Genomic DNA, 72,089 nt, shown 5'->3' with positions numbered 1-72,089 from the left:
CCGCCAGCCACTATGTATTAATATTGTTTCTTCTCTGCTTAAATTCAAACACCTTTATTCCATTCAAGCTTCTTTTATACGCTTCTAACTTTTAAAATATTTACACACTTTATAAATGACAAACATACGTAAAAAAACGGTTTAGGTCAAGCTTACAACTCCAATCCTCCAAGTGCATTGTACTCCATCCTGATTCTCATGTATGCAGTATAATAGAACGGAAAATAGTTCTAGCCACTGTATAAAATTTGAACTTTATTTTAAAAAGCTAAAATAGCTTGGCACTAGGGCTAATACAGATAGACAAAAAGTTGAGAGAAAAAGCAATGTGTTTCAACTGCAACCACAGTCTTTGTTATTTTTCTTTCCATTACACTTTCCAAATGAACCTATTCTTAAGAGTACATCCCTATTAGCGGTGTGGACGAATGCCATCTTCACTAAACCACAAAGTTCAAACACCGTCTGTTCCTTTAGAGGGCACATATGAATTGTTTTTGGTTATATGACACTCAATTAATTATGCCCAATGAACAACAACATTTTAGCTGATTTGTATGGATAAAATACTTTTCATAATGAATTTTTTAAATAAAGTTTTATTTTGTCTGTTTTCAGCATTAAATTATTACATTTTTAATTTGTATGTCTTTTCTACAAATCCCTCTTGTTTTTTTCTTGTTAACATTTTTTTCTTTAAGTTATAGTAAGACAATGATCATTTTACAGTATACTATTTTAAATGACACTTTTTATTCAAATAATTTTGTTTATTAGTCAAATACTAATTCATCTTAGCCTACAAAAAAAATAGGAGGGTAACGCACATTATCGAGATAAAATGAATACATTTTTATAAATGGAAAAAGTAAAGATGTCAAACAGAAAAACTAGTCCACAAAGCAGCATGTCAAATAAACATTAGGCACTGAATAAGAAGTAAGAAGAGACTATGTGGCTCATTATACAAGTGCAGTTCAAGATAGACATCTGACTTAGCAAACTGAAACTGAGGATCTACCCACAAAAGTGAAACATGATGAAATGAAATAAGACCAAGAGGCTAACTGCAGGTAGATATAGAACAAAGCAAACCCACCAAAAGGTTCAGAAAGAGATAAATTCCAAGTGAATTTCTACAAGAACCCAGCATAATCAATTAATAAGAATAGTACTGTATATCAAGTGCAAATAAAAAGATCCTATAGGATAAATAGACCTGGAGTAAGAATATGCTAAAAAGCAACAAGAACCATAATGATGCATAAAGTAGCATGTGGAGCAAGACCTGTGTGGAGACTAGGCAAAGAAAGCACCCCGATGCCCATTAGCTTCTTCCTGGGGGTGATTTTAGGTCAAGAACTCTAGGTATTTATATTGGTACTCACCAATGAGAAAGAGGGGTTTGAAAATTGCACTCCCGTCGGCCGCTCTGGAGCTGGAAGTCCATGGGCAGGCATCTGACGTCACCGCTACCCGTTTACACCAGATGCATCAAGGTGTAGGCAGGGAGGGGGGCGGCTTGTAGATGCGCATGTCCATGGCAACCAGGGGCGGAATGGACAGAATGAGAAGTCTGTGCTTGTTTCTGGATGTTCATTAAAGGAAATTGAATCTACATGTGAGTGCCGGGACTTACCATTAAGACCGGTGCTTAAGACGAGACTGCCACCATTTATACAGACAGCTGCTATGTTTTCACGACTATGGACCTATATGGAGAGCTCGATCTTTCCTCGCAGGGGAAAGCAAGCCTATAAAGAATGATAAATACATCCAACGCCTGATGGAGGCACTATTTTCACACGAGAAAGTTGCCGTAGTGAAAGTCAAAAGCCATGCTAAGGACAACTCAACTACAGCTAAAGGCAATCACCTGGCTGATCAGACTGCAAAATATGCATCTTGCCAAGCAAGAGACAGCCTTGCCGGGGTGGCAGCTGCACAAGTGGCTTCCGCCACAGACCCATCTGTGACCTGAGACCTTCTCCAGAATCTACAACAGGCTGGTGTTGAAGAATTTGCCAGATGGCAAGAGAAGGGAGCAGTGCAGTCACCAGAAGGACAGTGCATATGGGGGACAAAGTTTGCCTTCCCCGAGTTCAGTTTCCCATGAGAACTCAAGTCACCCACAGCAATACCCACCAATCTAAGACTACCATGACAGAACTCGTCCATTGACATTGGTATGCTCCTTGGTTCAGTGTCACCACAGCCAAACACACCACCAAGATGCCTATGAGTCACACACCGATGCCCCTGTACCTGTTCCAGTGTCTTCAGAAGGACTACATTCAATTTCCCAAGATGCAAACCTATGAATATGTACTTGTGTGTGTTGACCTCTTCTCAGGATGTACAAAACCATACCCCGTATGTAAAGCCACCGCTAGGGCTACAGCGAAGAGACTAATCTCAGAAATTAATATTAAAGAAATATAGTCGGAACTCCGTTTTACTGTGGTGGTGAATGTGGAAAAATAGTGTTTGAAAAAAGCTTTGGACAGGCTGAAACATTTTGGATTTGTGGAATAAATGAATTAACTACTAACACGTGAGTGCCGGGACTTGATTTTCTTAATCTCAGAAGTCATCTGCAGATACGGGGTGCCTGAGACCATAAAGAGTGACAGAGGCACCACTTTACCAGAGAAGTAATGCAGGAAATAATGTCCACCCTTGGAGTGGAAAAGGCCTTTCATACTATGTACTATCCACAGAGTAGCGGTAGAGTAGAGAGATTGAATAGCACCCTGAAACTGAAAATCCAGAAAGTCATGGCTGAAACGGGCAGACCATGGACAGAATGCTTGCCCCTTGCACTCTTCTCAATCAGGTATACTCCAAACAAAAAGACAGGCTTCAGACAATATGAGGTATTATTTGTGTCAGCCCCTAGGCTAGGGTTGTAATTTCCACAGCAGCTCTAGATGCAACATGATAGGCTGTTTTCTTATGTTATTGGACTTACTAAACGCTTGTCTAACATATACTCTCGAGTTTACCCTTCTATTTCAGATTCTGTGAAAGGGTGCCACCGCCTGCAGCGAAGAGACTGGGTGGTGGTCAAAAGACACTCAGAAGAGCCTTTGAACCTCGATTTGATGGGCCCTTCCAAGTTCTGCTGACAACTGAGATGGCTGTAAAGTTTGAGAGAAAGCCCAACTGGATCAACACCTCACACTGCAGGAAGACAGCTGAGCCCAAGAAAGCCACCGAGTGATGTGGACGCACACCCTGTGCCTTATCCTTTTACCTTGATAATTGGGGGCTCATTGTGGACTATGTCCCAAGAGAGAAAGAATGGGGAGTATTTACCACTTTCTGGTTTAATACCTCAGACCCTGTAGTCTGTTATAAATTTGACCTGTGTAATATGGTCTCCTGCTCTAGGGTGGAGTGGCAATGTGGGGACATCTATAGACTCACCCAAAAGTATATATATGTCACCACCGTGAATACTGGCTAAGGGTCTGATTGTGAATGCAGGAATATGGTGGGATGGAGTACTGGGAAAGACTGGGTCTACAACCTTTCCGTAGTCCAAGAAAAGACAGACAGCAAGGGTAGAAGACTCCTTAATAGAATGACTCTGCTGCAATGTTTGGAAACATATTCTGAAAAGTAGCAGATTATGACAAAAGGAAAAGGCAAATGGATGGTCCAGACAAATCCAAGGTCGAGCAGCAAAGATTGGAATACAAGACTAGGAGCACAGAGCACACACACACACCTCCTAAGCAAAGCTACAATTGGCAGCAATCCAAGGCAAGGAGCTAGCTAAATACCCAGGTAATTACTTTGAACATTACTTTGAACAGACACATGGATGAAGCCCCTGAACCCTGGCTCTGATTGGATGGCTAAACTGTCACTCAAGATACTGACAGCTCAGTACGCTCCAGCACCTGATTGGATGGCTGAGCTGGCAATCACCAAACTGACAGATCAGCACGCTCTTTTCCTAGAGGGGAAGGAAAAATTGTCATTCACAGCGTCCAGACACACTGATAAGATAAATAATGCCAGCACGGGGGGCCATTGAACCCCCAGGTTTCCATAGAAACCTATTACGGTGGCCCTGATCAGACAATCAACCTTCACAGAACAAGCCGGAACCCAGAATCTCTCCACGGGTCCTCATAGAATCCACGATCCTATGCACCTTCTACTCCAAACCTCCATCAACAGAAACCAGTGGAGACAGAGATGAGGTAGACAACACTGACAGGAAAAACTCCTTTAACAGGGATTTGTGGAAAACATTTGGGATGTGAAGCATTGCAGGAAGTCTTAATCTAAAGGCCACAGAATTAACAACTTCCATAATCTCATACGGGCCAATAAATTTATGACCCAACTTTGCTAATGGTACTTTGTAATGGTACAGCCAGGGCAGGGTGTTAATCAGAGCCGGAGGGAGGTAGCCACTGGGTCCTAAAGTAAGACAGATTTAAGAAGGTAAAAATACAAAATTTGAGCTTGGTTTAAGTTGGTATACATGCAGCACATAAATGCATGTTTCACAATGGCCATGAATCAGAAAAACCTACAAGAAGCAAAATGAACATAAACCCTGCAGTGAATAAATAAAAACCAAGTGCATTTAAATAAAATAGGGTTCTTAATAACACTGTTTTTGATCAAAAATAGTATATAAGCCATCCAACCATCGACAAGGTGAACCTTTTCAGGACGGTCCTACACTGTCTAATATTAAAAACCTTACCATGTGTCAAAGTTGACCGTAATGTGTGAATAAGGGCAGACAAAGGACTGAGTCCCAAACTGTGAACACCAGCCTAGGGAAGCTTTAAATGTATTTTCCAGCTCTAGGAAGGGAGGCCACACCCAGGTTTGCACAGAATGCAAAAAATGCAAAGAAAAAGCACAAAATTTAAGCTTTGTTTAAGTCGGTATATATGAAGCACATAAATGTATGTTTCACAATGGCAATGAATCAGAAAAAACTACAATAAGCAAAATGAGTTAATAAAGAAGAGTTGAATCAATTGGTGTGTTATACCCCTATATGAAATGTGTCAGTGCAGATTATCTGCAACTATCACCGGGTATCCCAAACCACAATGGATAAGGGTTCAGTACCAGAGAAACTCAATTCATACAAAAATAAAGTACTCAAGAACCAAGATATAAAAAGTAGAATATTTTATTAAATACAAAGAATCAACAAACTTAAAGACATAACATGTAAAGTTACAGTGGGAAACCACAAGATGGCAGCACAAGCCCATAATAGTGAAAGCAAGAGAAGGGAAGTAAAAGTTTGTAGTGTAGCATGGAACATAAGTCATGGGAGGAAACCTAGTTTATAATATAGTAAACTGACATACAGGAAAATCTGTTGTGCCTGCATAAAAGTATAAATTAAACAATAAAAAAAGGATCATACATTACCTATTACTGGGCAGTGCTACCAGCCCCTACGCACGTTTCGGCGTAAGCCTTCTTCTGGGGGTGATATCACACCAGTAAGAGCAGGTATTTAAACTCTTAGATGACTAATAATCACAAGGAACACATAGTAAGCATAAAATCAGACCAGTCAAATCGCTCATTGCAATCCACAATGTGTAAACATGGCCGGAACTACATATGTAAATCTTTAAATGGTGACTACATGGTTTGGGGAGGATCTTCAGACAACAGGCTTACCAATGGGAGTATATAAACATCTAGGTGGCCAATCAACAAAGAGAGGGTCGTGTTTCAAAATGAGCACACATTGATGTCATAAAAGAGCCCCTCTCATCATTCCTCCCTATTTGCATATCAAAGAGAAGTTCAGAGGCTTTTAACAGATCACCATCAGGTAAGGAGCATGTCACGCTGTGAAAAGGGGCGCATCCCACACATGCGTCAAGGCCGGCGGCACTACCATGGGACCCAGGCCCCGCCCATGCCAGCACAGGCCCGGTCACGTGATCGGACTGCCGGCACAGCTGATACATCCAGGGATACCTCCATCCCACGACAGCGCGTTCATGCATGATGGACACCGCGGCCTTGGATATATAAATCCATCTGGTAAGTGCTATCACTTTAAGTCAGTATATACGCAGCACATAAATGCATGTTTCACAATTGCCATGAATCAGAAAAAAATACAAGAAGCAAAATGAACATAAGCCCTGCTGTAAATAAATTAAAAAGCAAGTGCATTTAAATAAAATAGGGTTCTTAGTAACACTGTTTTTGATCAAAAATAGTATATAAGCCATCCCACCAGTGACAAGGTGAACCCGTTCAGGACGGTCCTACGCTGTCTAATATTAAAAACCTTACCATGTGTCAAAGTTGACCTCAATGTATGAATAAGGGCAGACAAAGGACTGAGTCCCAAACTGTGAACACCAGCCTAGGAAAGCTTTAAATGTATTATCCAGCTCTAGGAAGGGAGGCCACACCCAGGTTTGCACAGAATGCAAAAATACATTTAAAGCTTCCCTATTCTGGTGTTCACAGTTTGGCAGCAAAGCTGAGCCAAGTTTCCATATGGCGAACTCTACTGCAGGACACACAGAAGTCATCCTAGAAAATTCACCAAACTGGGGATGAAAACCACAATTGCAAAAAAGGGCGAGGTTCCAGTGGACTGATTGACTTGACTGTTAAAGGCAAATTCAGCAAAGGTAAAAATGAGGACCAGTCCTCCTGTGGAGCCGTAACAAAACACCTTAAAATTTGTTTCAACGTTTGATTTGTCCTCTCAGTCTGATCGTTGGTTTCAGGGTAGTAAGCAGATCTAAATGACAAATCAATTCCCAATTTCCTATAAAATGGTCTCCTGAATTTGGACACAAATTGCAACCCCTTATCAGATACAATGTTCAGAGGAATTCCATGCAATCTCACCACATGATTGATAAACAATATGGATGGTGTTTCAGCATTCCGTAACCCAGACAATGGAACAAAGTGAGCCTGTTTACTCAGTTAACTACTAGTGTTGAGCCACCCCCGTAGTGTTCGAGTTCGGTTCGGTTCGTCGAACACCCGTGTGTTCGCCGAACTGTTCGTCGAACACCTTCGAACACCGTTAAAACCAATGGCAGGCAAACAAAAACACATAGAAACACATAGAAAACACCTTCAAAGGTGTCCAAAAGCTGACAAACTGCTCAGAAGACACAACTAACACACGGAAAAGTGACAAGTACATATAGTCATGCGAAAAGAAAAGAGGTGGAGGAGTAAAAGGAGGGGGAGACACAGATATAGGCATGTCATGCCCTTCTAAAATCCAAAAAATGAGAAGCCGACACGTTCAGTCCGCTCCTGCCCGTGCGACCTCCGTGTCGCCGGGTTTGTGCCAGAGCCGCGGTGAACCCTGACGGCCAGCCCCCCTCTCCCAATACTGGTGCCTGTCCGCTGGTGGGTCGAGAGAGCCCCCCTGTGGTGGAGGCAGCTCTAAGCTTTTTAATTTAAATTGTCTCTCTAATTTGAATGAATACACTTTAAATCCATTTACAAGGATCTATTGGAGGGCAAGTCTCATGCCAGCAGCCGCGTAATTCCAGCTCCAGTAGCGTCCACTAAAGCTGCTGCAGTTAAAAAGCTTTTATAAGGATCGAGCTCGGCTGTCCACCGCAAGGCATCCTACTGCCAGTCCCAGCCCCTATGCCTTGGGGTGCCTCCTGATGCTCTTCACTGAGTATCCCGTGGTCCCGAAGCATTTCCTTTGAAAAAATTAAGTGTCCAAACTACAGGTGGTGTAGCTTGCTTAACAGCCGGGATAATCCGCTGACTAGCAGACACTGCTACTAGGCACAAAGTATTTCCTGGGCTAGATGCAGTTAAAAATTTGTAATTAGATAGTCTAGCTGGATGGTGAGAAAGCATTCCATAGAGTCTCCTGGCACGCCATATATGATTCTCTTAAAAAGCTTGGGGTAGGGGTCTAGGGGACCCTTTTATAGCCAAAATCACGGCCCTGTATCACAATACGTCACCTAGGCTGAAGATAAATGGAACTGTAGCACCCTGAGGGCTCGGTTGCTACAGAGGTATTGCACCTCACCCAGAGGTGTGATATCTCACTCTCACGTAAGGATGGAGTGTGGATCAGGACCCGACACCTGCATGCATTACACCACATTGCCGTGGGGCAGGGCGACCAATATGCCCCTGAGATGGGCACGACAGTCCCTGTCCCTGGCTGGAGTGGGGGGAGGGAACACTGAGGAAGGGGAACCCTGTAGTGCAGGAGCAGGGAGGAAGCAGTTCCTGGGTGCATTGAGAAGGGAGTATAAAAGGTGGGCACCATCTTAGTTCAGTGCAGAGAAGTCTGAGCAGAAGTGGCAGGGAGCAGGGGCTCTGCATGAGCTCTGCTCCGGAGGCAGGCCTAGTAACAGAGGCCCAGGTCTGGAAGAGGGAGAAGGAAGGAAGAGGAGCGGAGAAGGCTCCAGGAACGAGGAACGAAGGGATCCCAGGGGTGCGGACGGGCGAGTCGCCACCGCACGCCCGAATCCACCTGCGTGGAGGGGTCAGGCCAAAGGGGGAGACCGGTCCCCGAAACTAGTGGAGGCAGGAAACGACCCTCAGCTAGAAACCGGAGGCTGTGACATTTTATGTGGCGCAGCCCCTCGCTACACCCGCTAGGAGGGCAGCACATAGGGTCAGGGAAACTGGCGCCAAGTTTACCAAGAGGAGGCCCGAGGCAGCCGGACAGAAGGGTTGGTAAGAAAGGCCAGACAAAGGACACACAAAGGGGGTCCTGTGAAGCGCTCCAAAGTTATCTGGGAGTTTTCTGAGCCCCTCACCTGCTGAGCACAGTACGACATGGGCAGCCGTTACCTGCAGACGTGGTCTGGATAATAAGAACTGTGAGTAAAGGCCCTGGACTGCATCACTGACTCCGTGTCGTTACTGCTGCTGCCCTGCACCATCACCCCCATCCTCCGCATACACTGCCCTGAGGCTATACTCCTCCCGTGGGGAGTTATGCTACGCTCTGCTGCACCCACAACACCAGCCTCAGCGGTCTGCCCTGCAGCGGCGGTTCACTCTGACCGCAATCCACGGGTGGCATAGTCGGACATTTAAACATCAAAACCACATAAATAGTTCCGCCACTGGTTTGACCACCCTGAGCCACGGAACCGGGTCGCCGCCACGAAGACTACAACCACCAGCATCCACCAAAAAGGGTCCGGCTCCGGGTGTCCCAAGGCCCAGGGGGTGCGTCAGAACATTTTCATCACCTTTCACAATCACCAATGGGACAAGGCAGGGATGTCCTCTGTCCCCTCTCTTATACATCCTAGTGACGGAGCACCTGCTCTCATCAATTCGCCATAACCCCAATATTAGGTGGATTGAGGTGGGAGGCACCGAGTACAAGTGCTCTCTATTTGCTGATGATGTCCTAGTATATATCACTCAATCACATATATCCATCCCTGCTGTTATGGCTGAAATAGATCACTTTGTTACATGGTAAAATTTTAAAATCAATGCAGCGAAGTCTGAGGCCCTCGATGTCTCCCTCCCTAAATCCATATAGGATTCCATCCAGTCCAACTTTCCCTTTGTCTGGCCCTCACAGGGTATCAAATACTTAGGAATTCCTATTCATAGAGACCTCTCCCATCTATGTTATCTTTATTTTGGGCCCTTTATTGAACAATTCCATACAGACCACGGTTGCCAAGTTAGAACTGTAAGATTCACTACGTGAACCACTGGTGTTTTGTGGAAAAGCACATGTACACCACGTTCCAAATTATTATGCAAAAAGTGTTTAGGAGTGATAAGGGAAGAATTTGTTTGTTTGTCAGTTAAACTCATTGATGGTGATGTGTGTCAGGGCTCTTTATATCACTGTAAGCAATTGCAGACACCTGTGCTAATTAGTTTGGCAGGTGTGTCCAATGAAAGGCAAGACTACTTAAGAAGGCTCTCTCACATTATTAAGCAGCCTACATTTTCTGCCAAAATGGGAAAGAAAAAGGATGTGTCGGCTGCTGAGAAGCAACAAATTGTGGAGTGTTTAGGTCAAGGCATGACTACAATCAACATTGTGCGATGATCAGGATGAAGTGTCTTGGCAATCAAGAAGTATGTAGCTGATTCACAGTACACACGTGTGCGTGCTGATAAGGGCAAATTGAGGACTCTTTCCTACAGGCAATTACGTCAGGTTAAAAGAGCAGCGGCAAAAAAACCTTGTCATAGCAGCAGACAAGTTTTTGAAGCTGCTGGTGCCTCCAACGTCCCCCGAACAACAAGATGCAGGGTCCTTCAGAGGTTTGCAGCTGTGCATATGCCATCCTGTCGACCTCCTCTATCCACTTCACACAAGCAGAAACGGCTCCAGTGGGCCACACTTTACATGAAGACTGATTTCAAAACTGTTTTGTTCACGGATGAGTGCCGTGCAGCGCTCGATGGTCCAGATGAATGGAGTGGAGGATGGCTGGTTGATGGACACCCCACGCAAACACGGCTACAGCGCCAACAAGGAGGAGGTGGAGTAATGTTTTGGGCTGGAATCATGGGGAGAGAGATTGTCGGCCCCTTTAGGATCCCTGAAGGCGCTAAAGATGAACTCCATAATGTATGTGGATTTTCTCAAACAGCACTTCCTGCCATGGTTCAAGAAGAAGAACCGTGTATTTCACAGCAAGATCATTTTTCTGCATGATAATGCACCATCTCATGCTGCACATAAAACATCTGCATCTCTGGCTGATATGGGCATAAAAGGGGACAAACTTATGGTGTGACCCCCATGCTCCCCTGACCTCTACCCCATTCAGAACCTTTGGAGTATCATTAAAAGGAGTGTCTATGATGGCGGGAGGCAGTTCACATCTAAGCAACAGCTCTGGGAGGGTATTCTGTCCTCATGCAAAACAATTGAAGCAGAAACCATCCAAAACCTGACAAATTCAATGGACGAGAGAGTTCAGAAGCTCCTTTCGAACAAGGGGTCCTATGTGAAAATGTAACATCACCTAGAATAAAGTTTTGAGTTGAAAACTGTTTGATTTCAGTTTCTAACAACCTGCTAATGCTTATAATTTCAAAAATGACCAACCCAGTAGTCATGATTACTTCGAATTCTGACAATATGAGGGTCATGCTGCAGGTAGTGCAGCAAGAAGGCACTGATGTGTCTTGCGCATCTCGGAGCCCCAAAATTATTTTCCGGGCTAGATGCAGCTAAAAATTATTTTTAATTTTAAATCTGGTGAAGCTTATTATAGATGGCCTAATAGGATCAGTGCTGCACACTGCTACAAAGCCCAAATTATTTTCCAGTCAAGATAAACATGATTAGTAATTTGAAAGCTTAAAACGGTTGGTAGGGTGATTTTAACCAATCATCAAGCTTTTACTCTCCCCAGGATGACACAGGGGTAGAAAAGTCGTTTCGGATCCATGATTTGTTCATCTTTATGAACGTGAGTCTGTCTACATTATCAGTGGAGAGCCGCGTGCGCTTATCTGTCAGCACACCACCAGCAGCGCTGAACACACGTTCAGACAGAACGCTGGCTGCGGGGCATGACAAGATCTCCAAAGCGTAAGTGGCTAGCTCCGGCCATTTATCCAGATTGGAAGCCCAAAAAGAGCAAGGGTCCAGTGACACAGTCGTGGCTTCAATGTTTACTTGGAGATACTCCTGTACCATCGTCTCTAGGCGTTGACTATGTGTCAGACTTCTTGTCTCCTGTGGCCTTGCAAAGGATGGGCTAAAAAAGTGGTGAAATGATTCCGCAAAATTGATGTTACCAGCAGATACTGTGGTTCTGTTACGGTTTGAGTGCTGAACACTTGACGGTCCCACGGTTGGCAAGTTGGAACTGTGAGATTCACTACGTGCACCACTGGTATTTTGTGGAAAAGCACATGTAAGATTCTGCAACAGTCTCTGCTGATACTCCTGCATGCGTGCATCCCTTTCTATGGCAGGAATAATTTCTGCAAATTTACTTTTGTACCGGGGATCTAACAGTGTGGCAACCCAGTAGTCAGGATTATTTCTAATTCTCACAATTCGAGGGTCATGTTGCAGGTAGTGCAGCAAGAAGGCACTCATGTGTGTTGCGCATCCAGGAGCACCAAGTCCCTGTTGTGTTGGTGGCGAGGTAACAATCATGCTTCCTTCCTCTGTCCTCTCCCCCCAACCTCGCACAACAGAAATGTGATCAAGGTCTCCCTCATCTGATGAGTCTTCCATCAGTTCGTCCTCCACTTCTTCCTGGGCTCCTGCACCTTCCTCACTAGTTTGGCTGCTACCATGCGCCCTGGTAAAATCATCTCCCCCACCCTCACATGCCTGCCGCCCTGGTGCTGCCGACCGTCTGGACCTTGCAGATGTTAGCCCTTCCGCATACAACTCCTCCTCCTCTACTTCCTCCACCTCCTCTTGTGCCACCACCTGACTCCGAATTCTGTTTAACATGTGCTCCAGCATGTAAATCACCGGAATAGTCATGCTGATAATGGCATCGTCAGCACTAAACATCTTCGTCGCCATTTCAAAACTGTGCAGAAGGGTGCATAGGTCCCTGATCTGAGACCACTCCTCCAGCGTGATTTGCCCCACCTCTGAATCTCGTTGGCCCAGGCTATACGTCAGAACGTATTGCACCAGGGCTTGTCGGTGCTGCCACAGTCGCTGCAACATGTGCAGAGTTGAATTCCACCGGGTAGGCACATCGCATTTTAGCCAGTGAAGTGGCAGGCCCAACGACTTCTGTAGAGATGTAAGTCGCTGAGCTGCGGGATGCGAACGGCGGAAGTGAGCACACAGCGACCGTGCCCTCTGCAGAAGGCCATCTAGTCTGGGATAGTGGGCTAAAAATTGCTGGACAACCAGGTTCAACACGTGAGCCATACAAGGCACGTGTGTGACATTGCCCCGGCGAAGGGCCGCACCCAGGTTTGCAGCATTGTCGCACACAGCCTTCCCTGGTTTCAGGTCCAGTGGAGACAACCATTCATGAAATTGGTTCTCCAGAGCTGACCACAACTCCTCAGCTGTGTGACTCACATTTTCCAGACATTTCAATGTAAAAACCGCCTGATGACGTAGAGCCCTACTGCCAGCATAGTAAGGAGGTGTGCAGGATCCCTTCTGCGCAGTTAGAAAGCTTGTGGCATGACCAGACAGGCTTTGGGTGCAGGTGGAAGACCGAGAGGAGGTTGAGGAGGCAGAAGCAGTGGAGGAAAAATGACATAAAGAGGATTGACGCACAACTCGTGGGGACGGCAAGACTTGGACAGCAGCCCCTTGTCCTGCTGTCACCATAGTTACCCAGTGCCCAGACAGCGACATGTAACGCCCCTGTCCATGCCTACTCGTCCAAGTGTCTGTGGTGAAATGCACCCTGTCACACACAGAGTTTCTCAAAGAAGCGGTGATGTTGTGTGCGACATGCTGGTGGAGCGCAGGCACACCTTTCTTTGAGAAGTAGTGCCGACTGGGCATCTGGTACTGGGGCACTGCGACGGACATAAGTTCTCGAAAATCCTCTGTGTCCACCAGGCGGAAAGGCAGCATTTCTGTAGCCAAGAGCTTGCAGATGGTGAAATTCAACCTCTTAGCTTTCTCATGGCTAGGAGGAAATGGTCTTTTACTTGTCCACATCTGAGGGACCGAGGGCTGGCTATTGTGCTTAGACGGGGTTGATAAGGGTGTCCCCGGCAAACTGCCGGTCTGTGAGGAAGATGCAGGCGGACATGTTAGGTTGCCTTGATCCAAAGGTGGTGCTATCGATGTCGGACAGCGCTCAAGACCAGCTGGTGTTCCCACCTCCAAAGAAAATGATGACCTGCCAATCACGCTGGCTGTTGCGGGTAAAGAGGTGGCAGGTCTGCGCCCCAAAACAGGTGTGACTGCTGTCCCCCCAGTCACAGAGGATGAAGAGGCCGCGGATGCACAAGATATGGCAGACGGTGGTTGGCCCGGCCGGCTAGGCCGCATTGTAGCACACTGAGCTTCCCACTGCAACTTATGCTTCATGTCCATGTGCCGGTTCATGCATGAAGTACTCAAACTATGTATTTTTTGGCCTCTACTTAGCTTTTGCTGACAAATGTTACAGATAACACGAGTTGGGTCAACTTTATCGATCTGAAAAAATGCCCAGGCTATGCAAGGCTTAGCACCCATGCGACCTGAAGAGCCACCACGACTTGTGGTGAGAGGCAGAGTTGTGTTTGAGGATGCAGTTGTTGACGTGCTTCCAGTACTACGTCTCTGTCCAGGAAGGCGCAACCTGATCTCGTCGTCACTAGCATCTTCCTCCACCTCCTCTGCTGACCTCATCTCTTGGCTGACTGTGGGTTGACAGTAAGTGGGATCTCCGACCTCATCATCATCACCCTGTGCGTTATCACACCCGTCGTCCTCAGAGCCAACCTGTTCCTGCCCTGACAAAAAACTAAAGTTGTCGCTCCAATCAGGTATTTGAGTCTTATCATCGTCTTCCTCATTGTCTCCACCAACAGGAGTTACAGTTTGGGAATGAGGGTCTACATTATGGTCAGAACCTTCTGCGTCTGGTCCTGGATCCGACTCATAAAGATTCTGGGCATCAGTGCAGATCATTTCCTCGTCTGGATTCACAGAAGCGCTGGAGTCAACCTCTGATTCCCAGGCTATAGTATGAGTAAACAGCTCTGCAGACTCAACCATCTGTTCTACCTCATACTCAGACGGGCAGCTGGAGATTTGGGAGCTGTGAGGAAGCAAGTGCGATTTGGGTGACACCTTTGAGGACTGGAGTATTTGTGATGTTGAAGTTGATGTGGAGGAGAGCCCACTTAAAGGAGCACTTGATATCCGTTGAAGCACCTGCTGTTTTTGTGCCTCATCTGGAATTTGTAGCGATTGGCGTGGCCGTAAGAAAGGGATCTTATCACATTGTCCGCTAAAAGAAGTAGACATTTTAGTTTGGCTGGAAGATGGTCTTTCTTCTGCACCTACCCCACGGACACAACCTTTTTTCCCCTTCCCAACACGCCTATTCCCCTTTCCACCAGCAGCAGGCCTTTTTCCACTCATTTTGGTGGTTAACTAATTCACAACTCTGGAGTTGTTTGCACAAAAAAACAATGGATGGTAACCGAGCAGAGCTGAGTGGCCAAACTGTGGTATTAGGCCAAAACTATTGGCTGGGTTAGATGCAGAAAAAAATTATTTTTAATTTGCAACCTGATGGAGGTCAGTATAGATGGACTAATAGACCAAGTCCCACACACCGCTAGAAGCCCAAATATTTTTTCAGAGCTAGATGCAGAAAATTTTTTTATTCAATTTGCAACCTGATGGAGGTCAGTATAGATGGACTAATAGACCAAGTCCCACACACCGCTAGAAGCCCAAATATTTTTTCAGAGCTAGATGCAGAAATTTTTTTTATTCAATTTGCAACCTGATGGAGGTCAGTATAGATGGACTAATAGACCAAGTCCCACACACCGCTAGAAGCCCAAATATTTTTTCAGAGCTAGATGCAGAAAATTTTTTTATTCAATTTGCAACCTGATGGAGGTCAGTATAGATGGACTAATAGACCAAGTCCCACACACTGCTAGAAGCCCAAATATTTTTTCAGAGCTAGATGCAGAAAAAAATTATTTTTAATTTGCAACCTGATGGAGGTCAGTATAGATGGACTAATAGACCAAGTCCCACACACTGCTAGAAGCCCAAATATTTTTTCAGAGCTAGATGCAGAAAAAAATTATTTTTAATTTGCAACCTGATGGAGGTCAGTATAGATGGACTAATAGAACAAGTCCCACACGCTGCTAGAAGCCCAAATATTTTTTCAGAGATAAATGAAGAAAAAAATTATTTTTAATTTGCAACCTGATGGAGGTCAGTATAGATGGACTAATAGACCTAGTCCCACACACTGCTAGAAGCCCAAATATTTTTTCAGAGCTAGATGCAGAAAAAAATTATTTTTAATTTGCAACCTGATGGAGGTCAGTATAGATGGACTAATAGACCAAGTCCCACACACCGCTAGAAGCCCAAATATTTTTTCAGAGCTAGATGCAGAAATTTTTTTTATTCAATTTGCAACCTGATGGAGGTCAGTATAGATGGACTAATAGACCAAGTCCCACACACCGCTAGAAGCCCAAATATTTTTTCAGAGCTAGATGCAGAAATTTTTTTTATTCAATTTGCAACCTGATGGAGGTCAGTATAGATGGACTAATAGACCAAGTCCCACACACTGCTAGAAGCCCAAATATTTTTTCAGAGCTAGATGCAGAAAAAAATTATTTTTAATTTGCAACCTGATGGAGGTCAGTATAGATGGACTAATAGACCAAGTCCCACACACTGCTAGAAGCCCAAATATTTTTTCAGAGCTAGATGCAGAAAAAAATTATTTTTAATTTGCAACCTGATGGAGGTCAGTATAGATGGACTAATAGAACAAGTCCCACACGCTGCTAGAAGCCCAAATATTTTTTCAGAGATAAATGAAGAAAAAAATTATTTTTAATTTGCAACCTGATGGAGGTCAGTATAGATGGACTAATAGACCAAGTCCCACACACTGCTAGAAGCCCAAATATTTTTTCAGAGCTAGATGCAGAAAAAAATTATTTTTAATTTGCAACCTGATGGAGGTCAGTATAGATGGACTAATAGACCAAGTCCCACACACCGCTAGAAGCCCAAATATTTTTTCAGAGCTAGATGCAGAAAAAAATTATATTCAATTTGCAACCTACTGGAGGTCAGTATAGAAGGACTAATAGAACAAGTCCCACACACTGCTAGAAGCCCAAATATTTTTTCAGAGCTAAATGAAGAAAAAAATTATTTTTAATTTGCAACCTGATGGAGGTCAGTATAGATGGACTAATAGACCAAGTCCCACACAGTAGAAGCCCAAATATTTTTTCAGAGCTAGATGCAGAAAAAAATTATATTCAGTTTGCAACCTGATGGAGGTCAGTATAGATGGACTAATAGAATGATGCTATGCCCAAAAGATTTTACTTCACTAGGTGCAGTAAAAAAATTGGTATTCTATACACAGGTGGTATATCTTGCAACACAGATAGGCTACTCCACTGACTAACACACTCTGCAATAGGCCAAAAAGGATTAGCTTTGCTAGATTCAGCCAAATGCTGTGAAAAAAACTTGCACAGCACTGGCACAGACCTGCCTGGCAAAAACTGATAGGAACTGATGTAACCTAGTCCTGAAAAGGACTCCAATTACAATTAGTCTTTACTCCCACAATCTATCTATTTAAGAGCACAGACCTGCCTGATAAAAGTCGTAGGAAATGCTATAACCTAGTCCTTAAAAGGACTGCAATCACAACTATTCCCTACTCCCAAGCTATCTGTATATTTGTGCGAAAATTGGCTTGAAATTAACAAGGTATAGCGCACACAGCAACAGCGGTGCCGTCTAACACGCAGCTGCAGCAGTGAGAAAATGGTGGCGACGGGGAAAATGGCTTGGTCTTATAGGGCAAGGACATGTGACATACACTGCCAATCACACATGCTCTTGCTTGTGTGAAAAAAAACACTTCGCTCCGTGTGTGCGCTGCTGATAGGCTGACAGATTGCACCTCCCCACTGCAAATGCGGGAAAGAGAAAAAAATATGGAGATCTTCATTGTTCCTGCAGAGATCCATCCCCTGCCCCTCCCCCCGCCCCGCTGTACACTCAAACTGCGTATTAACATTAATTTTCATCATTACTGAGAAAAAATCCAGTTATGATTTTGGTGCACGAACAGTTATCGAACATAACCTCGAACAGCCGAATTTTTCTCAAATTGTTCGTGTTCGCCGACCGGCTCGAACACCGCCCAAAACAGCTCGAATTTGAGATTGGCGAACAGTTCGAGTAGAACAACGCTCATCTCTACTCTTTATATCACTGTAAGCAATTGCAGACACCTGTGCTAATTAGTTTCGCAGGTGTGTCCAATGAAAGGCAAGACTACTTAAGAAGGCTGTCTCACATTATTAAGCAGCCTACATTTTCTGCCAAAATGGGAAAGAAAAAGGATGTGTCGGCTGCTGAGAAGCAACAAATTGTGGAGTGTTTAGGTCAAGGCATGACTACAATCAACATTGTGCGATGATCAGGATGAAGTGTCTTGGCAATCAAGAAGTATGTAGCTGATTCACAGTACACACGTGTGCGTGCTGATAAGGGCAAATTGAGGACTCTTTCCTACAGGCAATTACGTCAGGTTAAAAGAGCAGCGGCAAAAAAACCTTGTCATAGCAGCAGACAAGTTTTTGAAGCTGCTGGTGCCTCCAACGTCCCCCGAACAACAAGATGCAGGGTCCTTCAGAGGTTTGCAGCTGTGCATATGCCATCCTGTCGACCTCCTCTATCCACTTCACACAAGCAGAAACGGCTCCAGTGGGCCACACTTTACATGAAGACTGATTTCAAAACTGTTTTGTTCACGGATGAGTGCCGTGCAGCGCTTGATGGTCCAGATGGATGGAGTGGAGGATGGCTGGTTGATGGACACCCCACGCAAACACGGCTACAGCGCCAACAAGGAGGAGGTGGAGTAATGTTTTGGGCTGGAATCATGGGGAGAGAGATTGTCGGCCCCTTTAGGATCCCTGAAGGCGCTAAAGATGAACTCCATAATGTATGTGGATTTTCTCAAACAGCACTTCCTGCCATGGTTCAAGAAGAAGAACCGTGTATTTCACAGCAAGATCATTTTTTTGCATGATAATGCACCATCTCATGCTGCACATAAAACATCTGCATCTCTGGCTGATATGGGCATAAAAGGGGACAAACTTATGGTGTGATCCCCATGCTCCCCTGACCTCTACCCCATTCAGAACCTCTGGAGCATCATCAAAAGGAGTGTCTATGATGGCGGGAGGCAGTTCACATCTAAGCAACAGCTCTGGGAGGGTATTCTGTCCTCATGCAAAACAATTGAAGCAGAAACCATCCAAAACCTGACAAATTCAATGGACGAGAGAGTTCAGAAGCTCCTTTCGAAAAAGGGGCCCTATGTGAAAATGTAACATCACCTAGAATAAAGTTTTGAGTTGAAAACTGTTTGATTTCAGTTTCTAATAACCTGCTAATGCTTATAATTTCAAAAATGACCATTTTTTTGGTCTTTATTAAAATGAAAAGGTTGATCGAAAAGTTCGGGGGATCTAAGAGTGTGGCAACCCAGTAGTCATGATTACTTCGAATTCTGACAATATGAGGGTCATGTTGCAGGTAGTGCAGCAAGAAGGCACTTATGTGTCTTGCGCATCTCGGAGCCCCAAAATTATTTTCCGGGCTAGATGCAGCTAAAAATTATTATTAATTTTAAATCTGGTGGAGCTTAGTATAGATGGCCTAATAGGATCAGTGCTGCACACTGCTACAAAGCCCAAATTATTTTCCAGCCAAGATACAGATAAACATGATTAGTAATTTGAAAGCTTAAAACGGTTGGTAGGGTGATTTTAACCAATCATCAAGCTTTTACTCTCCCCAGGATGACACAGGGGTAGAAAAGTCGTTTCGGATCCATGATTTGTTCATCTTTATGAACGTGAGTCTGTCTACATTATCAGTGGAGAGCCGCGTGCGCTTATCTGTCAGCACACCACCAGCAGCGCTGAACACACGTTCAGACAGAACGCTGGCTGCGGGGCATGACAAGATCTCCAAGACGTAAGTGGCTAGCTCCGGCCATTATCCAGATTGGAAGCCCAAAAAGAGCAAGGGTCCAGTGACACAGTCATGGCTTCAATGTTTACTTGGAGATAATCCTGTACCATCGTCTCTAGGCATTGACTATGTGTCAGACTTCTTGTCTCCTGCGGCCTTGCAAAGGATGGGCTAAAAAAGTAGTGAAATGATTCCGCAAAATTGATGTTACCAGCAGATACTGTGGTTCTGTTACGGTTTGAGTGCTGAACACTTGACGGTCCCACGGTTGGCAAGTTGGAACTGTGAGATTCATTACGTGCACCACTGGTATTTTGTGGAAAAGCACATGTAAGATTCTGCAACAGTCTCTGCTGATACTCCTGCATGCGTGCATCCCTTTCTATGGCAGGAATAATTTCTGCAAATTTACTTTTGTACCGGGGATCTAACAGTGTGGCAACCCAGTAGTCAGGATTATTTCTAATTCTCACAATTCGAGGGTCATGTTGCAGGTAGTGCAGCAAGAAGACCCTCAGGTGTGTTGCGCATCCAGGAGCACCAAGTCCCTGTTGTGTTGGTGGCGAGGTAACAATCATGCTTCCTTCCTCTGTCCTCTCCCCCCAACCTCGCACAACAGAAATGTGATCAAGGTCTCCCTCATCTGATGAGTCTTCCATCAGTTCGTCCTCCACTTCTTCCTGGGCTCCTGCACCTTCCTCACTAGTTTGGCTGCTACCATGCGCCCTGGTAAAACCATCTCCCCCACCCTCACATGCCTGCCGCCTTGGTGCTGCCGACCGTCTGGACCTTGCAGATGTTAGCCCTTCCGCATACAACTCCTCCTCCTCTACTTCCTCCACCTCCTCTTGTGCCACCACCTGACTCCGAATTCTGTTTAACATGTGCTCCAGCATGTAAATCACCGGAATAGTCATGCTGATAATGGCATCGTCAGCACTAAACATCTTCGTCGCCATTTCAAAACTGTGCAGAAGGGTGCATAGGTCCCTGATCTGAGACCACTCCTCCAGCGTGATTTGCCCCACCTCTGGATCTCGTTGGCCCAGGCTATACATCAGAACGTATTGCACCAGGGCTTGTCGGTGCTGCCACAGTCGCTGCAACATGTGCAGAGTTGAATTCCACCGGGTAGGCACATCGCATTTTAGCCGGTGAAGTGGCAGGCCCAACGACTTCTGTAGAGATGTAAGTCGCTGAGCTGCGGGATGCGAACGGCGGAAGTGAGCACACAGCGACCGTGCCCTCTGCAGAAGGCCATCTAGTCTGGGATAGTGGGCTAAAAATTGCTGGACAACCAGGTTCAACATGTGAGCCATACAAGGCACGTGTGTGACATTGCCCCGGCGAAGGGCCGCACCCAGGTTTGCAGCATTGTCGCACACGGCCTTCCCTGGTTTCAGGTCCAGTGGAGACAACCATTTATGAAACTGGTTCTCCAGAGCTGACCACAACTCCTCAGCTGTGTGACTCACATTTCCCAGACATTTCAAAGTAAAAACCGCCTGATGATGTTGAGCCCTACTGCCAGCATAGTAAGGAGGTGTGCAGGATCCCTTCTGCGCAGTTAGAAAGCTTGTGGCATGACCAGACAGGCTTTGGGTGCTGGTGGAAGACCGAGAGGAGGTTGAGGAGGCAGAAGCAGTGGAGGAACTTTGACATAAAGAGGATTGACGCACAACTTGTGGGGACGGCAAGACTTGGACAGCAGCCCCTTGTCCTGCTGTCACCATAGTTACCCAGTGCCCAGTCAGCGACATGTAACGCCCCTGTCCATGCCTACTCATCCAAGTGTCTGTGGTGAAATGCACCCTGTCACACACAGAGTTTCTCAAAGAAGCGGTGATGTTGTGTGCGACATGCTGGTGGAGCGCAGGCACACCTTTCTTTGAGAAGTAGTGCCGACTGGGCATCTGGTACTGGGGCACTGCGACGGACATAAGGTCTCAAAAATCCTCTGTGTCCACCAGGCGGAAAGGCAGCATTTCTGTAGCCAAGAGCTTGCAGATGGTGAAATTCAACCTCTTAGCTTTCTCATGGCTAGGAGGAAATGGTCTTTTACTTGTCCACATCAGAGGGACCGAGGGCTGGCTATTGTGCTTAGACGGGGTTGATAAGGGTGTCCCCGGCAAACTGCCGGTCTGTGAGGAAGATACAGGCGGACATGTTAGGTTGCCTTGATCCAAAGGTGGTGCTATCGATGTCGGACAGCGCTTAACACCAGCTGGTGTTACCACCTCCAAAGAAAATGATGACCTGCCAATCACGCTGGCTGTTGCGGGTAAAGAGGTGGCAGGTCTGCGCCCCAAAACAGGTGTGACTGCTGTCCCCCCAGTCACAGAGGATGAAGAGGCCGCAGATGCACAAGATATGGCAGACGGTGGTTGGCCCGGCCGGCTAGGCCGCATTGTAGCACACTGAGCTTCCCACTGCAACTTATGCTTCATGTCCATGTGCCGGTTCATGCATGAAGTACTCAAACTATGTATTTTTTGGCCTCTACTTAGCTTTTGCAGACAAATGTTACAGATAACATGAGTTGGGTCATCTTTATCGATCTGAAAAAATGCCCAGGCTATGCAAGGTTTAGCACCCATGCGACCTGAAGAGCCACCACGACTTGTGGTCAGAGGCAGAGTTGTGTTTGAGGATACAGTTGTTGACGTACTTCCAGTACTACGTCACTGTCCAGGAAGGCGCAACCTGACCTCATCGTCACTAGCATCTTCCTCCACCTCCTCTGCTGACCTCATCTCTTGGCTGACTGTGGGTTGACAGTAAGTGGGATCTCCAACCTCATCATCATCACCCTGTGCGTTATCACACCAGTCGTCCTCAGAGCCAACCTGTTCCTGCCCTGACAAAAAACTAAAGTTGTCGCTCCAATCAGGTATTTGAGTCTCATCATCGTCTTCCTCATTGTCTCCACCAACAGGAGTTACAGTTTGGGAATGAGGGTCTACATTATGGTCAGAACCTTCTGCGTCTGGTCCTGGATCCGACTCATAAAGATTCTGGGCATCAGTGCAGATCATTTCCTCGTCTGGATTCACAGAAACGCTGGAGTCGACCTCTGATTCCCAGGCTATAGTATGAGTAAACAGCTCTGCAGACTCAACCATCTGTTCTACCTCATACTCAGACGGGCAGCTGGAGATTTGGGAGCTGTGAGGAAGCAAGTGCGATTGGGGTGACACCTTTGAGGACTGGAGTATTTGTGATGTTGAAGTTGATGTGGAGGAGAGCCCACTTAAAGGAGCACTTGATATCCGTTGAAGCACCTGCTGTTTTTGTGCCTCATCTGGAATTTGTAGCGATTGGCGTGGCCGTAAGAAAGGGATCTTATCACATTGTCCGCTAAAAGAAGTAGACATTTTAGTTTGGCTGGAAGATGGTCTTTCTTCTGCAGATGTTACAGTTGCTTTAACACCTACCCCACGGACACAACCTTTTTTCCCCTTCTCAACACGCCTATTCCCCTTTCCACCAGCAGCAGGCCTTTTTCCACTCATTTTGGTGGTTAACTAATTCACAACTCTGGAGTTGTTTGCACAAAAAAACAATGGATGGGAACCGAGCAGAGCTGAGTGGCCAAATTGTGGTATTAGGCCAAAACTATTGGCTGGGTTAGATGCAGAAATAAATTATATTCAATTTGCAACCTGATGGAGGTCAGTATAGATGGACTAATAGAACAAGTCCCACACACAGCTAGAAGCCCAAATATTTTTTCAGAGGTAGATGCAGAAAAAAAATATATTCAGTTTGCAACCTGATGGAGGTCAGTATAGATGGACTAATAGAGAAAGTCCCACACACTGCTAGAAGGCCAAATATTTTTTCAGAGCTAGATGCAGACAAAAAATTATTTTGAATTTGCAACCTGATATAGGTCAGTATAGGTGGACTAATAGAACAAGTCCCACACACTGCTAGAAGGCCAAATATTTTTTCAGAGCTAGATGCAGAAAAAAATTATATTCAGTTTGCAACCTGATGGAGGTCAGTATAGATGGACTAATAGAACAAGTCCCACACACAGCTAGAAGCCCAAATATTTTTTCAGAGGTAGATGCAGAAAAAAATTATATTCAGTTTGCAACCTGATGGAGGTCAGTATAGATGGACAAATAGAACAAGTCCCACACACAGCTAGAAGCCCAAATATTTTTTCAGAGGTAGATGCAGAAAAAAAATATATTCAGTTTGCAACCTGATGGAGGTCAGTATAGATGGACTAATAGAGAAAGTCCCACACACTGCTAGAAGGCCAAATATTTTTTCAGAGCTAGATGCAGACAAAAAATTATTTTGAATTTGCAACCTGATATAGGTCATTATAGGTGGACTAATAGAACAAGTCCCACACACTGCTAGAAGGCCAAATATTTTTTCAGAGCTAGATGCAGAAAAAAATTATATTCAGTTTGCAACCTGATGGAGGTCAGTATAGATGGACTAATAGAGAAAGTCCCACACACTGCTAGAAGGCCAAATATTTTTTCAGAGCTAGATGCAGACAAAAAATTATTTTTAATTTGCATCCTGATGGAGGTCAGTATAGATGGACTAATAGAGAAAGTCCCACACACTGCTAGAAGGCCAAATATTTTTTCAGAGCTAGATGCAGATAAAAATTATTTTTAATTTGCAACCTGATGGATGTCAGTATAGATGGACTAATAGAGAAAGTCCCACACACTGCTAGAAGGCCAAATATTTTTTCAGAGCTAGATGCAGAAAAAAATTATATTCAGTTTGCAACCTGATGGAGGTCAGTATAGATGGACTAATAAAACAAGTCCTACACACAGCTAGAAGCCCAAATATTTTTTCAGAGGTAGATGCAGAAAAAAATAATATTCAGTTTGCAACCTGATGGAGGTCAGTATAGATGGACTAATAGAACAAGTCCCACACACAGCTAGAAGCCCAAATATATTTTCAGAGGTAGATGCAGAAAAAAAATATATTCAGTTTGCAACCTGATGGAGGTCAGTATAGATGGACTAATAGAGAAAGTCCCACACACTGCTAGAAGGCCAAATATTTTTTCAGAGCTAGATGCAGACAAAAAATTATTTTGAAATTGCAACCTGATGGAGGTCAGTATAGGTGGACTAATAGAACAAGTCCCACACACTGCTAGAAGGCCAAATATTTTTTCAGAGCTAGATGCAGAAAAAAATTATATTCAGTTTGCAACCTGATGGAGGTCAGTATAGATGGACTAATAGAACACGTCCCACACACAGCTAGAAGCCCAAATATTTTTTCAGAGGTAGATGCAGAAAAAAAATATATTCAGTTTGCAACCTGATGGAGGTCAGTATAGATGGACTAATAGAGAAAGTCCCACACACTGCTAGAAAGCCAAATATTTTTTCAGAGCTAGATGCAGACAAAAAATTATTTTTAATTTGCAACCTGATGGAGGTCAGTATAGATGGACTAATAGAGAAAGTCCCACACACTGCTAGAAGGCCAAATATTTTTTCAGAGCTAGATGCAGATAAAAATTATTTTTAATTTGCAACCTGATGGATGTCAGTATAGATGGACTAATAGAGAAAGTCCCACACACTGCTAGAAAGCCAAATATTTTTTCAGAGCTAGATGCAGAAAAAAATTATATTCAGTTTGCAACCTGATGGAGGTCAGTATAGATGGACTAATAGAACAAGTCCTACACACAGCTAGAAGCCCAAATATTTTTTCAGAGGTAGATGCAGAAAAAAATTATATTCAGTTTGCAACCTGATGGAGGTCAGTATAGATGGACTAATAGAACAAGTCCCACACACAGCTAGAAGCCCAAATATTTTTTCAGAGGTAGATGCAGAAAAAAAATATATTCAGTTTGCAACCTGATGGAGGTCAGTATAGATGGACTAATAGAGAAAGTCCCACACACTGCTAGAAGGCCAAATATTTTTTCAGAGCTAGATGCAGACAAAAAATTATTTTTAATTTGCAACCTGATGGAGGTCAGTATAGATGGACTAATAGAGAAAGTCCCACACACTGCTAGAAGGCCAAATATTTTTTCAGAGCTAGATGCAGAAAAAAATTATATTCAATTTTCAACCTGATGGAGGTCAGTATAGATGGACTAATAGAATGATGCTATGCCCAAAAGATTTTACTTCACTAGGTGCAGTAAAAAAATTGGTATTCTATACACAGGTGGTATATCTTGCAACACAGATAGGCTACTCCACTGACTAACACACTCTGCAATAGGCCAAAAAGGATTAGCTTTGCTAGATTCAGCCAAATGCTGTGAAAAAAACTTGCACAGCACTGGCACAGATCTGCCTGGCAAAAACTGATAGGAACTGATGTAACCTAGTCCTGAAAAGGACTGCAATTACAATTAGTCTTTACTCCCACAATCTATCTATTTAAGAGCACAGACCTGCCTGATAAAAGTCGTAGGAAATGCTGTAACCTAGTCCTTAAAAGGACTGCAATCACAACTATTCCCTACTCCCAAGCTATCTGTAGATTTGTGCGAAAATTGGCTTGAAATTAACAAGGTATAGCGCACACAGCAACAGTGGTGCCGTCTAACACGCAGCTACAGCAGTGAGAAAATGGTGGCGACAGGGAAAATGGCTGGGTCTTATAGGGCAAGGACATGTGACATACACTGCCAATGACACATGCCCTTGCTTGTGTGAAAAAAAGCACTTTGCTCCGTGTGTGCGCTGCTGATAGGCTGACAGATTGCACCTCCCCACTGTAAATGGAGTTCTTCATTATTCCTGCAGAGATCCATCCCCTGCCCCTCCCCCCACCCCGCTGTACACTCAAACTGCGTATTAACATTAATTTTCATCATTACTGAGAAAAAATCCAGTTATGATTTTGGTGCACAAACAGTTATCGAACATAACCTCGAACAGCCGAATTTTTCTCAAATTGTTCGTGTTCGCCGAACGGCTCGAACACCGCCCAAAACAGCTCGATTTTGAGATTGGCGAACAGTTCGAGTAGAACAACGCTCATCTCTATTAACTACCACCCAAATAACAGTTTTCCCTCCAGACAAAGGCAAATCCGTAATGATATGTGCAAATGAGTCCACGGTCTTTCTGGAATTGGCAATGGAGTCAATTCCCAGCCGGCCTGTCACAACAGGCACTAGCGCGTGCGCAAACTTCACAAATGAATACAAAATCTTTAATATCATTAATCATAGATGGCCACTAAAATAGTCTAGCAATAGTTTTCTATGTAGCTGTGACCCCAGGATGAACATTCAATACAGAATCCTGAAATGCCTGTGACAGATGTTATCTTAAGTACAAGGGCACAATAATTTTAACCTTGGAGTAGCGGAAGGAGACATCAACTGGACTTTACAGATCTCAGCTTCCAACTCTGAGGATACCATAGAAAGGACAATACCCTAAGGAAGAATGGAGAAAGGAGGTTCTGGAGGAGAAAATGAACCAAGGCTGCGTGACAAGGTGTCAGCTCTCACATTCTTGGACCCGGCCTGAACGTGACAGAAAAATTGAATCTAGAAAAAAAATAAGGACCATCTGGTCTTGGGATTAACCATTTATCTGATTCAATATAAGCTAAATTTTTATGATTCGTCACCATAGTGACCCAATGAATAGCTCCAAAAAATGTCTACATTCTTCAAAGCTAGTTTGACAGTGAGCAGCTCGCAATTCCCAACATCATAATTTCTCTCAGCGGACAAAAATTTCCTAGAGAAAAATGCATGGCCGCAAGTTGGTCAGAGTTTCGAACCTTGAGATAATACAGCACCTACCCTGACCTCTGAAGTATCTACCTCCACCTCTGGTTTCTGGAGATCTAATTGGATTAAAACTGGAGTGGGCATGAAACACCCTTTCAATTTATTAAAGGTCACAATAGCATCATAGACCTAAAGATCCGCCCTTGACGTGTGAGATGTTGCAATGCTTTAAGGTCATGTGGTGGAACTCAATCAATTATGGCCTTTATCTTCCCAGAATCCATCTTAAACCCTTCAGCCGATATAATGAATCCCAGGAATGATATTTCTTGAACAGAAAAGGTACATTTCTCCAATTTACCAAAGAATTCTCTCTAAGCTTTTGTAAAACAAAACTGACATGTTGATACTGTGAATCCCGATCAGGGGAAAAAATTAGAATGTCATCAAGGAATACCACAAAAAACCTTGCAATACAATAAGAAAACTATCAATAAGAAAGTTTTAAAATCTGCTGGTGCATTAGTTAACCCAAAAGGCATAACAAGATTTTCAAATAGACCCTCAGACTTTAAAAACGCCATTTTCCACTAACCACCCTTCTGGATGCATATCAAATTCTAGGCCCCTCTAAAATCAAGTTTAGAAAACCAGTCTGCCCCAGTAAGCAGATTATATAGGTCGGGGATGAGTGGAAGCGTGTAAGTATTCTTAATCATTATTTTGTTTAATTAAAGGAAATTGAGGCAAGTGTGGAGTCACAGCAGCTGCAAGTGAGTAGGAAAGACAGATATGACCCGTTCGTAAACTTTTGTTTACATACTTTTAATGGCGGTACGTTCAGGACCCAATTTATTATACAGTCAAGCTTTTAGTAATTTGCCATTAGGGATAAGATTAATTGCACAATTATAAGGACATTAGGGAGGCAATGTCTCTGCCTCTTTTTACGAGAATACATCTCCAAAGTCTTTCAGGTACCCCATTAGACCCTCCAGACTTGCAGAGCAAATTTGTACAGAACTAAGACATTTCTTATGACAGTTTGGGCTCCACTTAGCAATATCCTTCCAACACCTATCAATAATAGAATTGTGAATACACAGCCATGGAAACCCCAATAATAACTCAGCAGGCAAATTATCCAAAACATATCAGGAGATGGACTCAGAGTGAAGTGTTCCCACTTTAAATGTGAATTCCACCATTACCAGCTGGACATGGTTCTGGAGTAGTGTCCTGTTAATGGCAACAATATGAATAGGTCTTTCCAACCTAACTGTCACTAATCCTAATGTCTGGACCAGTCCTGAATCGATGAAGTTGGAAGCAGACCCACAACGAATGAAAGCTACTGCTGATAATGACTGGTATTGGAAATAAGTTCAATGTTCAGCAGTACTTTATGTGAAGAAGGGACCTCCCCGACAATCACCCAGCCTTAGGCATTTTCCCAATGGCTTGCTTGCTTGAGGTCGTATTGAGCAGTCCTTGAGAAAATGCCCAGTGTGACAACAGTAGAGGCAGAATCCAACTTCCATTGGTTCCACCTCAGGTAGGTGGACAGATTCGGAGAAAATGACCAAAGTCTTCTGTAGCTCATCATGCCTCTCCAGAATCCTTCGATCCAACCGAATGGCCTGAGTCATGGTCTTCCTTAAGGAACAGGGTGGATAATGCAGAGCCAGAGTATATATAAGTGTATCCAAAAGGCCTCTTTGAAACTGACACCTGAGAGCTGCATCATTCCACAGAACTTCAGTGGACCATTGCTGAAACTTTAGTGCTATAGTCCTCAGTGGTGCTGCCCCCCTATGTAGGGGTCTGGATTCAGTCAGGTTCATGATAGATTAACCCTAAGGGTTCAAAAAAGCATCAAAAGATGACTTCTGGTTCTTGGGGGGGCAAAGAAAATTCCCAAGTCTGAGGACTCCCTCAAAGTAAGGACATGACTATTCCCACCAGGGTCGCAGGCAGGGGTGGATTAAGAGTAGCCAGGGCCCCAGGCAGTTTAGAAGCCGGGCACCCCCCCCAGGGTACCTGATGTGTCACGTGACATATCACATGATCCCCTTTGATAAATCATGTGATAGGTCATGTGAGCAACACACAGGTGATTTGGTGCATATCTGTAGATGGAAAAAAAGCAGATAGCACAAATTTTTCCCTTGTGTACAGCATTATACACACCATAGCGTTATACAAAATAGAGCAGGGGTGAGAGATCAATTTTTCCAATGGGCAACATAAGAGACCGTGACTTTTGTGGAGGCCGCACCAATAGGCTGAAATTCATTGTGCTCAATATTAATATTAACATATTAATTATAATTATTTGTTTACATTAATTGTATAACTTAATATTGAGCACTATTAAGTATGCTGACATCCCTCTATATACAGTATGAACCCCCCATAGCTGGTTACATACAGTATGAGACCCCATAGCTGATTATATACAGTATGAGCCCCCCATAGTAGGTTATATTGAGTACTAGATGGTGGCCCGATTCTAACGCATCGGATATTCTAGAATATGTATGCGGCCGACCGGGCGCAATTAGCAGAGTGGTGTTTAACTTTGGCGGCAAAATTGCTGATTGGTCGCGGCCGACAACCGTGACGAATCAGCAAAGCGGTGTTTAAATTTGGCGGCAATATCGGTGATTGGTCATGGGCGGCGGCCGCGACCAATCAGCGTACCGTGTTAGTGAGGACTGGAGAGCGTGTTTAAATTTGGAGCCAAAATCGCTGATTAGTCGTGATTACGACCAATCAGCAAAGCGGTGTTTAAATTTTGCGCCAATAATGCTGATCGGTCACGGCCAGCAAACGCGACCAATCAGCAGAGGGGTGTTTAAATTTGGCGGCAATATCGGTGATTGGTCGCAGCCGCCGCCCGCGACCAATCAGCGTACCGTGTTAGTGAGGACTGGAGAGCGTGTTTAAATTTGGTGCCAAAATCGCTGATTAGTCGTGATTGCGAGCAATCAGCAAAGCGGTGTTTAAATTTTGCACCAATAATGCTGATCGGTCACGGCCAGCAAACGCGACCAATCAGCAGAGGGGTGTTTAAATTTGGCGCCAAAATCGCTGATTGGTCTCGGCCGGCGATCGAGACCAATCAGCAGAGCGGTGTTTAAACTTGGCGCCAAAATCGCTGATTGGTCGCAGCCAGCAAACAGCAGAGTGGTGTTTAATTTTGGCGCCAATCTCGCTGATTGGTTGCGGCCGGCCGGCGGCCGGGACCAATCGGCAGAGCATTGTTTAAATTTGGCGCTAATCTGGCTGATTGGCCGCGGCAGGCCGGCGGCCGCGAACAATCAGCAGAGCGGGGTTAAAATTTGGCGCCAATCTCGCTGATTGGTCATGGTCGGCCGGCGGCCGTGACCAATCAGCAGAGTGTTGTTTAAATTTGGAAACCAAAATCGCTAATTGGCGGCGGCCAGCGGTCGCGACCAATCAGCAGAGCGGGATTCAATTTGGCACCAATCTCGCTGATTGGTCGCGGCCGGCCGGCGGCCATGACCGATCAGCAGAGCGTTGTTTAAATTTCGTGCCAATCTCACAGAGCGTTGTTTAAATCTGGCACCAATCTCGCTGATTGGCCGCGGCAGGCCGGCGGCCGCGACCAATCAGCAGAGTGTTGTTTAAATTTGGCGCCAATCTCGCTGATTGGTGGCGGCCAGCTGTCGCGACCAATAGTGTTGAGCCACCCCCGTAGTGTTCGAGTTCGGTTCGGTTCGTCGAACACCCGTATGTTCGCCAAAATGTTCGTCGAACACCGTCGAACACCGTTAAAACCAATGGCAGGCAAACAAAAACACATAGAAACACATAGAAAACACCTTCAAAGGTGTCCAAAAGCTGACAAACTGCTCAGAAGACACAACTAACACATGGAAAAGTGACAAGTACATATAGTCATGCGAAAAGAAAAGAGGTGGAGGAGTAAAAGGAGGGGGAGACACAGATATAGGCATGTCATGCCCTTCTAAAACCAAAAAAGTGCAAAGCCGACATGGCCAGTCAGTTCCTGCCCGTGCGACCTCCGTGTCGCCGGGTTTGTGCCAGAGCTGTGGTGGACCCTGACGGCCAGCCCCCCTCTCCCAATACTGGTGCCTGTCCGCTGGTGGGTCGAGCGAGCCCCCCTGCAGTGGAGGCAGGTCTAAGCTTTTTAATTTAAATTGTCTCTCTAATTTGCATGAATACACTTTAAATCCTTTTACAAGGATCTATTGGAGGGCAAGTCTCATGCCAGCAGCCGCGTAATTCCAGCTCCAGTAGCGTCCACTAAAGCTGCTGCAGTTAAAAAGCTTTTATAAGGATCGAGCTTGGCGGTCCACCACAATGCGTCCTACTGCCAGTCCCAGCCCCTATGCCTTGGGGTGCCACCCCGATGCTCTTCACTGAGTGACCCCCGGGGGCCCGAACCATTTCCTTTGAAAAAATTAAGTGTCCAAACTACAGGTGGTGTAGCTAGCTTAACAGCTTGGATAATCCACTGACTAGCAGACACTGCTACTAGGCACAAAGTATTTCCTGGGCTAGATGCAGTTAAAAATTTGTAATTAGATACTTTCGTTGGATGCTGAGAACGCACTCCATAGAGTCTCCTGGCACGCCATATATTATTCCCTTAAAAAGCTTGGCGTAGAGGTCTAGGGGACCCTTTTATAGGCAAATTACGGCCCTGTATCGCAATACGTCACCTAGGCTGAAGATAAATGGAACATTTTCATCACCTTTCAAAATCACCAATGGGACAAGGCAGGGATGTCCTCTGTCCCCTCTCTTTTACATCCTAGTGACGGAGAACCTGCTCTCATCAATTCGCCATAACCCCATTATTAGGTGGATTGAGGTGGGAGGCATCAAGTACAAGTGCTCTGCATTTGCTGATGATGTCCTAGTATATATCACTCAATCACATATATCCATCCCTGCTGTTATGCCTGAAATAGATCACTCTGTTACATGGTCAAATTTTAAAATCAATTCAGCGAAGTCTGAGGCCCCCAATGTCTCCCACCCCAAATCCATACAGGATTCCATCCAGTCAAACTTTCCCTTTGCCAGGCCCTCAAAGGGTATCAAATACTTAGGAATTCCTATTCATAGAGACCTCTCCCATCTATGTTATCTCAATTTTGGGCCCTTTATTGAACAACTCCATACAGACCACGGTTGGCAAGTTAGAACTGTAAGATTCACTACGTGAACCACTGGTGTTTTGTGGAAAAGCATATGTACACTGTGTTCCAAATTATTATGCAAAAAGTGTTTAGGAGTGATAAGGGAAGAATTTTTTTGTTTGTCAGTTAAACTCATTGATGGTGATGTGTGTCAGGGCTCTTTATATCACTGTAAGCAATTGCAGACACCTGTGCTAATTAGTTTGGCAGGTGTGTCCAATGAAAGGCAAGACTACTTAAGAAGGCTGTCCCACATTATTAAGCAGCCTACATTTTCTGCCAAAATGGGAAAGAAAAAGGATGTGTCGGCTGCTGAGAAGCAACAAATTGTGGAGTGTTTAGGTCAAGGCATAACTACAATCAACATTGCCAAGACACTTCATCGTGATCATCGCACAATCAAGAAGTATGTAGCTGATTAACAGTACACACGTGTGCATGCTGATAAGGGAAAATTGAGGACTCTTTCCTACAGGCAATTATGTCAGTTTAAAAGAGCAGCGGCAAAAAAGCCTTGTCATAGCAGCAGACAAGATTTTGAAGCTGCTGGTGCCTCCAACGTCCCCCGAACAACAAGATGCAGAGTCCTTCAGAGGTTTGCAGCTGTGGGTAAGCCATCCTGTCGACCTCCTCTATCCACTGCACACAAGCAGAAACAGCTCCAGTGGGCCAAACAATACATGAAGACTGACTTCAAAACTGTTTTGTTCACCGATGAGTGCCGTGCAACGCTCGATGGTCCAGATGGATTGAGTGGAGGATGGCTGGTTGATGGACACACCACGCAAACATGGCCACGGCGCCAACAAGGATGAGGTGGAGTAATGTTTTGAGCTGGAGTCATAGGGAGAGAGATTGTCGGCCCCTTTAGGATCCCTGAAGGGGTAAAGATGAACTCCACAATGTATGTGGAGTTTCTCAAACAGCACTTCCTGCCATGGTTCAAGAAGAAGAACCGTGTATTCCACAGCAAGATCATTTTCATGCATGATAATGGACCGTCTCATGCTGTACATAACACATCTGCATCTCTGGCTGATATGGGCATAAAAGGGGACAAACTTATGGTGTGACCCCCATGCTCCCCTGACCTCTACCCCATTCAGAACCTTTGGAGCATCATTAAAAGGAGTGTCTATGATGGCGGGAGGCAGTTCACATCTAAGCAACAGCTCTGGGAGGGTATTCTGTCCTCATGCAAAACAATTGAAGCAGAAACCATCCAAAACCTGACAAATTCAATGGACGAGACAGTTCAGAAGCTCCTTTCGAACAAGGGGTCCTATGTGCAAATGTAACATCACCTAGAATAAAGTTTTGAGTTGAAAGCCTGCTAATGCTTATAATTTCAAAAATGACCATTTTTTTGTTCTTTATTAAAATGAAAAGGTTGATCGAAGAGTGTGGGGGATCTAAGAGTGTGGCAACCCAGTAGTCAGGATTACTTCGAATTCTGACAATCTGAGGGTCATGTTGCAGGTAGTGCAGCAAGAAGGCACTCATGTGTCTTGCGCATCTAGGAGACCCAAAATTATTTTCCGGGCTAGATGCAGCTAAAAATTATTAGTAATTTTAAATCTGATGGAGTTTAGTATAGATGGCCTAATAGAATCAGCACTGCACACTGCTACAAGGCCAAAATTATTTTCCAGCCAAGATACAGATAAACATGATTAGTAATTTTTAAGCTTAAAATGGTTGGTGAGGTGATTTTAACTAATCATCAAGCTTTTACTCTCCCCAGGATAACACATTGGTAGAAAAGTCATTTCGGATCCATGATTTGTTCATCTTTATGAACGTGAGTCTGTCTACATTATCAGTGGAGAGCCGCGTGTGCTTATCTGTCAGCACACCACCAGCAGCGCTGAACACACGTTCAGACAGAACGCTGGCTGCGGGGCATGACAAGATCTTCAAGGCGTAAGTGGTGAGCTCCGGCCATTTATCCAGATTGGAAGCCCAAAAAGAGCAAGGGTCCAGTGACACAGTCATGGCTTCAATGTTTACTTGGAGATACTCCTGTACCATCATCTCTAGGCGTTGACTATTTGTCAGACTTCTTGTCTCCTGTGGCCTTGCAAAGGATGGGCAAAAAAAGTGGTGAAATGATTCCGCAAAATTGATGTTACCAGCAGATACTGTGTTTCTGTTACGTTTTGAGTGCTGAACACTCGACGGTCCCACGGTTGGCAAGTTGGAGCTGTGAGATTCACTACGTGCACCACTAGTGTTTTGGGGAAAAGCACATGTAAGATTCTGCAACAGTCTCTGCTGATACTCCTGCATGCGTGCATCACTTTCTATGGCAGGAATAATTTCTGCAAATTTACTTTTGTACCGGGGATCTAACAGTGTGGCAACCCAGTAGTCAGGATTATTTCTAATTCTCACAATTCGAGGGTCATGTTGCAGGTAGTGCAGCAAGAAGGCACTCATGTGTCTTGCACATCCAGGAGCACAAAGTCCCTGTTGTGTTGGTGGCGAGGTAACAATCATGCTTCCTTCCTCAGCCCTCTCCCCCCAACCTCGCACAACAGAAATGTGATCAAGGTCTCCCTGTTAGAACCTTGCTCTTAGGTCTTTTTTTTTCCTTTGCTGGTCACATGACCTTGTTGGCCTATTTAATCCTGCTCCGCCCTTCTGGCTTTGCTGGACTTCATTGTATATCTACTTTCTAGCTAGCCTGTGCTCTGTATCTAACTCTGTTAGTTTGCTTGGTCTACGGACCTCTATGTTCTATCTATTTTGTTTGTTCTTCTGTCTGCTACTATTTCTGTTAGGAGGTGTCCCATATTCCTCCCAGTCCTTAGTACTTGTAGGGATTCCCTCCCCACATCTATAGGTCTCCGTACAGACTAGATTAGGACTTTAGCAGGTCTGATCGCAGGATCAGGTTCCCTGTTACATCGTAGGGATTCAGCTGAGTCCTATAGTAGGGACAGATCTCCTCTCTTTCCTTAATTTTGGTAGCAGAACATAACAGTAAGTCCAGCCTGCAAATTCTCTAAGGAAAGATTTTTCTGTTCCATCATGGTGTCGGTTCAGGATTTGGCTAAACACCTGCAGGGACTCTCTCTGGAAGTGGCCGAGCTCCGTCAGCACGTGAGTAACTGTCCTGGAGCATATTTCTTGGAGCCTAAGGTATGTTTGCTGGATTTATTTTTTGGTGAACATCGAGAATTTTTTTCATTTAAAAATGCTTGCTTATTGTATTTTCGTTTGAGACCCAAGTCCTCTGGGGATGAATCCCAGTGCGTAGGGTTCATAATGTCACTTTTGCGCAAAGAGCCTCAGGAGTGGGCCTTTTCTTTGCAACCTAGTGATACATGCTTCAGATCAGTGGATAGTTTTTTTTCTGCTTTAGGACTATTATATGATGATCCTGACCGTGTGGCATCAGCTGAGACTGAGTTGAGACGTTTAAAACAAGGGTCAGGTAATGTGGAAAAATATTGTACTCATTTTCGTCGTTGGTCCACTCAAACAGGGTGGAACGATTCTGCTCTGAAAAGTCTATTTCTTGCTGGGCTCAGTGAAAGGGTTAAAGACCTGCTAATTGCTTATCCTACACCTGAAGATTTGCAACAGGCTATGCAATTAGCTATACGGGTGGATAGAAGACTGCGTGCAAGGGTTAATGAGAGCAAATCCTCTGCTATGTCAGTTTCTGGTTATGATAATGTGTGTACTAACAGTGGTGAACCGATGGAGATTGGATCGGTGGCACCTCGCTCTCAAGAAAAAGACCGTCGTTTTTCGGAAGGCTTGTGTTTCTATTGCGGAAAATCTGGTCATTTGATTAAAGGCTGTGAGCTTCGTATGAAGAAAGAAAAAAAAATGGTCAGTCACGCCCGTATTGCCTGTTTAAATTCCAAGGGTATATTTTTAGCTGCTTCCACGATTGCTCAGGAAAAATTAATGGAATTTCGGGTGTTTGTTGATTGCGGGTCTACACTGAATGTAATTGATGGGGGATTCGTGGAAAAACTCAATTTAAAACCTGAACCTTTATCATCCCCCATTGCTGTGGTTTCTGTGGATGGCTCCCCTTTGAAGAATATTACTCTCAAGGTCAGTGAATTTCCTCTCACTATTAATGGTGTTCACCATGAGAAATTGGATTTGGTAGTGTTGAATAACTTGCCTTCTCCAGTAATATTGGGTTTGCCCTGGTTAAAATTTCACAATCCTGTACTGGATTGGTCTACCAGTGAAATTAAATCCTGGAGCCATAAATGTTATGACAAGTGTTGTAACGGGCGTATTGCAGCTTTGGATAGGGGAGAATTGCCTGTTCCTATTCAGGATTTTTGGAGAGTTTTTTCTGAGAAGGAATCGCAGGTTTTGCCTCCCCATAGAGACTATGATTGTTCTATTGAATTTGTCCCTGGAGCGACTCTTCCTAAAAGTCGTTTATTTAACCTTACTATTCCTGAGAGGAAGGCTTTGGAGGAATACATACAGACAAGTTTGGCCGCCGGTCACATTAGGCCCTCTAAGTCTCCTGTGGCGGTTGGATTTTTTTTTGTAAAAAAAAAGGATGGCGGTTTACGTTCTTGTCTGGATTTTCGTGAGATTAACAAAATTACGGTACGCAATCCTTACCCACTGCCATTGATTCCTGATCTGTTTAACCAGTTATTAATGGACAATTCGCTTTTTGCTAAGCTGGAGAAATGTGAGTTCACTGTACAGAGAATTAGTTTTTTGGGCTACATTATCTCCAGCAAAGGTTTTGAGATGGATCCGGTTAAGGTTCAGGCTGTGCAGGAATGGCCTAGGCCTATTGGTTTGAAATCGATACAGAGGTTTTTGGGTTTCGCCAATTACCATAGAAAATTCATAAAAAATTTTTCTAGTATTGTCAAACCTCTGACTGATCTCACCAGGAAAGGTGCTGATGCGGTTCAGTGGTCTTCTGAGGCCATTGAAGCTTTTGTGTATCTCAAGGAGAGGTTCACCTCTGCTCCCATCCTTATGCAGCCTGATGTTACTAGGCCGTTTTTGGTTGAGGTTGATGCTTCCTCTGTGGGGGTTGGCGCAGTATTGTCTCAGGATAACGGGGATGGATTACATCCCTGTGCCTTTTTTTCAAAAAAATTTTCGGAGACTGAACTGAATTACGATACTGGTAATCGGGAATTATTGGCTATTAAACTCGCATTTGAACACAGGCGCCACTTCTTGGAAGGTGCGGAATTTCCCGTTCAGGTTCTTACGGATCATAAAAATCTGATATATCTTGATGCTGCCAAGCGCCTGAATGCCCGTCAGGCTAGGTGGGCACTGTTTTTCTCGCGGTTTAATTTCTCCGTTACTTACATCCCTGGTACTAAGAATGTTAAGGCGGATGCCTTGTCTCGCAGTTTTTCTCCCATAGTCGGTGCTGAGAAAGAGGAGAACATTTTACAAGAAGGTGTTGTGATAGCTGCTTTGGACTCCGTTTTGGAAAATGAGATTCTTAAAGCACAGGAGAATGCCCCTTCTAACACTCCTCATGGGAGGTTGTTTGTGCCTGGGACCTTTAGGAGAGATTTGTTTGTTGAGTGTCACGAATCTCGGTTGGCAGGTCATCCCGGAATCTCTGAGACCAAGAGACTGGTGGGTCGCAGTTTTTGGTGGCCTGGATGGCAGAAGGAAGTCATTAAGTGGGTGCGTCAATGTACTATATGTGCTAGATCTAAGTCCTCACATACTCCTGCTGCGGGGTTGCTTTGTCCTTTGGAGGTTCCCAGTGCTCCTTGGACACATTTGGCTATGGACTTTATAACTGACCTTCCCCCCTCTGAGGGTTTTACTGTCATCTGGGTGGTCGTGGACCGTTTTAGCAAGATGTGTCACTTGGTTCCTTTCGTCAAACTGCCCTGCGCTAAAACTCTCGCTAAGGCCTTTGTCAAGGAAATTGTCAGACTTCATGGCGTTGCTACTGACATTGTTTCTGATAGGGGTCCTCAGTTCGTGGCTCGTTTTTGGCGTGCCTTTTGTGATAGGTTGGGAATTCATTTGTCGTTCTCGTCCGGATATCATCCTGAATCTAATGGCCAGACAGAAAGGAAAAACCAGGATGTTGAGCAGTTCTTGCGTTGTTTTGTGGCAGACAATCAAGAGGGGTGGTCTGAGTTTCTGCCACTTGCTGAATTTGCTCTGAACAATCATACATCTTCTTCTGCTGGTTGTTCGCCTTTTTTTTGTTGTTCTGGGAGACATCCGTCGTTTGGGTCGTTCTCCAAGTTGGGATCTGCCGTGCCTGAGGAAGAGAATTTTTCCGGTGATTTGGAGAGAGTTTGGACGGATGTGCGTGGTAATCTTCAGGAGGCCAACAGAAAATCTAAAGACTACTTTGATAGGAAACGACAGGAGGTTTTGTTCGCTGTTGGTGACATGGTTTGGTTGTCCTCTAGGAATCTGCGGTTGAGGATTCCTTCAAAGAAATTGGGTCCCAAGTTTGTAGGGCCCTTTAAGGTGCTTCAGGTTGTCAACCAATCTGCTGTTAGGTTGGAGGTTCCTACCTCCTGGAGAATTAATCCGGTATTTCATGTCTCTCTGTTGAAAAAAGCTGTTGTATCGGATTGTGACGCCTCTGCCTCTGTTCCTCTGGTGGTGGAGGACGGGGAATATGAAATTTCTCGCATCCTTAACTCTAGACGGTATAGAGGTAGTTTGCAGTATCTTGTGGCCTGGAAAGGTTTCGGACCCAAGGATAACTCTTGGGTGAGGTCGGATGATGTTTCCGCGTCCAGACTTATCAGAGCGTTTCACAGGAGATTTCCTGATAAGCCTGGTCCTAGGGGATCCGGAGGATCCTCTTAGAAGGGGGGGTACTGTTAGAACCTTGCTCTTAGGTCTTTTTTTTTCCTTTGCTGGTCACATGACCTTGTTGGCCTATTTAATCCTGCTCCGCCCTTCTGGCTTTGCTGGACTTCATTGTATATCTACTTTCTAGCTAGCCTGTGCTCTGTATCTAACTCTGTTAGTTTGCTTGGTCTACGGACCTCTATGTTCTATCTATTTTGTTTGTTCTTCTGTCTGCTACTATTTCTGTTAGGAGGTGTCCCATATTCCTCCCAGTCCTTAGTACTTGTAGGGATTCCCTCCCCACATCTATAGGTCTCCGTACAGACTAGATTAGGACTTTAGCAGGTCTGATCGCAGGATCAGGTTCCCTGTTACATCGTAGGGATTCAGCTGAGTCCTATAGTAGGGACAGATCTCCTCTCTTTCCTTAACTTTGGTAGCAGAACATAACACTCCCTCATCTGATGAGTCTTCCATCAGTTCGTCCTCCACTTCTTCCTGGGCTCCTGCACCTTCCTCACTAGTTTGGCTGCTACCATGCGACCTGGTAAAACCATCTCCCCCACCCTCACATGCCTGCCGCCTTGGTGCTGCCGACCATCTGGACCTTGCAGATGTTAGCCCTTCCGCATACAACTCCTACTCCTCAACCTCCTCTTGTGCCACCACCTGACTCCGAATTCTGTTTAACATGTGCTCCAGCATGTAAATCACCAGAATAGTCATGCTGATAATGACATCGTCAGCACTAAACATCTTCGTCGCCATTTCAAAACTGTGCAGAAGGGTGCATAGGTCCCTGATCTGAGACCACTCCTCCAGCGTGATTTGCCCCACCTCTGGATCTCGTTGGCCCAGGCTATACGTCACAACGTATTGCACCAGGGCTTGTCGGTGCTGCCACAGTCGCTGCAACATGTGCAGAGTTGAATTCCACTGGGTAGGCACATCGCATTTTAGCCGGTGAAGTGGCAGGCCCAACGACTTATGTAGAGATGTAAGTCACTGAGCTGTAGGATGCGAACGGCGGAAGTGAGCACACAGTGACCATGCCCTCTGCAGAAGGCCATCTAGTCCGGGATAGTGGGCTAAAAATTGCTGGACAACCAGGTTCAACACGTGAGCCATACAAGGCACGTGTGTGACATTGACCCGGTGAAGGGCCGCACCCAGGTTTGCAGCATTGTCGCACACGGCCTTCCCTGGTTTCAGGTCCAGTGGAGACAACCATTCATGAAACTGGTTCTCCAGAGCTGACCACAACTCCTCAGCTGTGTGACTCATATTTCCCAGACATTTCAAAGTAAAAACCGAATGATGACGTTGAGCCCTGCTGCCAGCATAGTAAGGAGGTGTGCAGGATCCCTTCTGCGCAGTTAGAAAGCTTGTGGCATGACCAGATAGCCTTTGGGTGCAGGTGGAGGACGGAGAGGAGGTTGAGGAGGCAGAAGCAGTGGAGGAACTTTGAGATAAAGAGGATTGACGCACAACTCGTACGGACGGCAAGACTTGGACAGCAGCCCCTTGTCCTGCTGTCACCATAGTTACCCAGTGCCCAGTCAGCGACATGTAACGCCCCTGTCCATGCCTACTCGTCCAAGTGTCTGTGGTGAAATGCACCCTGTCACACACAGAGTTTCTAAAAGAAGCGGTGATGTTGTGTGTGACATGCTGGTGGAGAGCAGGCTCACCTTTCTTTGAGAAGTAGTGCCGAATGGGCATCTGCTACTGGGGCACTGCGACGGACATAAGGTCTCAAAAATCCTCTGTGTCCACCAGGCGGAATGGAAGCATTTCTGTAGCCAAGAGCTTGCAGATGGTGAAATTCAACCTCTTTGCTTTCTCATGGCTAGGAGGAAATGGTCTTTTACTTGTCCACATCTGAGGGACCGAGGGCTGGCTGTTGTGCTTAGACGGGGTTGAGAAGGGTGTGCCTGGCAAACTGCCGGTCTGTGAGAAAGATGCAGGCGGACATGTAAGGTTGCCTTGATCCAAAGGTGGTGCTATCGATGTCGGACAGCGCTGAAAACCTGCTGGTGCTTCCATCTCCAAAGAAAATGATGACCTGCCAATCACGTTGGCTGTTGCGGGTAAAGAGGTGGCAGGTCTGCGTCCCAAAACAGGTGTGACTGCTATCCCCCAGTCACAGAGGATGAAGAGGTTGCGAATGCACAAGATGTGGCAGACAGTGGCTGGCCCGGCCGGCTAGACCGCATTGTAGCACAGTGAGCTTCCCACTGCAACTTATGCTTCATATCCATGTGCCGGTTCATGCATGAAGTACTCAAACTATGTATTTTTTGGCCTCTACTTAGCTTTTGCTGACAAATGTTACAGATAACACGCGTTGGGTCATCTTTATCGATCTGAAAAAATGCCCAGGCTAAGCAAGGCTTAGCATCCATGCGACCTGAAGAGCCACCACAACTTGTGGTCAGAGGCAGAGTTCTGTTTGAGAATGCAGTTGTTGACGTGCTTCCAGTACTACGTCTCTGTCAAGGAAGGCGCAACCTGACCTCGTCATCAATAGCATCCTCCTACACCTCCTCTGCTGACCTCATCTCTTGGCTGACTGTGGGTTGACAGTAAGTGGAATCTCCAACCTCGTCATCATCACCCTGTGTGTTATCACACCAGACGTCCTCATAGCCAACCTGTTCCTGCCCTGACAAAAAACTAAAGTTGTCGCTCCAATCAGGTATTTGAGTCTCATCATCGTCTTCGTCATTGTCTCCACCAACAGGAGTTACAGTTTGGGAACGAGGGTCTACATTATGGTCAGAACCTTCTGCGTCTGGTCCTGGATCCGACTCATAAAGATTCTGGGCATCAGTGCAGATCATTTCCTCGTCTGTATTCACAGAAGCTCTGGAGCCGACCTCTGATTCCCAGGCTATAGTATGAGTAAACAGCTCTGCAGACTCAACCATCTGTTCTACCCCATACTCAAACAGGCAGCTGGAGACTTGGGAGCTGTGAGGAAGCAAGTGCGATTGGGGTGACACCTCTGAACACTGGAGTATTTGTGATGTTGAAGTTGAGGTGGAGGAGAGCCCACTTAAAGGAGCACTTGATATTCGTTGAAGCACCTGCTGTTTTTGTGCCTCATCTGGAATTTGTAGCGATTGGCGTGGCCATAAGAAAGGGATCTTATAACATTGTCCGCTAAAAGATGTAGACATCTTAGTTTGGGTGGAAGATGGTCTTTATTCTGCAGATGTTACTGTTGATTTAACACCTACCCCATGGATACAACCTTTATTTCCCTTCCCAACACGTCTATTCCCCTTTCCACCAGCAGCAGGCCTTTTTCCACTCATTTTGGTGGTTAACTAATTCACAACTCTGGAGTTGTTTGCACAAAAAACAATGGATGGGAACCGAGCAGAGCTGAGTGGCCAAACTGTGGTATTAGCCCAAAAGTATTGGCTGGCTTGGATGGAGATAAAAATTATTTTGAAATTGCAAACTGCTGGAGGTTAGTATAGATGGACTAATAGAACAAGTCCCACACACTGCTAGAAGTCGAAATAGTTTTTCAGAGCTAGATGCAGAAAAAAATTATATTGAATTTGCAACCTGCTGGAGGTTAGTATAGATGGACTAATAGAACAAGTCCCACACACTGCTACAAGCCGAAATATTTTTTCAGAGCTAGATGCAGAAAAAAATTATATTGAATTTGCAACCTGATGGAGGATAGTATAGATGGACTAATAGAACAAGTCCCACACACTGCTAGAAGCCAAAATAGTTTTTCAGAGCAAGATGCAGAAAAAAATTATATTGAATTTGCAACCTGATGGAGGTTAGTATAGATGGAATAATAGAACAAATCCCACACACTGCAACAAGCCAAAATATTTTTTCAGAGCTAGATGCAGAAAAAAATTAGATTGAATTTGCAACCTGGTGGAGGTTAGTATGGATGGACTAAAAGAACAAGTCCTACAAACTGCTACAAGCAGAAGCCCAAATATTTTTTCAGAGCTAGATGCAGATAAAAATTATTTTGAATTTGCAACCTGCTGGAGGTTAGTATAGATGGACTAATAGAATAAGTCCCACACACTGCTACAAGCCGAAATAGTTTTTCAGAGCTAGATGCAGAAAAAAATTATATTGAATCTGCAACCTGATGGAGGTTAGTATAGATGGACTAATAGAACAAGTCCCACACACTGCTAGAAGCCGAAATAGTTTTTCAGAGCTAGATGCAGAAAAAAATTATATTGAATTTGCAACCTGATGGAGGTTAGAATAGATGGACTAATAAAACAAGTCCAACACACTGCTACAAGCCGAAATATTTTTTCAGAGCTAGATGCAGAAAAAATTTAGATTGAATTTGCAACCTGGAGGAGGTTAGTATAGATGGACTAATAGACCAAGTCCCACACACTACTACAAGCCGAAATATTTTTTCACAGCTAGATGCAGAAAAAAATTTGATTAAATTTGCAACCTGGTGGAGGTTAGTATAGATGGACTAATAGAACAAGTCCCACACACTGCTACAAGCAGAAGCCCAAATATTTTTTCAGAGCTAGATGCAGATAAAAATTATTTTGAATTTGCAACCTGCTGGAGGTTAGTATAGATGGACTAATAGAACAAGTCCCACACACTGCTACAATCCGAAACAGTTTTTCAGAGCTAGATGCAGAAAAAAAATAGATTGAATTTGCAACCTGGTGGAGGTTAGTATAGATGCACTAATAGAACAAGTCCCACACACTGGCTACAAGCAGAAGCCCAAATATTTTTTCAGAGCTAGATGCAGAAAAAAATTATATTGAATTTGCAACCTGATGGAGGTTAGTATAGATGGACTAATAAAACAAGTCCCACACACTGCTAAAAGCCAAAATAGTTTTTCAGAGCTAGATGCAGAAAAAAATTATATTGAATTTGCAACCTGGTGGAGGTTAGTATAGATGGACTAATAGAACAAGTCCCACACACAGCTACAAGCCGAAGCCCAAATATTTTTTCAGAGCTAGATGCAGATAAAAATTATTTTGAATTTGCAACCTGCTGGAGGTTAGTATAGATGGACTAATGGAACAAGTCCCACACACTGCAAGAAGCCAAAATAGTTTTTCAGAGCTAGATGCAGAAAAAAGTTATATTGAATTTGCACCCTGATGGAGATTAGTATAGATGGACTAATAGAACAAGTCCCATACACACTAAGCAGCAGCCGAAATAGTTTTTTAGAGCTAGATGCAGAAAAAAATTATATTGAATTTGCAACCTGATGGAGGTTAGTATAGATGGTCTAATAGAACAAGTCCCACACATTGCTAGAAGCCGAAATAGTTTTTCAGAGCTAGATGCAGAAAAAAATTATATTGATTTTGCAACCTGTTGAAGGTTAGGATAGATGGACTAGTAGAACAAGTCCCACACACTGATAGAAGCCGAAATAGTTTTTCAGAGCTAGATGCAGAAAAAAATTATCTTGAATTTGCAACCTGATGGAGGTAAGTATAGATGGACTAATAGAACAATCCCACACACTGCTAGAAGCTGAAATAGTTTTTCAGAGCTAGATGCAGAAAAAAATATATTTAATTTGCAACCTGATGGAGGTTAGTATAGATGGACTAATAGAACAAGTCCCATACACACTAAGCAGCAGCCGAAATAGTTTTTTAGAGCTAGATGCAGAAAAAAATTATATTGAATTTGCAACCTGCTGGAGGTTAGGATAGATGGACTAATAGAACAAGTCCCACACACTGATAGAAGCCGAAATAGTTTTTCAGAGCTAGATGCAGAAAAAAATTATATTGAATTTGCAACCTGATTGAGGTTAGTATGGATGGACTAATATAACAAGTCCCACACACTGCTACAAGCCAAAATATTTTTTCAGAGCTAGATGGAGAAAAAAATTAGATTGAATTTGCAACCTGGTGGAGGTTAGTATAGATGCACTAATAGAACAAGTCCCACACACTGCTACAAGCAGAAGCCAAAATAGTTTTTCAGAGCTAGATGCAGATAAAAATTATTTTGAATTTGCAACCTGCTGGAGGTTAGTATAGATGGACTAATAGAACAAGTCCCACACACTGCTAGAAGCCAAAATATTTTTTCAGAGCTAGATGCAGAAAAAAATTATATTGAATTTGCAACCTGATGGAGGTTAGAATTGTTATGATCTGCTACAAGCACTAAGGAAAGACAAGAGATCTGTCCCTACAATAGAACTAAGCTGGATCCCTACGATGTAACGGGGAACCTGATCCTGCGATCAGACCTGCTAAAGTCCTTGGCTAGTCTGATTGAAGACCTATAGATGTGAGGAAGGGATCCCTACAAGAACTAGGGACTGGGAGAAAGATGGACACCTCCTAGCAGAAATTGTAGCAGTAAAAAGACAAACAAACAACATAGAACATAGAGGTCCGAAGACCTAGCAAAACTGACTGAGAAAAGTTACAAGGCACCTGGCTAGCTAAAGAGTAGAAATTACAATGAAGTCCAGCATGGCCAGGAGGGCAGAGCAGGATTAAATAGGCAAAAAAGGTCATGTGACCAGCAAGATAGAAAAAACCTAACAGGAGAGTTCTAACAGTACCCCCTCTTCTATGAGGATCCTCCGGATGCCCAAGGCCCAGGCTTATCAGGAAACCTCTTGTGAAACACTCTGACAAGTCTGGAAGCAGAAACATCATCCGCCCTCACCCATGAGTTATCCTCGGGACCGAAACCCTTCCAAGCGACGAGATACTGTAAACTCCCTCTATACCATCTAGAACCCAGGATGAGGGAAACTTCATATTTCCCGTCCTCCACCACCGGAGGAACAGTGGCTGTGGCGTCTCTATTAGATACATCAGCTTTTTTCAATAGAGAAACATGAAACACGGGATTAATCTTCCAGGAGGTGGGAACCTCCAACTAACAGCAGATTGGTTAACTACCTGAAGCACCTTAAAAGGCCCTACAAACTTGGTACCCAATTTTTTAGAAGGAATCCTCAACCACAGATTCTTAGAGGACAACCAAACCATGTCACCAATAGCAAACAAAACCTCTTGCCGTTTCCTATCAAAGTACCTCTTAGATTTTTTGGAAAAACTCTCCTCCTCAGGCACCGCCGATACGAATTTGGAGAATTACCCAAAAGACGGATGTCTCCCAGAACAACAAAAAAAAGGCGAACACCCAGCAGAAGAGGATGTATGGTTGTTAAGAGCAAATTCAGCAAGTGGCAGAAACTCAGACCACCCCTCCTGATTGTCTGCCACAAAACAGCGCAAGAACTGCTCAACATCCTGGTTCTTCCTTTCTGTCTGTCCATTAAACTCAGGATGATATCCAGATGAAAATGACAAGTGAACTCCCACCCTGTCACAAAAGGCACGGCAAAAACGAGCCACGAACTGAGGTCCCCTATCAGAAACAATGTCAGTAGGGATGCCATGGAGTCTGACAATTTCCTTGACAAAGGCCTTAGCGAGTGTCGTAGCGCAGGGCAATTTGATGAAGGGAACCAAGTGACACATCTTGCTAAAACGGTCCACGACCACCCAGATGACCGTGAAACCCTCAGAGGGGGGAAGGTCAGTAATAAAGTCCATAGCCAGATGTGTCCAAGGTGCACTAGGAACCTCCAGCGGGCAAAGCAACCCCGCAGCAGGAGTATGTGAAGACTTAGATCTAGCACACACAGTACATTGACGCACCCGCTTAATGACTTCCTTCTGCCATTCATGCCACCAAAAACTGCGACCCATAAGTCTCTTGGTCTCAGAAATTCCTGGATGTCCTGCCAACCGAGACTCATGACACTCAACAAACAAATCTTTCCTAAAGGTCTTAGGCACAAACAACCTCCCATGGGGAGTGTTAGATGGGGCATTCTCCTGTGCTTTAAGAAACTCATCTTTCAAAATGGAGTCCAATGCAGCAATCACAGCACCTTCTTGTAAAATGCTCTCCTCCTCCTCAGCACCGACCATGGGAGAAAAGCTGCGAGACAAAGCATCAGCTTTAAGATTCTTGGTACCCGGGATGTAAGTAACGGAAAAATTAAACCGCGAGAAAAAAAGTGCCACCTAGCCTGACGGGCATTCAAGCGCTTGGCAGCATCAAGTTAGATCAGATTTTTATGATCAGTGAAAACCTGAATGGGAAATTCAGCACCTTCCAAGAGATGACGCCAGTGTTCAAATGCGAGTTTAATAGCCAGCAATTCCCGATTAGCAATATCGTAATTAAGTTCAGTCTCAGAAAATTTTTTTGAAAAAAAGGCACAAGGATGCACGCCATCCTTGTTTTCCTGAGACAACACCACACCGACCCACACAGAAGAAGCATCGACTTCAACCAAAAACGGCTTAGTCACATCAGGCTGCATAAGGATGGGGGCAGAGCTGAACCTCTCCTTTAGAAACACAAAAGCTTCAATGGCCTCAGTAGTCCACTGAACCGTATTAGCACCTTTCCTGGTGAGATCGGTCAGTGGTTTAACAATAATATAAAAAATTTTTAATGAATTTTCTGTAATAATTGGCAAAACCCAAAAACCTCTGTATCGATTTCAAACCAATAGGCCTATGCCATTCCTGCACAGCTTGAACTTTCACCGGGTCCATCTCAAAGCCCTCGCTGGAGATAATGTAGCCCAAAAAATGAATACTCAGTACAGCGAACTCACATTTCTCTAGCTTAGCAAAAATTGAATTGTCAATTAATAACTGTAACACCTCACGTACGCTCCGCCAATGAGACTCCAGATCCGGCGAATAAATCAAAATGTCATCCAAATACACAACCACATTTTTGCCGATCAAAGGTCTAAGGATGTCATTAATAAGATTCTGAAAAAATGCTGGAGCATTGGTAAGACCAAAAGGCATAACCAGATTCTCAAAATGACCCACAGGAGTGTTAAAAGCAGTCTTCCATTCATCACCCTCCTTCATGCGCAACAAATTGTATGCCCCCCGGAGATCAATTTTAGAGAACCACTTGGCCCCCACTAATTGGTTAAACAAATCAGGAATCAATAGCAGTGGGTAGAGATTGCGTACAGTAATTTTATTAATCTCGCGAAAGTCCAGACAAGGACGTAAACCGCCGTCCTTTTTTTTAACAAAAAAAAATCCAACAGCCACAGGTGACTTAGAAGGTCTGATATGACCGGCGGCCAAGCTCGTCTGTATGTATTCCTCCAAAGCCTTTCTCTCAGGAATAGTAAGATTAAATAAACGACTTTTAGGAAGAGTCGCTCCAGGGACAAATTCAATGGTACAATCATAGTCTCTATGGGGAGGCAAAATTTGCGACTCCTCCTCAGAAAAAACTTTCCAAAAATCCTGAATAGGTACAGGTAATTCCCCTTGTTCCACAGCAGGATTTCCCCCCTTACAACACTTGTCATAGCACCTAGGGCTCCAGGGCTTAATTTCATTGGTAGACCAATCCAGTACAGGATTGTGCAATTTTAACCAGGGTAACCCCAAAACTACTGGAGAAGGCAAATTATCTAATACCACCAAATCCAAATTCTCTTGGTGAATACCATTAATAGTGAGGGGAAATTCATAAACCTTGTGAGTAACACATTTCAAGGGAGAGCCATCGACAGAAACCACGGCAAAAGGGGATGACAAAGGTTTGGGTTTTAATTTAAATTTTTCCAAGAATCCCCCATCAATCACATTCAGAGTAGAACCACAATCCACAAATACCCGAAATTCAATTAATTCTTCCTGAGCTGCAGTAGTAGCAGAAAGAAATACACCCTTAGTGTTTAAACAGGCTATACGGGCGTAACTGACCTTTTTTTTTTTTTCTTTGTTCATACAAAGCACACAGTTCTTAATGAAATTGTCAGATTCACCGCAAAAAAAGCACAAACCTTCAGAAAACCTGCGGTCTTTTTCCTGAGAGCGGGGTGACATCGTCCCAATCTCCATCGGCTCTCCAATGTCAGTACAGATCCTCTCAAGACTCGGAGCTGACATGGCAGAGGATTTGCTCTCATTAACCCTTGCACGCAGTCTCCTGTCCACTCGTATAGCTAATTGCATTGCCTTCTGTAAGTTTCCAGGTGTAGGATAAGCAATCAGCAGATCCTTAACCCTTTCACCTAGCCCAGCAAGAAACAAGCTTTTCAAAGCTGAATCGTTCCACCCCACCTGAGCAGACCACCGACGGAAGTGAGTACAATAATTTTCCACATTACCTGATCCCTGCCTCAAACGTCTCAATTCAGTCTCAGCTGATGAGACACGAACAGGATCATCATACAATAACCCCAAAGCAGAAAAAAAACTATCCACTGATCTAAAGCACGGATCACTAGGTTGGAGAGAAAAGGCCCCTCCCTGAGGTTCTTTGCGCAAAAGTGACATTATGAACCCTATGCGCTGTGATTCACACCAGAGGATCTGGGTCTCAAACGAAAATACAATAAACAAGCATTTTTAAGGGAAAAAAAAACTTGTTGTTCACCAAAAAATAAATCAGGCAATCGTACTTTTGGCTCCACAAAATGCGCTCCAGAACAGCTACTCACGTGTTGTTGGAGCTCGGCCACCTCCAGTGAGAGTCCCTGCAGGCGTTGAGCCAAATCCTGAACCGACACCATAAAGGAAACTGGAAGTCTTTCCTTAGAGAATTTTTTTGGACTGGACTTACTGTTATGATCTGCTTCAAGCACTAAGGAAAGACAGGAGATCTGTCCCTACAATAGAACTAAGCTGGATCCCAACAATGTAACGGGGAACCTGATCCTGCGATCAGACCCGCTAAAGTCCTCGGCTAGTCTGAACGAAGACCTATAGATGTGAGGAAGGGATCCATACAAGAACTAGGGACTGGGAGAAAGATGGACACATCCTAGCAGAAATTGTAGCAGTAAAAAGACAAACAAACAACATAGAACATAGAGGTCCGAAGACCTAGCAAAACTGACTGAGAAAATTTACAAGGCACCTGGCTAGCTAAAGAGTAGAAATTACAATGAAGTCCAGCATGGCCAGGAGGGCGGAGCAGGATTAAATTGGCAATTAAGGTCATGTGACCAGCAAGATAGAAAAAACCTAACAGGAGAGTTCTAACAAGTATAGATGGACTAATAGAACAAGTCCCACACATTGCTAGAAGCCGAAATAGTTTTTCAGAGCTAGATGCAGAAAAAAATTATATTGAATTTGCAACCTGCTGGAGGTTAGTATAGATGGACTAATAGAACAAGTCCCACACATTGCTAGAAGCCGAAATTGTTTTCCAGAGCTAGATGCAGAAAACAATTATATTGAATTTGCAACCTGATGGATGTTAGTATAGATGGACTAATAGAATGATGCTATGCCCAAAAGGTTTTACTTCACTAGGTGCAGTAAAAAAAATTGTATTCTATACACAGGTGGTGTAGCTTGCAACACAGATAGGCTTCCCCACTGACTATTACACACTGCAAGAGGACAAAAAGGATAAGCTTTGCTAGATTTAGCCAAATGCTGTGAAAAAAAACTTGCACAGCACTGGCACAGACCTGCCTTGCAAAAAGTGATTGGAACTAATGTAACCTAGCCCTGAAAAGGACTGCAATTACAATTAGTCTTTACTCCCAACCTATCTATTTAAGAGCACAGACCTGCCTGATAAAAGTGATAGGAACTGATATAACCTAGCCCTGAAAAGGACTGCAATTACAATTAGTCTTTACTCCCATCCTATCTATTTAAGAGCACAGACCTGCCTGATAAAAGTCATAGGAAATGATGTAACCTAGTCCTTAAAAGGACTGCAATCACAACTATTCCCTACTCCCAAGCTATCTGTAGATTTGTGCGAAAATTGGCTTGAAATTAACAAAGTATAGCGCACACAGCAACAGCGATGACGTCTAACACGCAGCTGCAGCAGTGAGAAAATGGTGGCGAAGGGGAAAATCGCTGGGTCTTATAGGGCAAGGACATGTGACATACACTGCCAATGACACATGCCCTTGTTTGTGTGAAAAAAAGCAGTTCGCTCCGTGTGTGCGCTGCAGATAGGCTGACAGATTGCACCTCCTCACTGTAAATGCGAGAAAGAGAAAAAAAAATGGAGATCTTCATTATTTCTGCAGAGATCCATCCCCTGCCCCTTCCTCCGCCCCGCTGTACACTCAAACTGTGTATTTACATTAATTTTCAGCATTACGGAGAAAAAATCCAGTTATGATTTTGGTGCACGAACAGTTATCGAACATAACCTCGAACAGCCGAATTTGTTTCAAATTGTTCGTGTTCGCCGAACGGCTCGAACACCGCCCAAAACAGCTCGAATTTGAGATTGGCGAACAGTTCAAGTCGAACACCGCTCATCTATAGCGACCAATCAGCAGAGCGGGGCTTAAATTTGGCGCCAATCTCGCTGATTGGTCGCGGGCGGCCGGTGGCGACGACTGATCAGCAGAGCGTTGTTTAAATTTGGTTCCAATATCGCAGAGCGGTGTTTAAATTTGGCGCCAATCTTGCTGATTGGTCGCGGCCGGCCAGCGGCCACGACCAATCAGCATAGCGGGGTTTAAATTTGGCGCCGATCTCACTAATTGGTCGCGGTCGGCCAGCGGCCGCGAAAGATCATCAGAGTGTTGTTTAAATTTGGCGTCAATCTCGCTGATTGGTCGCGGCTGGCGGTCGCAACCAATCAGCAGAGCGGGGTTTAAATTTGGCGCGAATCTCGCTGATTGGTCGTGGCCTGCCGGCGGCCGCTACCAATCAGCAGAGTGTTTTTTAAATTTGGCGCCAAAATCGCTGATTGGTCGCGGTCGGCGGTCGCGACCAATCAGCAGAGCGGGGTTTAAATTTGGCGCCAATAAGGCTATTGGTCGCGGCCGGAGACCGCGACCAATCAGCAGAGCGGCGTTTACATTTGCTGCCCATATCGCTGATTGGTCACGGCTGGCCACCGCGACCAATCAGCAGAGCGGCGATTAAATTTGCCACCCATATTGCTGATTGGTCGCGGCCGGGCACCACGACCAATCAGCAGAGCGGCGTTTACATTTTCCGCCCATATCGCTGATTGGTCGCGGCCGGCCACCGCGACAAATCAGCAGAGCGGCGTTTAAATCTTCTGCCCATATCGCTGATTGGTCGCGGCCGGCCACCGAGACCAATCAGCAGAGCGGGGTTTAAATGTGGCCCCAATAATGCTGATTGGTCGCGGTCGGCGGTCGCGACCAATCAGCAGAGCGGTGTTTAAGTTTGGTGCCAAAATCAATGATTGGTCGCGGCCGGTGGTCATGACCAATCAGCAGAGCGGGGTTTAAATTTGGCGCCAATAATTCTGATTGGTCGCGGCCGGCGACCACGACCAATCAGCAGAGCGGCGTTTAAATTTGCCACCCATATCGCTGATTGGTTGCGGGCATCCACCGCGACCAATCAGCATCGTATTAGTGAGGACCGGGGAGCGGTCCTAGCCGTTGATCTCCCGACGTTAGCCGCATGGAGGTCAGCGGCGCCGGTCGGGGTAGTTCTGCTGCTAGTGCCGCTCATCTCCCCGCTGCATCGCCGCTGACCTCCATGCAGCAGAAGAGCAGCTAGCGTCCGCCATCTTTTTTCTGAATTACCGTGTCGCTGAGTGGCCGCGGCCGGACCAATGAGCGACGCGGGATTTTCTAGACAGACAGCGGCCGGACCAATGAGCGACGCAGGATTTCCTGGACAGACAGACAGAAAGACAGACAGACAGACGGGATAAGACAATTATATATATAGATGAGCCCCCATAACTGGTTATATACAGTATGAGCCCCCCGTAGCTGGTTATATACAGTATGAGCCCCCCATAGCTGGTTATATACAGTATGAGTTCCCACAGCTGGTTATATACAGTATGAGCCCTCCATAGCTGGTTATATGCAAGTATGAGCCCTCCATAGCTGGTTATACACAGTATGAGCCCCCCAGAGCTGGTTATATACAGTATGAGCCTCCATAGCTGGTTATATACAATATGAGGCCCCATAGCTGGTTATATACAGTATGAGCCCCCCATAGCTGGTTATATACAGTATGAGCCCCCATAGCTGTATATATATATATATATATATATATATATATATATATACATACAGTACAGACCAAAAGTTTGGACACACCTCATTTAAAGATTTTTCTGTATTTTCATGACTTTGAAAATTGTACATTCACACTGAAGGCATCAAAACTATGTTCTTCAAAGTAGCCACCTTTTGCTTTGATGACTGCTTTGTACACTCTTGGCATTCTCTTGATGAGCTTCAAGAGGTAGTCACCGGAAATGGTCATCCAACAATCTTGAAGTAGTTCCCAGAGATGCTTAGCACTTGTTGTCCCTTTTGCCTTCACTCTGCGGTCCAGCTCACCCCAAACCATCTCGATTGGCTTCAGGTCTGGTGGCTGTGGAGGCCAGATCATCTGGCGAAGCACCCCATCACTCTCCTTCTTGGTCAAATAGCCCTTACACAGCCTGAAGGTGTGTTTGGGGTTATTGTCCTGTTGAAAAATAAATGATGGTCCAACTAAACTCAAACCAGATGGAATAGCATGACGCTGCAAGATGCTGTGGTAGCAACATTTCATAATAATTATTTGTAAACAAAATTTCTTTCAAAGTGTTGTATTAACATGCCTTCTTTTTTTCCTTTTTTCTACAGCACTGAAGGCAATGTAAGGTCCCCGACACCTACTGTACACGAGGAGACCAGCACAGAACAGGTAGCAGAAGAGGATTCAGAAGACGTATTTCTCCTTTCTTCTCCAGATCCTCATGGTGCTGGTCTTTCTGGTTCGCCTGCCACTGCCTCCTCATCTGCTGCAGGCATCGCGCCGGGGTCTGCTGGGATGGGGGCTGGTTCGGCTCGTCCCGTGGCATTGAGAAGGGCAGCAAATAAAAAGGACAAAAGCCAAAAGTTGGGAGTAGTGCACTTAAAGCCCTCACTACTCGCACCCTCAATCTTATGGACAGGGTCCACAAAGAAGATGAGCTTGACAAATTTGGGTTATCAATAGCAGGCCACCTAAGATCCATGCCACGGGACAAGCAGAACTTGTACATGAAAGCAGCCAACACTCTTGTCATGGCAATTGATGCACCATCGCCTATGCCCTCGACACCAGCCCTAATAACTGGGATATTTAATTTGTTTAATCCCAGCAGGCCTCCAACACTACCAGGAGCTGCAACCCAGCATTTTGGGCAGGTTTCAGGATACCGGCCCGAACCTTCAGAAGCGCATGGAAGTTACGTTCACCCACCAGCCCCTGTAGCATCTTGTCATCATCCTGGTCCATCTCCCAACACCAGCTTCTTCCAGGACATGTTTTCAGGGTATGGCTATGAGCCTGACTTCTATCAATTTCAGTAAAATTACTTCCTCCTGTCACCAATTTTGGGCCCAAAAAAATACAGACAGCACCTGTAGGTCGCTATAAACACCATTTTTAAAAAAAAAGACTGAATGCGTTCAAAAACACCTTTTCTTATAGTCATCTATACCAGGCTTCAGACGTAGGGGACTGTAAGAAAAGGTGTTTAGTAGTGATGAGTGAGCACTAAAATGTTCGGGTACTCATTGCTCGGGTCAAGGAAATTGGAATACTCGGGTGCTCGACTTGAGCAACGAGCCCAATGTAAATCTATGTGAAACTAGAGCATTTTTAAGGCGGCTCCCCCCAGCGGTCGGCAGAGGGCCAAAAAATTGCCCAAATCGATGGGAACTGTGCTCAAATAACATGGGAACAGCATGGGGAATACCCCTGGAAGCATCTCTGACTCTGCTGTCAGCAACGTTGTCAGAGAATTATGCCACTTTTCCCGACACACAATAAAACATGCAAAAACGAAACCAAAATGGATTTTCCTGGGAAATATGTTAAGGAACATCCTTTCCAGGGTAATGACTTGAATATAAGGCAAAATAAATAACTAAAAACAAAAATACTCCTCCACAACTTGGGTTATGTTCACACGTAGCATTTTTGATGCGTTTTTGCACTTTTGAATTGCTTTCAACCAAGACAAATGCATTCACCAGGAAATGTCATTTTAACATTTTACAAACTTATCTGGCCATGTGGTGTGTGACAAATCATCAGACACATGCATACAGTGCTGAAAAAACATGGGAACAGCATGGGGAAGACCTCTGGAAACATCTCTGACTCCCAGGTCACTGCCTAAAAGTGTGCTCATCATAAGTGATCCTTGGAGCATGCGAAGATGCTTCCCGCTATGCACCTGTCATTGCAGAATTGCAACAATCATCGTCCATGTCCTTGTCCCACTGTAGCATTCAGTTATCCCTACCCCATTCCTTGGAATGCAAACGCAAGTATGCAGGCAGCCACCCACCCAACCACAGGCTGCAATACTATACTGCCAAATTTTTGACAGCTGCTTGCACTTGAAATGTGGCCATTTAGGCTCGAGGAGGCAGAAGCTTTTCACAACCTCATGCCGGCGGCAGCCGGGTGTCCATACTCGGTCCCCAACCACCACTATATTTCCCGGTATCGCCTCTGCCTTCCACAAGCACGAGTCCCACAACATTACCCATGCCCTCCCCAGTGCACTTACTGGAAAGGACCGCCTAACCACAAACATGTGGACAGGTAAATGTGGCCAGGGACGGTACGGAGCCAGTCCACAACTTTTTTTGCTAAGAGTTGTATTTAGCTCGTTAAAAGGACTGGCATAGTGGGAAACCGTATCTACCCTGTGTGTCATTTCTCCCAGGAAGTCCTCTAAAGCTGCTTGCACTTGAAATGTGGCCTGAACATTAATGCTGGTACTTTTCTGTGGGAATTTGCTTGCCTCCTACCAGCCTGTAATATTTCCAGCAAACTATGGTACGACGCCATGGTATTAGCACTGCCCCCAGTACCAGTAGCAAAGCCATGACCAATTTCCTTCTCAGGAATTGTATTTGGAAGACTGAGTGGCTGCCCAAATACATTTTCTCACAAAGGAGCAGAAGATAGAGTGGCAGTAGGTGAAGTTTCTCCAGCCTGTTAGATATTAGAGGGTGAACGGCAGCACATTGGATCATTGGTTAGCACTGAAGCCTTGCAGCGCTGGCATCCAATCCCAGCAAGGACAACATCTGCAAGGACTTTGTATGTTCTCCCTGTGTTTGCGTGTGTTTCCTCCTCAGTAAAAAAGCAGCCATAGAGTGTCCAGGAACCTGTTATGATCTGCTACAGAGACTAAGGAAAGACAGGAGATCTGTCCCTACAATAGAACTAAACTAGATCCTTACGATGTAACGGGGAACCTGATCCTGCGATCAGACCCGCTAAAGTCCTCGGCTAGTCTGTACGAAGACCTATAGATGTGAGGGAGGGATCCCTACAAGAACTAGGGACTGGGATAAGTTGGACACCTCCTAGCAGAAATCGTAGCAGTCAAAGACAAACACACAACAAAAAGCATAGAGGTCCGAAGACCTAGCAAAACTAACAGAGAACGGCAACAGAGCACCAAGCTAGCTCAACAGTAGAAAATACAATGAAGTCCAGCAATGCCAGGAGGGCGGAGCCGGATTAAATAGGCAAAAATGGTCATGTGACCAGCAAACTAAAAAAAACCTAACAGGAGAGTTGTAACAGTACCCCCTCTTCTAAGAGGATCCTCTGGATCCCCTAGGCCCAGGCTTACCAGGAAACCTCCTGTGAAACGCTCGGACAAGTCTGGAAGCAGAAACATCATCCACCCTCACCCATGAGTTATCCTCAGGTCCGAAACCCTTCCAAGCGACGAGATACTGCAAACTCCCTCTATACCGTCTAGAATTTAGGATGCGGGAAATTTCATATTCCCCGTCCTCCACCACCGGAGGAACAGTGGCAGAGGCGTCACCATCCGACACATCAGCTTTTTTCAACAGAGAAACATGAAACACCGGATTAATCCTCCAGGACGTATGAACCTCCAGACTAACAGCAGAATGGTTAACTATCTGAAGCACCTTAAAGGGCCCTACGAACTTGGGACCCAATTTTTTAGAAGGAATGCTCAATCGCAGATTCTTAGAGGACAACCAAACCATGTCACCAACAGCAAACAAAACCTTTTGCCGTTTCCTATCAAAGTACCTCTTAGATTTTTTGTTAGCCTCCTGAAGATTACCACGCACATCCATCCAAACTCTCTCCAAATCTCCGGAAAAACTCTCCTCCTCAGGCACAGCCGAAACCAATTTGGAGAATGACCCAAAAGACGGATGTCTCCCAGAACAACAAAAAAAAGGCGAACACCCAGCAGAAGAGGATGTATGGTTGTTAAGAGCAAATTCAGCAAGTGGCAGAAACTCAGACCACCCCTCTTGATTGTCTGCCACAAAGTAACGCAAGAACTGCTCAACATCCTGGTTCTTCCTTTCTGTCTGGCCATTAGACTCAGGATGATATCCGGATGAAAACGACAAATGAACTCCAAACCTGTCACAAAAGGCACGCCAAAAACGAGCCACGAACTGAGGTCCCCTATCAGAAACAATGTCAGTAGGAACACCATGTAGTCTGACAATTTCCTTGACAAAGGCCTTAGCAAGTGTCTTAGCACAAGGCAATTTGATGAAGGGAACCAAGTGACACATCTTGCTAAAACGGTCCACGACCACCCAGATGACCGTGAAACCTTCAGAGGGAGGAAGGTCAGTAATAAAGTTCATAGCCAGATGTGTCCAAGGTGCACTAGGAACCTCCAGAGGGCAAAGCAACCCCGCAGCAGGAGCATGCGAAGACTTGGTTCTTGCACACACAGTACATTGGCGCACCCACTTAATGACTTCCTTCTGCCATCCAGGCCACCAAAAACTGCGACCCACAAGTCTCTTGGTCTCAGAAATTCCTGGATGACCTGCCAACCGAGACTCATGACACTCAACAAACAAATCTCTCCTAAAGGTCCCAGGCACAAACAACCTCCCATGGGGAGTGTTAGATGGGGCATTCTCCTGTGCTTTAAGAATCTCATCCTCCAAAACGGAGTCCAAAGCAGCAATCACAACACCTTCTTGTAAAATGGTCTCCTCTTCCTCCTCAACACCGACCATGGGAGAAAAGCTGCGAGACAAAGCATCCGCTTTAACATTCTTGGTACCCGGGATGTAAGTAACGGAAAAATTAAACCGCGAGAAAAAAAGTGCCCACCTAGCCTGACGGGCATTCAAGCGCTTGGCAGCATCAAGATAGATCAGATTTTTATGATCAGTGAAAACCTGAATAGGAAATTCAGCACCTTCCAAGAGGTGACGCTAGTGTTCAAATGCGAGTTTAATCGCCAGCAATTCCCGATTACCAACATCGCAATTAAGTTCAGTCTCGGAAAATTTTTTTGGAAAAAAGGCACAGGGATGTACTCCATCCTTGTTTTCCTGAGACAACACCGCACCAACCCCCACCGAAGAAGCATCAACCTCAACCAAAAACGGCTTAGTCACATCAGGCTGCATAAGGATGGGAGCAGAGGTGAACCTCTCCTTTAAAAACACAAAAGCTTCAATGGCCTCAGAAGTCCACTGAACCGCATTAGCACCTTTCCTGGTGAGATCGGTCAGCGGTTTGACAATAATATAAATTTTTTTTATGAATTTTCTGTAATAATTGGCGAAACCCAAAAACCTCTGTATCGATTTCAAACCAATAGGCCTAGGCCATTCCTGCACAGCTTGAACTTTAACCCGGTCCATCTAAAAACCCTCACTGGAGACAATGTAGCCCAAAAAACTAATTCTCTGTACAGCGAACTCACATTTCTCCAGCTTAGCAAAAAGCGAATTGTCCATTAATAACTGTAATACCTCACGTACGCTCCGCCAATGAGACTCCAGATCCGGCGAATAAATCAAAATGTCATCCAAATACACAACCACATTTTTGCCGATTAAAGGTCTAAGGATGTCATTAATAAGATTCTGAAAAAATGCTGGAGCATTGGTGAGACCAAAAGGCATAACCAGATTCTCAAAATGACCCACAGGAGTGTTAAAAGCAGTCTTCCATTCATCACCCTCCTTCATGCGCAACAAATTGTATGCCCCCCGGAGATCAATTTAAGAGAACCACTTGGCCCCCACTAACTGGTTAAATAAATCAGGAATCAATGGCAGTGGGTAAGGATTGCGTACAGTAATTTTATTAATCTCACGAAAGTCCAGACAAGGACGTAAACCGCCATCTTTTTTTTTTACAAAAAAAAAATCCAACAGCCACAGGAGACTTGGAAGGCCTAATATGACCGGCGGCCAAGCTTGTCTGTATGTATTTCTCCAAAGCCTTTCTCTCAGAAATAGTAAGATTAAATAAACGACTCTTAGGAAGAGTCGCTCCAGGGACAAATTCAATGGTACAATCATAGTCTCTATGGGGAGGCAAAACCTGCGACTCCTCCTCAGAAAAAACTCTCCAAAAATCCTGAATAGGTACAGGCAATTCCCCTCTATCCACAGCAGCAATGCGCCCGTTACAACACTTGTCATAACACTTAGGGCTCCAGGACTTAATTTCATTGGTAGACCAATCCAGTACAGGATTGTGCAATTTTAACCAGGGTAACCCCAATATTACTGGAGAATGCAAATTATCCAATACCACCAAATCCAAATTCTCTTGATGAATACCATTAATAGTGAGGGGAAATTCACAGACCTTGTGAGTAACACTCTTCAACGGAGAGCCATCGACAGAAACCACAGCAATAGGGGATGACAAAGTTTTAGGTTCTAATCAAAATTTTTCCAAGAATCCCCCATCAATCAGATTCAGAGTAGATCCACAATCCACAAATACCCGAAATTCAATTAATTCATCCTGAGCAACAGTAGGAATACTCCCTTAGAATTTAAACAGGCAATACGGGCATGACTGACCATTTTTTTTTTCTTTCTTCATACGAAGCACACAGCTCTTAATAAAATGACCAGAATTTCCGCAATAGAAGCACAAACCTTCAGAAAGTCGGCGGTCTATTTCCTGAGAGCGGGGTGCCCTCGCCCCAATTTCCATCGGCTCTCCATTGTCAGCACAGAAACTCTCAGGACTAGAAGCTGACATAGCAGAGGATTTGCTCTCATCAACCCTTGCACGCAGTCTCCTGTCCACCCGTGTAGCGTCTGCGTCCCTGCCTCCTGCTAGGCAGAGACGCTGTTCCCCTCACCTCTCTGCTCCGTGCCCGGCGGCTTCCTCTCGCTCTGTTTACTGCGCCCGCTCTCCCCCGGTCACTGTGCTTAGGGCGCGCGCGCGCGCTCCCTCTCTCTTAGCGGGGCCCCGCGCGCCGCCCTAGGGAGTCCCCGGCCAATGGCCGGAGGATCCCTCCGTGTGTGGGGCACCTCCTCCAGAATGGAGGTGCCCGAGCAATGTTGTTGCACTGTTCACTACTCTGCTTCAGCCCTCAGGTCCCGCTTCCAGTTACCTGCCAGTTTCCTGCCAGTTTGCTGTCTGATTCCTGCCTGTTATCCGCCTGCCTGCTTGCTAGCCAGAGGTCCGACGGTCTGCCTTCCAACACCTGTCAGTCTGTCTATGGACCAGCTTGTCCGCTCACCTGGGAGCGCTCATCTGCTACCTGCCTGTTAGCCTACCTGGAGGCTCCGCCGTCACATGCTGTGACCACCTGCTTATCCAGAGACTCTCACCTACTCACCTGGGAGCGCTCATCTGCTACCTGCCTGTTAACCTACCTGGAGGCTCCGCCGTCACATGCTGTGATCACCTGCTTATCCAGAGACTCTCGCCTGCTCACCTGGGAGCGCTCATCTGCTGCCTGCCTGTTGGCCTACCTGGAGGCTCCGCCGTCACGTACTGTGACCACCTGCCAGTCCAGAGACTCTCGCCTGCTCACCTGGGAGCGCTCATCTGCTGCCTGCCTGTTGGCCTACCTGGAGACTCCGCCGTCACTTGCTGTGACCACCTGCTTATCCAGAGACTCTCGCCTGCTCACCTGGGAGCACTCATCTGCCACCTGCCTGCTAGCCTACCTGGAGGCTCAGCCGTCACAGGTCGTACCTACCCTTTACCCAGAGACTGTCCCCGTCACTTGCCGTGACCTCCTGCCCGTTTACCCAGAGACTGTCCCGGTCACGTGCTGTGACCTCCTGCCCGTTTACCCAGAGACTGTCCCGGTCACTTGCTGTGACCTCCTGCCCGTTTACCGAGAGACTGTCCCGGTCACTTGCTGTGACCTCCTGCCCGTTTACCCAGAGACTGTCCAGGTCACCTGCTGTGACTATCTGCCTGCCTTCCCTGGTCGCCACCCGCTTTCTTACAAGGACCGCCCCCTTGTATAAGTTGCTCAGAGGTTCCGCCTCCCAGACCCGTTACAGTTTGCTCGGGCCATGGAACCCGGTGGCGCCCAAGCTCCCTCGCTCTCGGACCTTTGACATGAACTGTCCCGACAGAGGTCCCAACAGGAGTCCATCCTGGGTCACCTGCGGAATGTCAATTCTCGCCTGGACACTTTAACTGCTCCACCAGCAACCAACGCTAGTGTCATGACTCGCAGCCCGGCTGCTCTGCTGCCCACTAATACCATAGTACGCTCTGCTGACCCGTCTCTCTGGTATATGCTCTGCATAATTCCCCTGCTCCTATGTATGCTGTCTGCTAACGCTCTGCTGACCCGTCTCTCTGGTATATGCTCTGCATAATTCCCCTGCTCCTATGTATGCTGTCTGCTAACGCTCTGCTGACCCGTCTCTCTGGTATATGCTCTGCATAATTCCCCTGCTCCTATGTATGCTGTCTGCTAACGCTCTGCTGACCCGTCTCTCTGGTATATGCTCTGCATAATTCCCCTGCTCCTATGTATGCTGTCTGCTAACGCTCTGCTGACCCGTCTCTCTGGTATATGCTCTGCATAATTCCCCTGCTCCTATGTATGCTGTCTGCTAACGCTCTGCTGACCCGTCTCTCTGGTATATGCTCTGCATAATTCCCCTGCTTCATCTGTCCCACTCCAATCAATATTCACATATGTTTCTTCTTTCCCCACTATATACCTTATCTGATTTTTAGAGGTGTTAAACTGCAGAGACTTGTGTCCTGGCTCTGTCTTTGATCACCCAGCCATCTCCTGTTCAAATGACCAGCTGTTAATTTATCCACAAGCCGTTCCCACAATGCCCTACACCTGATATAGTTTAATGTGGCCTATATATTTAGACTCTCTGTAAGGGGTGCACGCGTGCTGGGGTGTGCACGCGTCTTCTTGTGCAAAGTGGCTTCGGAGAGAAGTGGCAGTTATTTCAGAGGCAGTTAGTCAGGACAGGAGTCAGGTAACCCACACTTTGACCACTTAGTCTCTTTTAACTATGTTTCTGTTAGCTCTCACTTTTTCCTCTATAGTCCTCCACTTTCTAATAACCCCTCAAATCCCTACACCAAGTAAGAAACTCTTCATCTCTCCCTCTATTCTCCCCATTCATCTCACCTCCTCCTCCAAATTATTCCTCAGCATTCAATCCTGGATCTCCAAACACAGACAGCCACCTCATGCTCTCTCTTGCTCCCACCTGCTAACACTTTCTCTGCTCCTCCTCACTGCTGGAGATATCTCTCCAAATCCTGGTCCTCCTCGCCATATCCCCACAGTCACTTCTACCTCCTATCCACGACCTTCCTCAAACTGTCGCAACCCTTCTAACCTCATACCCATCCAACTAATACCCACCTCCTCAGCTATACTAACAGGAGCTCTATGGAACGCTCGCTCTGTCTGCAACAAACTTTCCTTCATCCACGATCTTTTCATTACAAACAAACTCTCCTTCCTCGCCATCACTGAAACCTGGCTCACCCCCTCTGACACAGCCTCCCCAGCTGCCCTTTCATATGGCGGATTCCACCTTTCCCACACCCCCCGCCCCAATGGCAAACATGGTGGAGGCGTAGGTTTCCTCCTATCGGAACTCTGCGCTTTCACCAAAATCCCACTGCCACCCTCCGTTACACTCCCCTCTTTTGAAGTGCACTGTGTGCGCATCTATTCCCCCTCCAACCTCCAACTGGCCGTCGTTTACCGACCCCCAGGGCAAGCCACCACCTTCTTAGACCATTTCACTACCTGGCTGCTTCACTTCCTTTCCACTGACATCCCCACTATCATAATGGGTGACTTCAACATCCCCATTGACACTCCCCACTCGTCTGTCTCTAAGCTCCTATCCCTCACCTCCTCCTTTGGACTCACTCAATGGTCTTCCACACCCACCCACAAAGATGGCCACACACTGGACCTCATCTTCACCCGCCTCTGTTCCCTATCTAACCTCTCTAACTCACCACTCCCTCTCTCTGACCATAACCTCCTCACATTCTCTACCCTCTCCTCTCCGGGTGCACAATCCCCACTCCACAAACTCACACACCCTCGCAGAAATCTCAAACACCTTGACCTACACTCTCTCTCTGAATCCCTCCTTCCTCTCACAGACATAAATTCCTTGCACGATGCAGACGTTGCTGCTGCTTCATATAACACCACAATAGCTGCAGCTCTAGACTCGATCGCCCCTCTCACACACACCACACCTCGCACATTCAACAGGCAACCCTGGCACACTAAACTTACCAAAGAACTGCGCCGGGCCTCCAGGGTTGCGGAGCGGAGATGGAAAAGGTCTCACTCCATCGAGCACTTCATCGCATTCAAGCAATCCCTCACTAATTTCAAGTCCGCACTCACTACAGCAAAACAAACCTACTTCTTATCTCTCATATCCTCCCTATCTCACAACCCTAAACAGCTATTTAACACTTTCAACTCTCTCCTTCGTCCCCCAGCACCTCCTCCCTCTTCTCTCATCTCAGCCGACGACTTTGCCTCATTCTTCAAACAGAAGATTGACACCATCAGACAAAACTTTGGCCTAAAGTCCACACAACCCCTCCTCATATCTTCTCAACCATCCTCCTCCAAACCCCACTTCTCCACCATTACAGAAGGTCAAGTCTCCTCTTTACTCTCCAAATCACACCTCACCACCTGCGAACTTGACCCAATCCCATCCCACCTCATCACTAACCTCACCTCAGTCTTCATCCCAACCCTAACCCACCTCTTCAATCTATCACTAACAACCGGAGTCTTCCCCTCATGTTTCAAACATGCCGCAATCACACCCATCCTCAAAAAGCCCTCCCTTGACCCTTCCTCTCTGACCAGCTACCGCCCCATATCACTTCTCCCCTTTGCCTCAAAACTTCTAGAACAACATGTCCACCTTGAACTGTCCTCCCACCTCTCCTCCTGCTCCCTCTTCGACCGTCTACAATCTGGCTTCCGACCGCATCACTCGACTGAAACTGCCCTGACCAAAGTCACAAACGACCTACTAAATGCCAAATCCAAGCGACACTACTCCATCCTCCTCCTTCTGGACCTGTCATCTGCCTTTGACACAGTGGACCATTCCCTCTTACTCCAGATTCTCTCATCTCTTGGCATCACGGACTTGGCTCTATCTTGGATCTCCTCATACTTAACAGACAGGACATTCAGCGTCTCCCACTCACGCACCACCTCCTCATCTCGCCCCCTATCTGTCGGTGTCCCCCAAGGTTCAGTTCTAGGACCCCTGCTCTTCTCCATCTACACCTTCGGCCTGGGACAGCTCATAGAGTCTCACGGCTTTCAGTATCACCTCTATGCTGACGACACACAGATCTACCTCTCTGGACCCGATATCTCCTCCCTACTAACCAGAATCCCACAATGTCTGTCCGCCATCTCATCCTTCTTCTCCGACAGGTTTCTAAAACTCAACATGGATAAAACAGAGTTCATCATCTTTCCACCCTCTCATTCACATCCCCCATCCGACCTATCCATCAACGTCAATGGCTGTTCACTCTCCCCAGTCCCACAAGCTCGCTGCCTTGGGGTAACCCTGGACTCTGATCTCTCCTTCAAACCACATATTCAAGCCCTTTCCACCTCCTGCCGACTCCAACTCAAAAACATCTCCCGGATCCGTGCATTCCTCAGCAAAGACTCTGCAAAAACACTAGTGCATGCCCTCATCATATCCCGCCTCGACTACTGCAACCTCCTGCTCCGTGGCATCCCTTCCAACACTCTTGCACCTCTCCAATCTATCCTAAACTCTGCTGCTCGACTAATCCACCTGTCCCCCCGCTATTCCCCGGCCTCTCCTCTCTGTCAATCCCTTCACTGGCTCCCTATTGCCCAGAGAATTCAGTTCAAAACTCTAACCATGGCATACAAAGCCATCCACAACCTGTCTCCCCCATACATCTGTGACCTAGTCTCCCGGTACTTACCTGCACGCAACCTCCGATCCTCACAAGACCTCCTGCTCTACTCCCCTCTTATCTCCTCCTCCCACACTCGTATACAAGATTTCTCCCGTGCTTCCCCCCTACTCTGGAACTCTCTACCCCAACATATCAGACTCTCGCCGACCGTGGAAACCTTCAAAAGGAACCTGAAGACCCACCTCTTCCGACAAGCCTACAACCTGCAGTAAACACCACTGCACGACCAGCTCTACCCTCACCTACTGTATCCTCACCCATCCCTCGTAGACTGTGAGCCCTCGCGGGCAGGGTCCTCGCTCCTCCTGTACCAGTCGCTGACTCGTTTTGTTAAGATTATGTAAATGCTTTTGTTATGTATATCCCTATCACATGTAAAGCGCCATGGAATAAATGGCGCTATAATAATAAATAATAATAATAATAATAGTATCCTGCTCTGGAATCCGGCTATCTGCACCTCCTCGCTTCGGAGGCGACCCCGCTCAAGCTCGGGCTTCATTAACCAGTGCACCCTGCACTTTGAACACCAGTCCCACCAGTTTAATTCCGACCGGGCCAAAGTAGCCTTCATCATGTCCCATCTCACGGGGGAGGCACTGGCTTGGCTAAATCCTCTATGTTAGAGAGGAGATCCCCTGGTGTCCGACCTGCCAGCGTTTCTCACGACTTTCTGGAAGGTCTTCGACGAACCCGGACGGAAGACCTCATCCGCCTCATCTCTGCTATGCCTCCGTCAGGGGAGTCTCACCGTGGGCCAGTATGCCATACGGTTCCGTACCCTTGCCTCGGAGCTGGCCTGGGATAGCGACGCCCTGGTGTCCGTCTTCTGGGAGGGTCTGTCCGGCCGTATTAAAGATGAGCTCGCCGGTCGGGACATTCCTACCACTCTCGACGACTTAATAATACTTGCCACCCGGATTGACATCCGGTTCCAGGAGCGCGCTAGGGAGGTTACTGGTGAGAGGAGGTTTCCACGTCTAGCCCCTACTTTCCAGAGACCCGTCACTCCCTCGGTTACTTCTCAGGCACCTGAGCCTATGCAGGTCGACCAGACCAAGATGGTCAAGACCCGTCAAGACTTACGTCGTGCCGAGGGGAGTTGTTTCTACTGTGGCAGTAAGGAACACCGGATCCGTTCCTGCCCAGAGAGGTCGGGAAACGCCTGTGTCTAGGATCGCTCAGAGAGGTCGCCCTAGACAAAAGTAAACCCTCTCCTTCCCTTATGTTGTCTGTCTCTATCTTCTGCGGAGAGAACCGCTATTTCGAACTGGCTCAACTAGACTCAGGATCTGCTGGAAATCTCATCTCCCAATCCCTGGTAGAGAAATACCGCATTCCCACCAAACCTCTGGCAGTACCTTTGTCTGTCGCCGCCGTGGATGGGGGCCTCTTACCACATCCCATCCAACTCATCACCGAATCTCTGACACTACAGGTGGGAATGCTGCATTCTGAGAACATCTCTTTTCATGTTCTGCCTGGACTCTCTCACGCACTATTGCTTGGCCTGCCTTGGCTCCAGAAACAAGCACCTGTGCTTGACTGGCAGACCGGAGAGGTCCTTCGCTGGGGGCAGGACTGCCACAAGACTTGTCTAGTTCCCGTTTGTCCTGCCCATCCTTCTCCTACCCCAGCCAATCTGCCCGGCCTTCCGGTTCCCTATTGGTCTTATGCGGATGTCTTCAATAAAAAATAAGCAGAGACTTTGCCTCCTCATAGACCATACGATTGCCCAATCGACCTGTTGCCCGGCTCTACTCCTCCCCGTGGACGAATCTACACTTTGTCCGCTGCAGAGACCCGGTCCATGTCCGAATATATTGAGGAGAACCTGGCCCGGGGGTTTATCCGGAAATCTACCTCCCCGGCGGGAGCAGGCTTCTTCTTTGTCAAAAAGAAGGACGGCTCACTTCGTCCATGTATAGACTATAGAGGCCTAAACCAGATTACTGTGAAGAATAAATACCCCCTTCCCTCATTCCTGAATTATTCGACCGTCTGAGGGGGGCTAGAATCTTCACCAAACTGGATCTCCGTGGGGCATATAACCTGGTCCGTATCCGTCAGGTGGATGAATGGAAGACGGCATTCAACACCCGGGACGGCCACTATGAGTACCTCGTGATGCCCTTCGGTCTCTGTAACGCTCCTGCCGTCTTTCAAGAGTTGGTCAATGACATATTCCGTGATCTTCTCTATTCCTGCGTGGTGGTGTACCTGGACGACATCTTGGTCTTCTCTCCGGATCTTCCTACTCACCGGAGGGACGTTCGTCAGGTCCTGCTCAGGCTCAGGCAGAACCACCTTTACGCTAAATATGAGAAGTGCATCTTTGAGCAGACCTCTCTTCCATTTCTGGGCTACATAATCTCTCAGACAGGGCTACAAATGGATCCTGAGAAACTGTCTGCCATCCAGAAGTGGCCCCGACCAGAGGGGTTGAAGGCTATTCAGCGGTTCCTGGGCTTCGCCAACTATTACCGCCTGTTCATACCGCACTTCTCTTCCCGGACCGCCCCAATCTCTGCGCTCACCCATAAAGGTACGAACCCCAAAGAATGGCCACCCGAAGCAGAGGAGGCCTTTCTTTCCTTAAAACAGGCCTTCTCCTCCGCCTCGGTGCTGCATCATCCGGACGGCAACACACAATTCTTCCTTGAAGTTGACGCCTCCTCCTCCGGAGCTGGGGCGGTACTAACCCAAAAGTCATCTTCCGGAAGAAAGGTAACCTGTGGTTTTTTCTCTAAACTTTTCTCCTCTTCTGAGCGCAACTATTCTATAGGAGACCGAGAATTGTTGGCCATTAAGATGGCACTGGAGGAGTGGCGTTACCTGCTCGAGGGGGCTCTTCACCCGGTAATAATTTACACTGACCACAAGAACTTGGCATATCTCCAGAGCACCCAGAGACTTAACCCGCGCCAAGCCCGGTGGTCTTTGTTTTTTGCCCGCTTTGATTTCATTCTTCATTTTCACCCGGCTGACAAAAATATCAAAGCTGATGCCCTGTCCCGATCCTTTCTGGTGTCTGATCTTGAGGAGGAGCCTAAACACATCATCGATTCCGCCAGAGTAATGCAGGTAGCCCCCGTGGGCCTAAATCGTCTCCATCCCGGTAAGACGTTCGTAACGGTGTCCGATCGGGAGAAGATTCTACACTGGGGTCACTCGTCTAAACTAGCTGGCCACGCCGGTCAGAAAAAGACCCTCCAGCTTATTTCCCGGCACTACTGGTGGCCTACCTTGCACAAGGACGTAATAGACTTTGTTTCTGCCTGTGTGTCCTGCGCCCGCAACAAAGTTCCGAGACACCTACCTGCCGGCCGCCTTCTCCCTCTGCCAGTACCTGCTGCTCCGTGGCAACATATAGCTATGGACTTCATAACAGATCTCCCCGTCTCTGCCGGTTGTACGGTCATTTGGGTGGTCGCTGACCGCTTTTCCAAAATGGCTCATTTCATTCCCCTGCCAGGCCTACCGTCTGAACCCGAGCTAGCTAAAGACTTTATCTGCCACATCTTCCGTCTCCATGGTCTGCCTCTCCACATCGTGTCGGATCGTAGGGTTCAGTTCACCTCACGCTTCTGGAGAGCCACATGTAAACTGCTCGACGTCACCCTGGACTTCTCCTCCGCTTACCACCCACAGTCCAATGGTCAAGTGGAGCGGATCAATCAGAATCTGACCAGTTACCTCCGGCACTTCGTTAATGCCCACCATTCTGACTGGGTGGATCTCCTACCATGGGCCGAGTTCTCTTATAACAATCACGAGAGCGAATCTTCCTCTAAATCCCCGTTTTTTGTAGTCTTCGGTCAGCATCCTCGGATCCCTTTTCCTGTCTCCGCCTCTGTGGACAACCCGGCCACGGAATCTCTCGTTAGCAAATTTTCTTCCATTTGGGAGAGTACCCGATCCGCACTCCTTCAGTCGTCCGAGCGGATGAAGAGACACGCCGACAAAAAACGCCTGGATTCCCCACAATTTCGTCCCGGAGATAAAGTCTGGCTTTCATCCAAATATGTCCGGCTCAAGATTCCTTCCTATAAGTTAGGGCCTCGGTTCATCGGCCCACTGGAGGTTATCAAACAGATCAACCCGGTGGCCTATAAATTGAAACTCCCGGCCAACTTATGGATCCCTAACTCCTTCCATGTATCTCTTCTCAAACCCGTGGTACTTAACTCCTTTTCCAAGTCTACAGGTACACCCCCTGCTCCGGTTTCTGCTGAAGACGAGTTTGAGGTAGAGAACATTCTGGCCACCAAAAGGGTAAGAGGAAAGACCTTTTTTCTAGTGGATTGGAAGGGGTTTGGTCCTGAGGAGAGAACTTGGGAGCCCCGGGAGAACATCCATGCCCCTCTCATCCTTGCTAAATTTCTGTCTGGCCTAAAAAAGGGGGGCCTAAAGGGGGGGTACTGTAGCGTCTGCGTCCCTGCCTCCTGCTAGGCAGGGACGCTGTTCCCCTCACCTCTCTGCTCCGTGCCCGGCGGCTTCCTCCCGCTCTGTTTACTGCGCCCGCTCTCCCCCGGTCACTGTGCTTAGGGCGCGCGCGCGCGCTCCCTCTCTCTTGGGGGGGCCGCGCGCGCCGCCCTAGAGAGTCCCCGGCCAATGGCCGGAGGATCCCTCCGTGTGTGGGGCACCTCCTCCAGAATGGAGGTGCCCGAGCAATGTTGTTGCACTGTTCACTACTCTGCTTCAGCCCTCAGGTCCCGCTTCCAGTTACCTGCCAGTTTCCTGCCAGTTTGCTGTCTGATTCCTGCCTGTTATCCGCCTGCCTGCTTGCTAGCCAGAGGTCCGATGGTCTGCCTTCCAACACCTGTCAGTCTGTCTATGGACCAGCTTGTCCGCTCACCTGGGAGCGCTCATCTGCTACCTGCCTGTTAGCCTACCTGGAGGCTCCGCCGTCACATGCTGTGACCACCTGCTTATCCAGAGACTCTCGCCTGCTCACCTGGGAGCGCTCATCTGCTACCTGCCTGTTAGCCTACCTGGAGGCTCCGCTGTCACATGCTGTGACCACCTGCTTATCCAGAGACTCTCGCCTGCTCACCTGGGAGCGCTCATCTGCTGCCTGCTTGTTGGCCTACTTGGAGGTTCCGCCGTCACGTGCTGTGACCACCTGCCAGTCCAGAGACTCTCGCCTGCTCACCTGGGAGCGCTCATCTGCTGCCTGCCTGTTGGCCTACCTGGAGGCTCCGCCGTCACTTGCTGTGACCACCTGCTTATCCAGAGACTCTCGCCTGTTCACCTGGGAGCACTCATCTGCCACCTGCCTGCTAGCCTTCCTGGAGGCTCAGCCGTCACAGGTCGTACCTACCCTTTACCCAGAGACTGTCCCGGTCACTTGCCGTGACCTCCTGCCCGTTTACCCAGAGACTGTCCCGGTCACTTGCTGTGACCTCCTGCCCGTTTACCCAGAGACTATCCCAGTCACTTGCTGTGACCTCCTGCCCGTTTACCCAGAGACTGTCCCGGTCACTTGCTGTGACCTCCTGCCCGTTTACCCAGAGACTGTCCCGGTCACCTGCTGAGACTATCTGCCTGCCTTCCCTGGCCGCCACCCGCTTCCTTACAAGGACCGCCCCCTTGTACAAGTTGCTCAGAGGTTCCGCCTCCCAGACCCGTTACAACCCGTATAGCTAATTGCATTGCCTCCTGCAAGTTTCCAGGTGTGGGATAAGCAATCAGTAAATCCTTAACCCTTTCACCTAGTCCTGCAAGAAACAAGCTTTTCAAAGCTGAATCGTTCCACCCCACCAGGGCAGACCACCGACGGAAGTGAGAACAATATTTTTCCACATTGCCTGATCCCTGCCTCAAACGTCTTAATTCAGACTCAGCAGATGAGACACGATCAGGATCATCGTACAACAAACCCAAAGCAGAAAAAAAACTATCCACTGAACTAAAGCACGGATCACTAGGTTGGAGAGAGAAGGCCCATCCCTGAGGATCTTTGCGCAAAAGTGACATTATGAACCCTATGCGCTGTGATTCATCACCAGAGGATCCGGGTCTCAAACGAAAATATAATAGACAAGCATTTTTAAAAGAAAAAAAATCTTGTTGTTCGCCAAAAAATAGATCAGGCAGACGTACCTTTGGTTCCACAAAATGCGCTCCAGAACAGCTACTCACGTGTTGTTGGAGCTTGGTCACCTCCAGAGAGAGTCCCTGCAAGCGTTGAGCCAAATCTTGCACCGAGATCATGATGGAAAACTGGAGGTCTTTCCTTAGAGAAAATTTTTTTCTTTTATGGCTGGACTTACTGTTATGATTTGCTACAGAGACTAAGGAAAGACAGGAGATCTGTCCTTACAATAGAACTAAGCTAGATCCCTATGATGTAACGGGGAACCTGATCCTGCGATCAGACCCGCTAAAGTCCTCGGCTAGTCTGTACGAAGACCTAT

This window comes from Phyllobates terribilis, unplaced genomic scaffold (genome assembly GCF_046119375.1).
Source record: "Phyllobates terribilis strain yellow unplaced genomic scaffold, ASM4611937v1 Scaffold_42__1_contigs__length_11168841, whole genome shotgun sequence".
Taxonomy (NCBI): Eukaryota; Metazoa; Chordata; class Amphibia; order Anura; family Dendrobatidae; genus Phyllobates; species Phyllobates terribilis.
Note: the sequence above shows the minus strand (reverse complement) of the source record.